General features: G+C 46.2%; 4 protein-coding genes across 8 annotated transcripts; 1 reads left to right on the top strand and 3 right to left on the bottom strand.

Moving 5' to 3' along the window:
- Positions 1-3,408: 3,408 nt before the first annotated feature.
- Positions 3,409-15,001, bottom strand: cep120 (centrosomal protein 120). Of its 2 annotated transcripts, XM_037483632.2 has the most exons (19): positions 14,781-15,001; positions 13,646-13,802; positions 12,920-13,034; positions 12,691-12,835; positions 12,333-12,493; positions 12,035-12,232; positions 11,545-11,769; positions 10,946-11,271; positions 10,585-10,734; positions 10,197-10,379; positions 10,019-10,115; positions 9,572-9,715; positions 9,213-9,302; positions 9,052-9,144; positions 8,660-8,821; positions 7,892-8,014; positions 7,334-7,432; positions 3,946-4,091; positions 3,409-3,824 (listed from the first exon to the last, which is right to left on the bottom strand). In XM_037483632.2, the coding sequence occupies exons 1-19, from the start codon at positions 14,827-14,829 to the stop codon at positions 3,608-3,610; spliced, it is 2,880 nt and encodes a 959-aa protein (XP_037339529.2). In that variant the 5' UTR covers positions 14,830-15,001; the 3' UTR covers positions 3,409-3,607. The 2 variants fall into 2 exon arrangements, with proteins under 2 accessions (XP_037339529.2, XP_037339530.2); XM_037483633.2 differs by lacking the exon at positions 8,660-8,821.
- Positions 15,002-15,764: 763 nt separating this feature from the next.
- Positions 15,765-44,275, bottom strand: znf608 (zinc finger protein 608). Of its 4 annotated transcripts, XM_037482636.2 has the most exons (9): positions 43,254-44,275; positions 37,148-37,421; positions 27,144-27,231; positions 22,792-25,222; positions 21,463-21,913; positions 20,720-20,889; positions 19,685-19,832; positions 19,248-19,304; positions 15,765-18,043 (listed from the first exon to the last, which is right to left on the bottom strand). In XM_037482636.2, the coding sequence occupies exons 1-9, from the start codon at positions 44,196-44,198 to the stop codon at positions 18,027-18,029; spliced, it is 4,581 nt and encodes a 1,526-aa protein (XP_037338533.2). In that variant the 5' UTR covers positions 44,199-44,275; the 3' UTR covers positions 15,765-18,026. The 4 variants fall into 4 exon arrangements, with proteins under 4 accessions (XP_037338533.2, XP_062418621.1, XP_062418622.1 ...); XM_062562637.1 differs by lacking the exons at positions 15,765-18,043; positions 19,248-19,304; positions 19,685-19,832 and having other exon boundaries at positions 19,839-20,889; XM_062562638.1 differs by lacking the exons at positions 15,765-18,043; positions 19,248-19,304; positions 19,685-19,832; positions 43,254-44,275 and adding an exon at positions 40,297-40,401 and having other exon boundaries at positions 19,839-20,889.
- LOC119222033 (uncharacterized) lies at positions 32,461-35,750 on the top strand. The gene is made up of 8 exons (XM_062562161.1): positions 32,461-32,720; positions 32,824-32,958; positions 33,048-33,199; positions 33,309-33,792; positions 33,886-34,212; positions 34,819-34,996; positions 35,086-35,213; positions 35,418-35,750. The coding sequence occupies exons 4-8, from the start codon at positions 33,727-33,729 to the stop codon at positions 35,748-35,750; spliced, it is 1,032 nt and encodes a 343-aa protein (XP_062418145.1). The 5' UTR covers positions 32,461-32,720; positions 32,824-32,958; positions 33,048-33,199; positions 33,309-33,726.
- Positions 44,276-49,243: 4,968 nt separating the features above from the next.
- Positions 49,244-61,009, bottom strand: LOC119224829 (NLR family CARD domain-containing protein 3-like). The gene is made up of 8 exons (XM_062562626.1): positions 59,947-61,009; positions 58,430-58,516; positions 57,947-57,982; positions 56,007-57,765; positions 55,335-55,508; positions 54,840-55,013; positions 50,591-50,637; positions 49,244-50,457 (listed from the first exon to the last, which is right to left on the bottom strand). Exons 1-8 carry the CDS (start codon positions 60,008-60,010, stop codon positions 49,913-49,915), a joined length of 2,886 nt encoding a protein of 961 aa, XP_062418610.1. The 5' UTR covers positions 60,011-61,009; the 3' UTR covers positions 49,244-49,912.
- Between the last annotated feature and the right edge of the window lie 988 nt (positions 61,010-61,997).

The raw sequence follows: 61,997 nt of genomic DNA, 5'->3' as shown, positions 1-61,997 counted from the left end.
AAGCCAGAGGACACGAGCGGCGAGGACGTCCAGGTCGATTTTCAAAATAAAATGACACCACGGAGGATGTATTGTACAAAAAGTAAAAACTAAAAATACCAAAGGAGGAAACCAACATAAATTATATTTATCTTCTGGCTCATATCAAGCTTCAGGCACTTTGGTTTTAAAGTTATCTGATATTTTGGTGTTAATGGATGTAAAGACGGTGGAGAAAAGGGGGAGGGGGATTTCTTATAGAAATAACCCCCCAGTTCATAAGAATTGTGTCAGATATGAAGTTTACACACAGCATGTGTTTAAAATGTACTCTTGGTTCAAGTTGCTTTGTCTCTGTGTCATTTATTTAAATCATTTCTTTCCTTCTTATCTTCATAAATGTGACTTTTCTCCTGTTTGCGTGTAAATAGTCGCTACGATACACTTTGTGTTGAAAGCACTCGTCACACAGGCTTAAAAAAGCTTTAATACCACAGAACATGAGAGACTTCTCCTCCCAGACACCTGAAGCACAAACCTCACACAGGTATCTCGCTGACGTCCTTTATTTATTTATTTATTCGTCCGGTTCCCATAGAACTCAATGTGCTTCCCTTCGGCCTCGTTAACAGAAATGCTCCCGTGGGTCTGCTTCTCTTTGGTCCATGTCCAGGACCTGCTGGTCCTACAGAACATTTTTGGAGGACTTTTCAACAAAATGTGATGCATTTGTATTTTGGGAGGTTATGTACGCATTTAACTGTCTCTAAAAGTTTGGCAGATTAAATATGAAGTTGCCTCCATCTTACATGTGTGTGAATGTATCCCAAAGAGGTCACCAAATCCCCCAAATATCGACACTTCAAATCCACAAAAAGGACGAGTGAGAAATATAAATAAATAATCAAACACATTTGTGGATTTCAGAGCGTTTTCCTCTCATGAACTCTGTGATGTTTAATAATGAATAATAAATCATGAGTGAACTCCTACAGACGTGTTTGTGTTACTGGAAGTTAAGAAATACTTTAGTACCCTGAGACCTCTCTGTGTTTAGAGAGCAGAGGAATCCAATGCTGTGTGTGTATATATTTAAATATAGATTTAAAAAAATTAACTAAGTAATGCCACATTTTGAAATTCAATCATCTTGATTAATGGCGATTAATGAATGTTTTTCTTCAAAAGTCTAAATCTAAAAAGTAAGGAGTAACCACTTCATAAAGCGTGTATTTTAGACACTGTTGTTTAATTGTTAATGTTATTTTAAACACAAACCTACACCCATGTGATCATGTGGAACATGTTGAACTGATGTCCTCGTGCACTTTGCTCTCGTCTCCATCATTTAACGGCCAACAAGGTCCCACAATTATCAGGACGTTTCAAACCTCGTCCTTTAGGGACACAGTGGTGTCCTCTGCAGACTGAGTGCCGCGCAGGGTAACGTTAGCTGTTCAGATGGAAGTAGCCTAGCAGCTAGCTTAGCCTAGGAGCTAGCTTAGCATAGCTATAAAGTGGTCTGTTTGTGTTTGACACGGGGAGTAACTCATCTGCTCAGATCTCTGCTGTATGTCGCTCTGTTTGTTTCACTTCTAATACAAGAAGCTCTCTCCATCTTCATGTCCCTGACTGGTGGACGTTTTGTTTCCGTGGACAACGTCCAGTTTACCGGAAGTAAACAAACGTACGTTCAAACGTTTTGTTGCATTGATTCGGCCAAATTAATCGCATTAATGTGAAATGTTGTATTCTCCTCTATTTTGTCCTGAAAGCAATTATTATTCTGTTAGGGTTAATAATAATAATAATAATAAGTCCAGTCTATAGTTGTCCTTGCTCTTCTGTGATTGGAGCATTTATAAAAAAGGGGTGTGGCTTGAAAATGAAGTGTGATCATCACTTAAATGTGTTTTACATGCTCTGCCGATTATTTGGCTTTTTACAAATCGCCACACAGGAAGTGGAGTTACTGATCAACAGCTGCTAATAATCTGTAACACACACACCCACACACACACACACACTCCGTCAGTCCTTGCAGCTTCCCGTCTGATTTTAGAGATTATTCCATCGAGGATTCAACAAATTCACCAAACAAACACGTCTGCGGCTCCGACGCATCAATCAGAGCTCTTTTTTTTACCGTGGGAACCAACCAAGTGATTCCTGAGCCAACAGGCTCCGCCCCTTTTTACGAACATCGCACACACACAAGTGGAACGAGGCCAGTCACATGGTGGACGTGGTCGTTTTCAATGTTGATGAGAAGAAACAAAGCGAGGACGACAGTTCAGAGTTTTAAACACAAAGAAACAAACACGTCACTCAAGTAAAAAGGATGAATGATGAATGATTCCAGATGATTCCATCTACTGAGATAACAACAAGAGAAGAAGAAAGACACCCGGAACAACAGGTAACACACTGTGTGTGTTCAACGGTTGGGGTTGTGTCTGCTCTGGTGGGATTTCCTGTGGGGGGGTGATGGGGGGGTGATGCGGGGGGGGTATCAGAGGGACGAGGGGTCACACTTTCAAAACCAATTAGACATGAAGCTCAACTTTTTGTTCCTCTTAATTGGAAACATGTTGGAACGTTTTACTGTGAGAAAATCTGTCTTCTGCTGATCGGAGGGTTAAAGGGTGTGTGTGTGTGTGTGTCTGTGTGTGTCTATGTGTGTGTGTCTGTGTGTGTGTGTGTCTTTGTGTTAACTCACAGTTTGACTGGAAACCTTTTATTATGTCAAACAGTAATATAACATTGTCATAAAATGTCATAGAAAAACTGTCAAAATGTATTTAAAAAATAAACATTCCAAAATATGTTGTCTCAACAATATTCAAGTTGTAAAAGTATCAAATCACCTAAACAAAGTTATTATGGAGGAAATTAATTTCCTGAAACAATCCAGTGGAAAAAGAAATAATAACCAGTGGGATTCATTTGCTGCAAAAGTAGTATAAAAGTATAGAGTCTCATAACATCTCATAACACCAGACATGTCAACCCTCACCATTTTTCCGAGACTCCCGAATTTCAAAGCCCCTCCCGAAAATCTCCACCTTTCTCCCGATTTCCACCCGGACAACAATATTGCTGCACGTCGACCGCTAGCACCCCCCCACCGCTCCTTTTGAATATCTCCCTAATTCTGAGGTCTCAAGGTTGGCAAGTATGCATAACACACAGGAAATGTCATGAAAATAGTCAATACTTGATGTCAAAAGACATCATGAAAGAAGTTTGTAGAGTTTTCAGAAATCAGTACATTATGTTGAAAGTCATAGTTTAGGTTTTAAATCTAAAGATCAAATCCTCTGGTCAAACATTTTATTCAATGTATTATCACTATAAATAATTATACATATTTTATCAAATATTCATACTTATAAGGATGAAACAAAGAAAAGACAATTTTAACACGTTTTCCCAAAAATAATTTATTGAGGACAAACTTAGAAATCCGTTTGTTCTGATGATAAAAATAAATGTTTCACAGCATCAAATCTGAAATCTTTCCGTTCTGCACAAAGGATCAAAGCCCACGAATAACTTAACACATAATAGTAATAATAAAAACACGCCTCAGAGCCCCGCCTCCTCCCTCCCTCATGGCCCCGCCCTCTCAGAGCCCCGCCCCCTCCCTCATGGCCCCCTGGATCTGCCTGTTGAGCTCGGAGATGATCCGGTCCTCGTGGGTGTAGACGCCGGTCCTCAGCAGAGTGTCTCTCTCCTCCAGCAGGCGGCTCAGGTGCTCCTCGGCGCCCTCGTTTGGGCTACGTGTGGGGGCGGGGCCTGCCGAAGAGGGGGCGGGGCCTAAGCTGTCCTCCTGCTGCTTCAATCTGTCAAAGAAGGCAGCGTAGACTTTTCTCTACTTGTACACATCACAGTACGTGTTTGTATTCGTCTACTTCCTGTTGTCCCATTGACTTATTTAAGATGACTTCTTCTGTTTCTCTTCACCTGTTGAGTTGGTTCTTGATGTCGTCCAGCTCCCGCCTCTCCAGTTGGACCGCCTCCTTCTGCTCGGTTGCTAGGTAACGCAGCCTCATGGCCTCCAGCTCCGCCTGCTGCTTCTTCAGACGCGTCATGGCGTTCTCCTGCTCCCGCTGCAGAGAGACAACCAACACACACGTTTTCTCTGGGGCCAGATGCCAAGGACAACTTAAGTGTGTGTGAGGGGGGGGGTTAAAAACAATCAGAGGACGAGGTGAGACCGAGGCCTCAGACTGGGGGGGGGGGGGGGAGACTTCATGAAGCTTCCAGCAGAAAGGAACTCAAATAATGACGGAAGGAGCAAATTAAACAACATAACGTTTCTAACATAGTGTACAATAAATGAATATATGTAGTACTATAAATGTGTACACATATATGTAGTACTACAGAGGTTTTCTAAGCCCCCCCTCAGAGGTCATATGTGTATATACACACACATTATATATATGTATGTGTATATTTAGTGTTTCCAGGGGGACAATCAGCGTGGTCCAGGCCTTGTTTTCAGTGCGATACGTACGAGATTAGAAACTGCGTCTGTTTGTGTGATAAACTTTAACACAAAAGGGTAAACGCTACAAGCTTTATTTGTTTTAGCGTTGCTATGGAAACCCACTCGTTCCTTCAGCAGAACCGGACCTGTTGTTGCAGTGAATCAGTAACCATCCCATCGAAGAACTTGGATGTGTCAGGAAGTCGCTTCACGGTTTTTCTTTAAAAGTCTCGGAGGAATCGGAGCTTTTACAACGATTTCTTTTTGACATTTTCTCCTTTTTGGGGTTTTCGTTGATGTTGTTTCTGGAGTCTGGTTTTTTTGTGCTGAGTCCACAGAGGCTGAACTAATAAAGGCTGATGGTTCCCACTGCCCCCCCCCCCCCCCCCCCCCCCCCCCCCCCCGAGGCCAGTGGGAACCATCAGAGTCTCCACTGGGACCAGTAACACCGCTGTGTGAGGGACCCATACTGAGTCAGACAGGGGGGGGGGGGACATTATTGATGTTAAGTCATTGTCCTGCAGACCCCCCCCCCCTTGGTGGTGAACCTCCTTTGGGTCCCGACCTTCTTCTTGTGCTGCAAAACAACACGACTTCAGAACTTTCATCTCGTTGTCCCAATATTTAGAATGTAAAAGACCCCCCCCCCCCCCCCCCCCCAAGAACTTTTATGATCCGCCTTGAGCTAAACAGAACGCCATGCGAGGCGCTGAGAGGGGACGATGAATGGGGGAGTGGGGGAGTGGGGGGGGGGGGGGCAGAGAACAAGTAAGAAAAACAGAGCGCATTCGTGTAAATATACGCCTGATATCTTGGGGGGGGGGGGGGGGGGGGGGGGGAGAGAAAAAGACAAATATATACACACAGAGACTGAACAGTTAGCACTCGGCTAGCTGGTTGCTCAACGCAAGTCCCAGGGAAGATTAATAGGTGTGTGTGTGTGTGGGGGGGGGGGGGGTTACACACTCAGCGCTGCATAAATCACACTGTGTTTTCTTTACAATGATGTGGCACTTAGGGGGGGGGAGGAAGGGGGGGGAGGAAAAAGAAAATAAAGGAGAAGATTAAAAAGTGAAAAAAAAGAAAGGAAAAGAAAGTGGAAAAAAGAAGAGAAAGAAATAAAGAAATAAGAAATAAGTAAGAAGAAGGAAAAGAGAAGGGGCAGTGGCTGAGGAATGAGTGGCTGAGGAATGAGTGGCTGAGGAATGAGTGGCTGAGGAATGAGTGGCTGAGGAATGAGTGGCTGAGGAATGAGTGGCTGAGGAATGAGTGGCTGAGGAATGAGTGGCTGAGGAATGAGTGGCTGAGGAATGAGTGGCTGAGGAATGAGTGGCTGAGGAATGAGTGGCTGAGGAATGAGTGGCTGAGGAATGAGTGGCTGAGGAACAGAGGTGTCCAGTTCTTCCAGCTGCTTGATGTCAGTAACAGTTATTAGTTTGTCAGATAAGCTGCGTGTTTACTTTAGACTAGAGACCCACTTAGGGCTGTGTGTGTGTGTGTCTGTGTGTGTGTGTGTGTGTCTGCGTGTGTGTGTGTGTGTCTGCGTGTGTGTGTGTGTGTCTGCGTGTGTGTGTCTGTGTCTGCGTGTGTCTGTGTGTGTGTGTCTGCGTGTGTGTCTGTGTGTGTGTGTGTCTGCGTGTGTGTGTGTGTGTCTGTGTCTGTGTGTGTCTGTGTGTGTCTGCGTGTGTGTGTGTGTGTGTGTCTGTGTGTGTGTGTCTGTGTGTGTCTGTGTCTGTGTGTGTCTGCGTGTGTCTGCGTGTGTGTGTGTGTGTGTCTGCGTGTGTGTGTCTGTGTCTGCGTGTGTCTGTGTGTGTGTGTGTCTGCGTGTGTGTGTCTGTGTCTGTGTGTGTCTGTGTGTGTCTGCGTGTGTCTGCGTGTGTGTGTGTCTGTGTGTGTGTGTCTGTGTGTGTCTGTGTCTGTGTGTGTCTGCGTGTGTCTGTGTGTGTCTGCGTGTGTCTGTGTGTGTGTGTGTGTGTCTGCGTGTGTGTGTGTGTGTCTGCGTGTGTGTGTCTGTGTCTGCGTGTGTCTGTGTGTGTGTGTCTGCGTGTGTGTCTGTGTGTGTGTGTGTCTGTGTGTGTCTGTGTCTGTGTGTGTCTGCGTGTGTCTGTGTGTGTCTGCGTGTGTGTCTGTGTGTGTGTGTGTCTGCGTGTGTGTGTGTGTGTCTGCGTGTGTGTGTGTGTGTCTGCGTGTGTGTGTCTGTGTCTGCGTGTGTCTGTGTGTGTGTGTCTGCGTGTGTGTCTGTGTGTGTGTGTGTCTGCGTGTGTGTGTGTGTGTCTGTGTGTGTGTGTCTGTGTGTGTGTGTGTCTGCGTGTGTGTGTGTGTGTCTGCGTGTGTGTGTCTGTGTCTGCGTGTGTCTGTGTGTGTGTGTCTGCGTGTGTGTCTGTGTGTGTGTGTGTCTGCGTGTGTGTGTGTGTGTCTGCGTGTGTGTGTGTGTGTCTGCGTGTGTGTGTCTGTGTCTGCGTGTGTCTGTGTGTGTGTGTCTGCGTGTGTGTGTGTGTGTGTGTCTGTGTGTGTGTGTCTGTGTGTGTCTGTGTCTGTGTGTGTCTGCGTGTGTCTGCGTGTGTGTGTCCAGGAAAAAAGAAAAAGGAAAGAGTGAGCGATAAAGAAAAAGAGGTTTGAGACAAATATTTCGCTGAGCACAAAGTCGACCATGTGACCATGTGACATGTGACATGTGACGTGTAACGATGTAACGTGTAAAGTGGAGTCGTCACGATACCAAAATCATCACTTTGATACTAAACCTGCCAAAATACTACGATACGACAAATAAGATACTGGAATATTTATCTATGACAGTAATAAATAAAACATCTGTAAGGTTGACTTGTTACCCCCCCCCCCTCGCTGTGAGCGTACCTGCTTGAACCTGGCCAGCTCCTTTAAGGCCCGCCCCCACTGCTGCTTGTAGTGCAGCTTGGACTTGGTGGTGGACTCCAGCTTCCGCTCCAGCTCCACCTTAGACCCCCCCAGGAAGATCTCAGTCATCACTCAATGTCTGACTGCACATTCACTCATTCACTCTTCTGCTCGGTGTTAAACTAGCGGCTTGTGTGCGTGACATTTAAATGTTTAAATTAAAACAATCCTCGTGAATTACATAATAGAAACAATAACATATGCGTCATTCACTAAAGTACTTTAATGAGGAAAATAACAACCCTTCTACTGCACTACATTTATCTTTAAGCTCCACATACTTCATAGATTCATTATTATAGATTTTGACAGATCACAAAATAAAACAATTAAAATGATGATCACACTATAAATCCTTAGAATTCAATAATATAACAATTATTACTCTGAAAAGTGCCAATATACATTTTTACATTCAGTACATTTTGATGCAAGTACTTTTAAATGAGTAAGCTAGTATTACATGTTCACAATATGAAATATAAATAATGTTAATACCTTCTCCAGAGTGAGCAGGTTGACCTCTGACTGCAGTCTGAACTCCGGCCTCACGTTCTGCTGCTCTCTGAACATCTGGAACTCTTTCTCCAGCTGTTTGTAGCGAGCATCTGCATCTGACATCTGGACACAAAGCGTCATGAGTTAAAGCTGCATTCTGTGTAGTGACCAGCAGGGGGAGACTCCTCTGCTCCCATAGACGTCTATGAGGAAATGACTCTACTTCTGTGTAGTGACCAGCAGGGGGCGACTCCTCTGCTCCCATAGACGTCTATGAGGAAATGACTCTACTTCTGTGTAGTGACCAGCAGGGGGCGACTCCTCTGCTCCCATAGACGTCTATGAGGAAATGACTCTACTTCTGTGTAGTGACCAGCAGGGGGCGACTCCTCTGCTCCCATAGACGTCTATGAGGAAATGACTCTACTTCTGTGTAGTGACCAGCAGGGGGCGACTCCTCTGCTCCCATAGACGTCTATGAGGAAATGACTCTACTTCTCTCTTGATTTATTCCCTCAGTAAACATTGTAAACATGAGTTTATGGTCTCAGTCTCTAGTTTCAAGTCTTCTTCAATGCAGCATGATGTTCATTTAGTGAATGATGGTCCATTTAGAGTCAAACAGTCCATAAAGCAGGGGATGCTTTAGGGCGGGGCCTAACGCTGATTGACAGGACACTTCCTGTCCAGAATTGCTGAAATAAAGGCTTCATCGGTCCACAAACCGACGAGTGACGTCGCCGTGACGACCGTCCGCTCTGTCTCTACCTGCTGCAGCAGGCGGACTCGCTCCTCCTCCACCTGTCGCACTTTGTCCTTCTCCAGCGCCACCCGGTGGTCACAGTCCTGCTGCAGCCTCCTGCCGGCCTCCTGCAGCTCCCTGTGGGCGAGGTCGTGTTCGGCCTGCAGCTCCTTCTGCAGCCGCCGGGTCTGAGCACCACGTTAGAGACGAGCTTAAGAGCATGAACACGTCCTTCTGTTTGTCTGAGTCAATGTAACGTTAAGCGGCGCCTCCTTGTGATGCAGCGAGAGAACAACCGATAGCGAGTGAAGCTGAATATTGAATTAAATGAAACCTCACTAAATAAAACAAAGGGAGCAGTCGAATTGGACTAAATGTTTTCATTGTCGATGCTACGAACACTAAAGCAGAGTCTGACCTCCAGCTCGGCTTCAGCCAGCTGCTTCTCTCGGGTCTCCAGGTCGGACAGAGTCCTCTGCAGCGTCTCCTCCAGCGCGTTAAACTCCGCCTCCTGCACACAGGCCTCGTTGAGTCACATGGTCAAAGCCAGGTGTGAGTGTTTGTGTTAAAAAGCTGGACCTTCTTCTGGACCAGAGCTTCTCTCTCCCCGTCCCGCCTCCTCCACTCCAGGGCCAGAGCCTTCATGTGGCTCAGCTCCTTCCTCCTCAACTGGAGACACACGGTCATGTTGTGGTTAGCACATCGGATCCAGAGGAGCCGTAAACATCTGTCTACACCGAGGTCTTAGTCATTAAAGGAGCGGCTCTGCTTTCCTGAACAACAAAGGAATGTTGCAGACGGACATTCATGTGTCGGAAAAAACATCAAACACTACATGAATGTGTTCTATTCATATAGTGTCTTTACTTCAGGCCTCTTGTACATATATACATAAAGATATATATATATATATATAAAGATATCATTGTTGTGTCGACCTGGTCGTCGAACAGGTCCTCCTGCTCCTCCTTCCACAGCTCCAGCTCCAGCGCCGTGCGGTACTCCAGCGTGTCTCTGGGGGCCACGCTGGGGCCGGGCGCCGCAGGGTGGGGGGCCGGCTGTGCGGGGGCCGCAGGTTCACTCTTTAGATGAACAAGGAGTGAAAACATTACAAACATTTATGTCTACATGAAGTCATTTAGAGTGTTACAGAGTTAGCGTAGCATAGCATAGCATAGAAGGAACCAATATGTAGTTAATAGGGGATCTTTCTTTCCTTTTCACAGCTCGTGTGCATGAATACGCCTCGTGATGATGTCATGAACTACAAGATGCCGTTTAGTTTCCACGGATACGTGAGACTTCCTCAACAGGTTCTGAGCAGAAACAGTGGCTGCATTTCCTTCATGAAAAGGAGCATTTATCATTATTATTGTCCGTCTGACCTGTGAGGAGTCGACCACGACGACTTCTCTGGCTTTAACCAACCCGAAGTCCTCCAGCGTCGCCACGTAGCTCAACTCCGCCACCTTCTCGCTGGCCCTGAAGGAAACACGTTCACTTAACCGCGTTAACCCGGTTAACACATTAACCCCGCCCCTTCGCCGCTGTTGGAATCCTCACCGCTGTGCCGCGACCACGGCGACCCGGTCCTGGTGAGTCTGCCTCCAGCTCGGCTCCCCCGCCGCCGACAGCAGTCGGGTCCTCTCGCAGCTCAGCAGGGGGGACAGCTGGAGGGAGGCTCGTCCAATCAGCTGGTCCCCGCTGGTGGAGTCTCTGTGCCAGACCTCCACCACCAGAGGAACTCTGAGAGGGGGGGAGAACATTAAATGTTCAACTGAACAGTCCTATTGCACCATCTGCTGGTCAAATGGGATTCAGCCCTTAAAGAGGAAATAACAGAATACAGATATTTGTCTGTCAGTGTGTGTGTCTGTCAGTGTGTGTGTGTGTGAGTATGTGTGTGTGTGTGTGACAGTGTGTGTGTGTGTGTGTGTGTGTGTGTTGCTACCTGAGGAAGGTGTCCTGCAGCTGCTGCGGCAGAGCGGCGAAGTCGAAGGCGCAGTAGGACTGAGGCGGAGACGCCTCGGCGTTCCTCTGCAGCTCCAGGGGGGGGCGGGTCATGATGGGCGCCGCGCTGCCGAAGAAGTGGTACGAATATCTGGAGACACGCACGTAAGAGAACATGTCAACATGCAGTGAAGAGAAGGATTTAAACATGTATTCACAATGTAAAGATGCATCAGTCACAATATTTTAAAACATATAGGTCAGCTTTGATGTCGAATGTCAGAATTAGTTCATTTGATCTGTCATTAAGTCCTCGTGTCGTCTCAGTGGAGCAACAGGAAGCTCTGGAGGAAGAAGCCCACCTGAGCGTGGCGGCGATGGCGTGCGTGGGGCTGAGGTTTCTCAAGCCGCGGAGGTCCAGAGAGAAGCAGTAGTGGTGGGCGGAGGAGGGGACGGACACTTTGGGGGCGGAGACGCTGACGGATGAAGCTCCGCCTTCCGCCGCAGCCTCGGTCCGACCCTGCTGCTGCTGCACAGGAAGCTCCTCCAGCAGGCTCTCCGCCTCGCTCTCTGTGTGAGAGGAAGGAGGAGGAAGAGGAGGAGGACCTGAAGGCGGTCGAGTAGGAGGTGAACTCGGAGGCCTCTCTGCAGCCGGAGGGTCGGAGCGAGCTTCTTTAGTCCCTAAAGACTGGAGACAGAAGTACGAAATGATGATGACATCACTGAAGTTTCTCTGGTCACGTGACCATTGGTAAACAACCAATCGGTGTTTAGATCAATAGAAGAACTAGTAGCGTTAGCAGCACAGCTAATGGCTAACCAACAGAGGTTCACTTCAGTTACATTATGATGCCTTCAAGCTTTTCTCAGTGAAAAGGAAAACTTATCACCTTGTGTGTGTGTGTGTGTGTGTGTGTGTGTGTGTGTGTGTGTGTGTGTGTGTGTGTGTGTGTGTGTGTACCTTGAGTGTGACCTCCTCCCTCCTCAAAGTGACCGCCACCCCCACAGTCGGCTGCAGGTCGGCGGGCAGAGCCGACGGCGCCCGATTGCTGCGTTCGGGGGGTTGCAGCACAAACGCCCCCTCCACCGTGGCCGCCTTGTTCTCCAGGTCCTCGCACACGGCAGAGAGAGCGGCGAGGGGGACGTCCGTGCCCCCCAGGGAGCGAGTCCCACAGCAAAGGTGGATCTGACCGGGACCGGAGACAAAAACCAAAGCCCAGCAGGTGAGACGGATGGAGGGAGGCTCGTCCAATCAGCTGGCCCGATCCCTAAACCCCGACCCCTCAGTGGTTGTGTTCATCTCTTCTTTACGTCTCCATGTTGCCACCGTGTTATTAGCCCCACACTGCAAAGCCTTGTGGGTAATTCCCTGCATCTAATGAAAAGGTGTAAAAGGACCCAAACTGCCCCCCAGGGAGAGCCTCACGGACTAAAGAGGGCGGGGCTCTCACCTGTAGAGCGGGCTGCTGGGACAGGAAGGCGCGTAGGACCTGCTTGCTGCTGCGGATGCGCACAGAGGCGCGCTCCGGCTCGAAGTCGGGGCTCAGCAGGCTGCCGAAGGGCTCGCTGGTGATGTCGTTCCCGAGCAGCGAGTAGTAGAAGAAGAAGCCCGACCCCTCCGCCGACAGCCTGGTGGTGCTGGGGATCAACTGTGGAGAAGGTGGGGGGGGGGGGGTGTCACTGTACGCATCTCTGCATTGACCAAAGGAGCCTCGCGCCCCCCCCCCCCCCCCGAGGACGGAACTCTACCTGCTCCAGTTTGGTAGCGAAGGCCACGGTGACGGACAGCACGAACATGTCGGAGCAGAGGTCAGCGGGGCCGACCTGGTGGAAGCCCTGCTCTGGGACCAGCGTGGCCTCCAGCCGGGCCTCCAGCCGGGCCGGCAGCAGCTCGCTGGCAGCCGGAGCTCCTTCAACGGCAGGATGTGAAACAGATGCACGTGAACAGACCTGCTGCTTCACGTCTGGAACAAAGCGTTCCTTGATGCAAACAACATTCTGCTCCGAGGAGCCCGAACGCGGCGTCGCTTCACGCCACGAGGGGACCTCAGGAAGCAGAAGGAGGGACGCTAACAACAACATTGTGGGTGACATGAGAGCAGCTGACCTCGTCTGGGCGGGGCCTTCTTGGCCTTGAACCCATCGGGCGAGGGTTCGGCGGGCTTGGCGTCGCTCTCCAGCGCGGCGCCCACGAGGAGCGCCGGCCTCAGTTTGGTGTACCGGCTGCTCAGCAGCGGGAACCAGCGAGGCTCCTAAAGGGGGGGGGGGCAAAGCAAGAGTCTCAGCCACCGGTTAACGGGCGACGCCAAGCCGGCGTTCGTTAGATTGACCGTCACCTGTTGGGCCTCGTGCACGGACCGGAGGTCCAGGACCACGTAGCCCACGCTCTCGCTCCTCTTGGTCTCCGAGTCCACGGCGAAACACTGAAGCTTGATGGGAGTTCTCTGCAGTCTGAGGACAGAAAAAAGATTAGGTTAAAAAAATACATAAATAAAAAAACAATAACATTGTTGGGAAAATGGAAGAAAAAAGTCAAAATATTTTAGGTCAAAAAAAATTCGGAAAAATTTAATTACACAAAATATCACAACAAAAGACTGCACTACCGAACTGAAAGTACTGTACATTAAAAACACTGCTTTTATAGAATAAATTAAAAGAAAGCATTTGTCCCTTCATAAAGACCATGGGTTCAAAATGCAGTCCCTTTGGATAAAAGCAGCAGCTAAATAACATGTAATAAAGTATTTTGTATATAAATATGGTTAGACTCATATTTCATTGTGAGATTCTACAAATTGGGCGACAATTTGTCTCAAAACATTTAATTACTATGAAGGTTTAATTCTATCCAGGTAATAAAGTTCACAGTTCATCAATTAATAAACTGAAATATCTAAAACAATGACAGTATTTTTAAAAATGGAACATATTTAATGGTTCCAGCTTCTCATGGAGTTATTTTAACATTACCAGGTTGTTTTATAGAACTGTGATACATGGGACTGTGAACGTAGATTAGCCTGCCAGCTAACTGATGCTAACGGCACCGAGCCCCCCACCGGTGCTGGTGCAGCGTCCGGCGGTCCAGCTCCCAGGCCAGCTCGGTGCTGAAGAGCGGCTGGTCCCGGTGCTCCACGGGGTCCGTGGCCAGCTGCTCGCCGTCGAAGCTCGCCCGCACCACCAGGCTGAGGCGGGGGCTCCGGGGGAAGTGGCGACCTGGTGGAAGGAGAAGCCGGGTTCCAGTTATTAACTATGAGACATCGATGAGGAGAGCAACACATTCAAGTATTTATGTAATATACTTGTGATTAAAGTATTTATGTAATATACTTGTGATTAAAGTATTCATGTAATATACGTATGTTCGGAGGTACACATATGTGAAGATTTGGTGGATTATATGAGGAGTGATGCACAGAGACAATGATCAGCAGGTTAATGAATAAGGAAAAGAATCAGTTATTGAAGTTTAATTAAGCTTCAGCTCAATCAATGAAATGCGTGCATGAGCAATAATAATAATCATATTCCTTGATGAAAGCCTATTTTTATCAGCAAAAACTAAAACAGAAGATTCTTTTGAATCATCTTAATGAAAAACGTTTTCTGAGAAACGACTTTGTATCTCAAAATAACAAAAAGAACATTTTAGGGTCAAAATGTTTTCTCTGATTTGCTCAATGTTTTCGTCATCACGTTCAAATCCTGCTTTAAGGTGAATGTGTGAACAATAAATTAATCGTGTCATTAGTGTATTATTAGCAGTGTATCTAGTAGACGTCTGTTTTAAGTATTTATAACCAGAGAGAAGCGTGGTTCTCACATATTATTTCATTCCTCTATTACTGTATTTAACATAATTTAAATATACCATTATAACATTAGTCAAGCTTTATTCTACTAAATTAATTTAATATTTTACATTTTAAAAGACTTTATTGCACAATGAGGACTTTCACGTGGATCTTCATACTTAAAGTAACATTTTCCTGACAACAACGTGACTTCGATTAGGAAGAATTTAAACGTGTAAGAGTATTAAAAGTGTCAGAAACAATAAAGTTTCCATCTTTGAATAACAGTTGCCGCCCCTTCAGAATGCTAAAGCTAGCTAGCTAGCTAGCTGCTCACCAGCCGTATGACGCGTTAGAAGCATCTCGTATGATGTTCATATGACTTCATGAAGCAACGTACCTTCCAGGATGGACACAACGACGAGGAGTTGGTCGCTCTTCGAAGCCATGATGACATTTATAAAAGTAACGGACCGGTTATTAGAACTCCTCTTTAAACCCGTCAACTGTTTCAGAGACGTACATTTATCACGACGTTTAAGACGCTTTTGGGGACTTTAGTTTAGCGCCCGTTGGTTGGAGGCAGCACACCGCCGCTTTGTTGTCAAGCTTTGGCGCCACCCATTTTGTTTTCAAAGCGGAAGTGACGACGGGGACGCGTAAGTGTTCCCCGCCTCCTTCTGGTGGGAGGTGGAACTGCAGCACCACTGCTACTACTACGACTACTACTACTACTGTTACTACTACATCTATTACCAATATACCAGAAGGGGGAGTAAGAGTAACATTCATGCAAAATGTTCCCGAGTAATATCTTCAGGTACTTTGCTTTAATATTTCGATTTCACATTTAAACTTCTACTACACTGTAATTCAAAAAGGAATAAAACACTTTTTATTTCACTACTTTGTTTTACTAGCCGTAATATAAAATACAATCGACTAATGAATAATGAGCCTGTATATTACGTTTTGAGTATACGTTAAAATCATCTATGCACCAATGACTAACCTATTCTGAAATGTGTCATTCTGCATTGTACTTTATTTTAAATTGAATACATTTAAACTGAAGTATTTTTAGCATAATGTGCTTTTCCTTATTTTAAAGATCTTTGTCTTTTCTGTTTTTTTAAGTAATCACCCATTCACCCACTTCTATGCCTTCACAAAATAACTTCGTTTTTACTGTTATTTATGACACATTTTTTATTCAAAAGCAAAGTAAACCCAAGCATACTTTTATTTCTAAAGGATTAATGACATCACAGTGCGTCAATCAAAATAAGCACAGACTTATTTTAAATTATAAAGGATCTCTGTGGCGGTTTCACATCATTCCAGTGCATTTCAGTCACTTTCTAATAAAAACTCCACAAACAAGTTAATTATATAAAACATCCTTTAATCATGATTGCCAAACATATGAATTAAGGCATATACAGTATAAAAAAGCAACAGCAGTTTTTCATGTTAATCTGATTTCAGTGAGTTGTTACCAGGAGACGCTGGGCGGGTTAAAACTGAACACACACCAAGCAGCCTTTATAAGACGGGGCTGCGTCTCCATGGAGACGACAGCGGCTCGTAAACGGAGTTCATATAGCACTATATTCAAGAAGGGGAATGAGCACGGACACTATGCAGGTGAGGTGTGGTCTGCAGAGCCGCTGATTCACACCTTCAGGTTTCCACCACGTGGGTCCACACGGAGACCAAGACACGCTTTACTCCGTGTCCTCTGTGTTTAAACTTTGAGGTCGTTCATGTTTTTTTAAATATATGTAAAGAGTACAGCAGTTTGGACAAGTCTTGTAAATGTTCTTTATAGATACAGAAGGATTGTTATTATTTTTGCTTTTATTAATGCTAGTTATGGTGTCGCATCAATACAGATACAATTTAATTTAAAACACTTAAATTGAGCCAATATAAGCAACTTTTATGATCGTTAATACCTTGAATTAGCTATACTATGCTTTTGTTTTGGATGTTTGCAGCCAATTTGACACCATTTTGTGTGTGAAAGAATAATTTAGTGAGATCTACAGCTCAGAATTACAACTCAAGTCTGAATTGAAGAAGATTGCAAAAAAATAAATATATATTATGTAACTGAATTATAAATATAACTGAAATCTAAATATGATGCATCCATGTTTTCACTGCTATAACGTTGCAGCTAGTTAAAGTTCAATGACTTCATACACATGTTAACCTGTTAACATCTGCAAAGCTGTAGTTTTGTATTCATCCACAATAACACATCAGAGTTGATTTGTTTCATATTAATGTAAATCTTTAAATCAATCACAGTTGTTAAATACAGTTAAGTAAAAGTACAACATTCCCCTCAGAGATGTGGTGGAGCCTGTACCTTTAAATGTGTACTTAAAGGTGCAGTGTGTCGTATTTATCGCCATCTACTGGAGACGTTGAAGACTGCAACCACCTGGAAGTCTTTATATTCCATTAATGACACACACACCGTTCCTTTAAGCACTTTAGTAAGCGTCCTCTATGCCTGTGTAACAAAGCCTGACCTTCCTGTCCATCAGCAGCTCGGCGGTGAGCTGGTTGGCTTGTAGAAGGGAAGCGTGGGAGCACTGGAGCCGTCCTTCACATAGAAGCACAAACAGCTGTCACTCACCAGCGTCCCGTTGGCTCACCTGGCTCCAGGTCCAACCTCATAGATAGACACCTTATAGATCTTTGCCGATTGTCGTATGTCCAACCACCTCACGCGCTCTTTTGTTCTCTATTATATTGTTTGTTCTGGTGTTTGATCGATCTGACGCCAGGTGAGCCTTCAACATGGAATGAAAACATGCAAACGAGCTGCTTCCAGTTTCCATCTTTGTTTGGACGCGAAGAAGAAAGCAAAAGCAGTGAATTTGAAGCGAGCAGAGTTGAGTGTGTAAATGCCGACTCACGTATGAGCGCGTCCCGGCCTGGTTCGGACCCACCTCACCACGGCGGGTGAAAGTGGGCCGAGGAGAAATCCGAGGAGCAAGCGGGTCATGTGCTACATGGCGGGGCAACTTAAGAGGCGAGTAAAGGCGAGGTGTTCGCGCTCCGCCATGAATCTGTACAGAATATCTACACCACGTGGTGCATGTGACGGTGCACTCTCACAGAAAGACGATACAATCAACATGGTTACGCTCAAGTACAGCTTAGCAACACAAATGCAGCGTCAGCACTACGGGAGGAGGAGGAGGACCACTCGGGTAATCAGAATGGGAACAAGAAGTAGAATAGTTACTCTTCAGCTTCGTAATGCCGCGTCCGGTTCGGACGATTTTAGGAAAACGAGATGGACTCCTTCGGGAGAGTCTTCTTCAGTACATTCAGTCACTTCGTCATCGGAAATGTGCATTTATTTTTTCTTTATAAAGTTGACCGTCACAGCTGTGCTGACGCACGGCATTCTGGGACGTTGAGTTGTAAAATCCCCTGGACCCCGCTCGCCGTCCGTCCGTAGCTTCCCTCCACGGCGTGATATAAAAGGGGGGGTTGTTCATGGGCGACTTCTCTATTGTTGGACCTTTCTGCCTCTCAGCGAGGCGAAGCTTATTAAAGACCATTGAAACGATGTCTGATAAATCTGCCGTTCCTCATGTGAGACGCTGTCTCTCACATGGTCCTACTTCCCTTCGCCATCTGTGGAAACCAAACCCAGGATTTCAGTAACACAGCAGCATATTGTCCGTGTTGAGATCAAGAGGTTAAAAATCACTACCTACTCCTAAAGCTCAGTGGGCACCGTTATGCTGCTTAAACCCAGGCAGCAAACTTCAGTTCTTTGAGTCAAGTCAAAGCTTCATGAGCTAAACCTGCATTCTGTGTAGTGACCAGCAGGGGGCGACTCCTCTGCTCCCATAGACGTCTATGAGGAAATGACTACTTCTGTGTAGTGACCAGCAGGGGGCGACTCCTCTGCTCCCATAGACGTCTATGAGGAAATGACTCTACTTCTGTGTAGTGACCAGCAGGGGGCGACTCCTCTGCTCCCATAGACGTCTATGAGGAAATGACTACTTCTGTGTAGTGACCAGCAGGGGGCGACTCCTCTGCTCCCATAGACGTCTATGAGGAAATGACTCTACTTCTGTGTAGTGACCAGCAGGGGGCGACTCCTCTGCTCCCATAGACGTCTATGAGGAAATGACTCTACTTCTGTGTAGTGACCAGCAGGGGGCGACTCCTCTGCTCCCATAGACGTCTATGAGGAAATGACTCTACTTCTCTCTTGATTTATTCCCTCAGTAAACATTGTAAACATGAGTTCATGGTCTCAGTCTCTAGTTTCAAGTCTTCTTCAATACACCATGATGTTCATTTAGTGAATGAAGGTCTATTTAGAGTCAAACAGACCATGAAGCAGGGGATGCTTTAGGGCGGGGCCTAACACTGATTGACTGGTAATAGAACATAAAGCAGCCTTTTACCCCGGATAGAAGGTTCACACATTTGATTTATTGACCCATCTTCCACTTATTCTTATCGCAGATCGCATTTCATTAAACAGGAGATTGAGCCAATTCATTTTTTGAGATAAATTGTAATATGAATTAAGTGAAAGCACACCTGAGCTGATGAAGATATTTTACAGCTTTAAGGATTCAAATGGAACATGGAGCTAATTATTTAATCTTAAGCAGATTATTGGGAGTAAAATGTATTTGTTCATGACAAAGCCGCTCTTTATGAATCATATATTCAATTACTATTCAATTATTCTCAGCACAAGGAAAACGGGTCGATAACCTTGGATCTTGAATAGGAGAAAAGCATTCATGAAGTGGTGAATCCCATCAGTGAGGAATAATACGTTTACAATAATGAACTCCAAGTGCCAACTCACCAGCAGAGGAGTGAGCCGCCACCTGCTGACTGGAGACCAGCGAGCGGGAGCTCAGCCCTGCAACACAAGAAGAAAAGAACCTTTCAAAATAAAACAAAACAAAACCCTGAAATATTATGATGAAAATCTTCCAGGAAAAGTGTTCTTCTACTTCTTTGCCTGAGCGCAATATTCAGTTTATTTAAGTACTTTTCCCCGTTTAGAGTTTCTATTGGAGAGTTTTTACTTCTCTGATTGAAGGGTCAAATAAGCTCATATTTATACTGAGTTAAAGCCTCTGAAGCAGATATTAACAGATAATGTGCTTTGTCTGCGATTAAGCACATTAAGTTTTAAATGAAATATATCGGGATAATGAAGCAGGTCTGATCACCTAATCACCACGGCACTGATCATGAGTGTGTGTGTGTGTGTGTGTGTGTGTGTGTGGGCGGTACCTTGGTAGATGTCGTACTGTCCTGACATCAGGTTGTAGCTCATGCCCAGGTGTGTGTGGTGGTGTGTGTGGAGGTGTCGGGCAAACGAAAGGTGGTTCCTCTCTCGCTCCGTCTCTCTCTCTCCCTCTGGGGAACCCTTCTCGCCGGGCTGCACACGCACACGTTAAACGCACACACACACACACACACACACATTAACTGTACCCGTAGCGTCTCCACAAAGTAACTTATTTGTACTTGAAAGAAAAGTGGATACATATATATTTAATTATGTTCTTGTGGTAGAAACGAAATAAATGTGTAGTGTGATGGTGTGGCTGTGTGACACCAACTGTGTGATGGTGTGGCTGTGTGACACCAACTGTGTGATGGTGTGGCTGTGTGACGGTGTAACTGTGTGATTGTGTGGCTGTGAGGCGGTGTAACTGTGATGGTGTGGCTGTGAGGCGGTGTAACTGTGTGATGGTGTGGCTGTGAGGCGGTGTAACTGTGTGATGGTGTGGCTGTGAGGCGGTGTAACTGTGTGATGGTGTGGCTGTGTGACGGTGTAACTGTGACGGTGTGGCTGTGAGGCGGTGTAACGGTGTGATGGTGTGGCTGTGAGGCGGTGTAACTGTGTGATGGTGTGGCTGTGTGACGGTGTAACTGTGTGATGGTGTGGCTGTGAGGCGGTGTAACGGTGTGATGGTGTGGCTGTGAGGCGGTGTAACTGTGTGATGGTGTGGCTGTGTGACGGTGTAACGGTGTGATGGTGTGGCTGTGAGGCGGTGTAACGGTGTGATGGTGTGGTTGTGTGACGGTGTAACTGTGTGATGGTGTGGCTGTGAGGCGGTGTAACGGTGTGATGGTGTGGCTGTGTGACGGTGTAACTGTGTGACGGTGTAACTGTGATGGTGTGGCTGTGAGGCGGTGTAACGGTGTGATGGTGTGGCTGTGAGGCGGTGTAACTGTGTGATGGTGTGGCTGTGAGGCAGTGTAACTGTGTGATGGTGTAATTGCGAGGCGTGTCGCCGTGGACGGTGTGTGGCGTCTCACAGAGGGGGATTTCCCATGGAACTGGTGGCTCTGCGGCTGCAGCAGCTCCATGGCCGAGGACGAGGACGGGTCTCCCCTCTGCTGGCCCCCCGCCGCTCCTCCTCTGCTGGGCGGAGTCACCTCCGACTCCTCCCTGCCCGCCGTCTTTCCGTACAGAGGGTAGTGGAAACCTGGTGCGGTCACACGCATATAGACCTCAAATAATCCCGTGAAATAAGAGAGTCTGCAGCTCTTGTTGCTGTTGCTGTGTTTTAAGAGATGGTACGTAGATAGCGCCCCCTACAGCAGCTTTTTCCAGCATTATTTCGTCAGAAACATTGACAGGGACAGATATGCCTCTTGTGTTACTTTCATGTTTGTGCTGCCGTTGTTGTGGTGATCGCGTCGCCTGTTACAGACTTTCATCTGACTCTCTGTGAGACACTTTACACCAGTCCCTCATCTGTCCATTGTGACACATCGACACCTTATCTCTTTCTCCTTCTGTGGCGCTCTCTTTCACTCCATCCTTTAGGGCAACCAAAAAGTGCTGTATCTTAACAACTGGTTGGAATTTGTATTGGTTATGATTGTATTATGTACCGTTTTACTGGTGTGTGTGTTCAGAGGCGATTAAATCCATCTGAGACTCACACATCAACTCAGACTGTCAACAACAGTTTGAATCCTGGCACTACGCTAGTTCAGTGTTTACCACACAGAGTGTGGTATTGAACCATTTAAACCTTAACAGGGACTCTTACCAGGGTAGTTGTGGACCAGGGTGGGTGACGCCCCTCTGTATGAGCCCCCGCTGCTCTCGCACATGGCCAGGTAAGGCTGGTAGGAGGAGTGCTGGTACTGGACGTAGGGCTGCTGGGGGGTCACGGGAGGAGACACAGCCGCCCGGGCGTTCTGGGGCTCCTCATCCAGCGACCCTATCGGCTCCTGGTCTGGATCCTCCAGCCCGTCCAGTCCGTCTGGATCATCCACGTCGATGGCGGGCGGGAGTTCGTGGACCCTGGCTTTTTTAGCGTCTCCTCTTCCTCCTCCACCTCCACCTCCTCCTCCGGTCATCTTGGCCCCAGCAGGCTCCACGGTAGCATCCCACTCTCTCCCCCTGTCCACCTCCCCCTCCTCGGCCTCTTCCCCGTGACGTAGCTCAGAGTACTTGCTGTGAGCGAGGCAGTGGGCCCAGGCCAGTCCGTCTGGGGGCTAGATCGATCGGGGACAAGTGTTGGTGCAAGTCGCAGTGTTTCCCCTATAAGTCTCTGTTTACAGTGGTGGGTGTTTTATAAGGGGTCGGTTCACATTTCGGTCCAGGTCTCTGTCTCAGTTTTGGTTCTACATTGGCCGGTTTCAGAGTTAAAGCAAAGTTAGTACTCTGAGTTTTATTCGGAGGATAGTTTCCTGTTATTTGCACATTTTCTGTTAAACACGGGGAGAGAATTACTTTCGGCGGCGGCCCACCGCTGCTCTACGACTATAGAGGAAACACTGTGTACCAGAGGCAGCACAACCACAGAGACACCGTCCACCCCTGGCTCTGGGCGGGATGTTAATGAAAGAATAGCGGCCAATCAGAAGGTGAATATGAGGAGCCTGGCGCCCCCCCTCTTCCTCCCCGGCCTCCCATCAATCAAGACACATTGCACACATGATCAACAGCAAACCTAAGACCAAACTGAAGCAAAACAAACAACAACCCCAGAGACCCAGCATGGCTAGAGTTAGTGGATGAATGCATCGTGAGAGGTCGGATACGCCGTGCTGGGTGTAGCGATCAGCTTTGGGGGTGCGGGGGCCGCAGCAATCGGCCGGTTAGTTCTTTATACATTTTTACAAGCTTTCTGAAAAAAGCAGTATGTGTTAGAAATGTTTCTTCTATTCTTTTATGTGTTCTTGTTTTACATTTACACCTCCCCTACCCCTTAATACTGCCAGACTTTGATTTGAAGCATCGCTGCAGCCCCACGGAAGCACTGCGGTCCGCGTTATTAGCACCGTTTTAATCTCTTTGTGACACTCAACAGCAGTCGCCACAGAACACCAACAACACCAGCGGCGGGTTAGAGACAGAGGGAGAGACTTACACTGGAATAGGAAACATTTGAGTCCAGATCTGTCTGACTGTTTGTGTGGTGGAGGGACGAAGAAGTGGAAGAGGAAGGCGACTTGATGTCGTCGCAGTCTTTCATCGAGACCTGGTGCTGGTCTAGCACGCCACGGTGGGCCGACTTCCCGCCTAGACCCAGCCCCCTTTCCCCCCTCTCGCTCATTTCCACGTAGGACAGGGCGGGTTTGGGACAGCATCCTTTGGCGCCGTCCAGACCCTTTCCCAGCACAGGTACGCTCGTCGAACCCCCGACTGCGTGTCTGTCATCCTCACCGTCCCTCAGCCCCTGTCCCCTCTCGCCCCTCTGCTTGACGCCATGCGTCTGGTCGCAGCACTTTGAGGCCAGCAACAGTTTCTGGTCCATATACAGGCCCCTGGAGTACTGGCCGTAGTACAGCGACTGAGCCAAGGCGGTCTGGGTCTGGCTCATGGCCAGCTGCAGCTGAGACTGAGGCGGCCCGTCGCCTTTTTTCAAATCGGCGAACTCGCGGGGGGACATTCCGTCATCCTCTCTCGCTTCCTCCTTCCTGTCTTTGCTTTTGCAGTCGAGGCCGGAGCTTTTATGGAAGGCGACGCCGTTGCTGTTCTGACTGTCTGACTGCATGTACCCCTGCAGGTAGTAGGGCTCGTAGCCGTGGAAGTACGGGGATTGGGAGTCTTTTGGCGGCGGGGCAGACGCAGTGGGCGGGGTTTTACCGGAGTTACTGTGGCTACTAGAGCTTGCCTCCGAAGAGGCCGAGGAGGCGGACTTGGATCGGATTCCATCTGAGCGACATTCTGAGGATCCCCCGTCGTCCCCGGCGTCTGAGATGTCTGAGTAGGCGGGGCTGTTGTTCTTGCTGTCTGTTGCCAGGCAACCGCCACCGGGGTCGAGCCTCGATGAGCTTCCGATAGAGGGGCTGGGAGCGTTGTCGGTGAAGGTGTACACCTTGTCCGCCTCGGCTCGGATACTGGCCATCCTGCTCTCCTGACTCTCTGTGAGCCCATTAATCACATCCTGCTTGCTGAGGTGCTCCTTCAGAAGGCTTCCGGAAATTTCCTTGACACACATTTTGGAACCACAACCATCTTCCATTTTGATTCCACCGCTATCGCCGTTAGGCGTCCTGATTTGTGCGTCTTTGTTGTGTTTGTCCTTCAGCCTCCGTTTCTCTTTCTTCCTGGTCTCCTTGTTACAGGTGATCATGGTGGCTTTCAGGAGGCTCGGTTCCATAACCATGCTCTGCTTTGGTTTGATGGGTTTTAGGGGAAGGTTCTTACTGGTGAGGCCCGCGGCTGCCATAGGTGAGTTCTGCTGTGAGGTGGCGGTGTCGGCTGTGCTGGTCGGATACGTCGTGTTGGGTATGGCGATCAGCTTTGGGGGCGCGGGGGCCGGAGCAATCGGTCGGTTGGCCCGTGACTTGGACAGCTTCTCCAACTTCCCATTGGCCTTCTTGCCCTTGTCGCACACGCCGCCCTTTTTATCGATCAAGCCTTCGGCCTCCAGCTTGGGCATTTCCACCGTGGAATTCCTGTCTGGGACCATGCAGTTCTCCAGGACCACAGTCATGTTGGAGATGATGGGCAGGTTGCTAAGGTCGTCGATCAGCCCGTCTTTCAGCAGTGAGGTTCTTCTGGTCTTGGTGTTGACTGAGGCGCTGTGGTCGGTGCTGAGGAGCAGCCTTCTGTTCTTAGGAGATCCCACCGTGGTCACCTTGTACAGAGGAGCTGGTTTCTTGGAGGAACTGTTCGCTTCTGAGAGGTCGTACGACATGCTGCCGATGGAGTCCTCGCAGTCTGAAAGACGATCCTCGCCCTCCCCGTCCTTCATGGGCTCCAACTCAGGCTTCCTCTGCTCCTCGGCCTCCAGGTGTGCGTGCGTTTGGTGGTAGCGCAGGCCGTTGATGTGCTTGTAACGTTTAGTGCAGTTAGGGTGGGGGCAGTCGATGAGGATGGGCGGGGGAGGAGGCGAGGAGGCGCAGCCGGCGGGGTCCATGAACGAGGGGTCGGATTTTCCCTGCGGCGTTGACGGGGCGCTGCGGGATTTGGCTCGGATCCTCTTCCCGTTACCGTTTTTGACGTCGTCAGAGGTGACCAGGCTGAGGTCCAGGTCAGCGGGTGGCTTGTTCTTCCGCTTCGCGGACGAGAGAGGTGAGACGTTGGTGGGTTTCACCTCCTCTACGGTGAAGAAAGGAGGGGCTCTGCAGTTGCTGTTGATGAGGTTCAGGCTGCCTCTGCGTCCCTTGCTGTGGATGGGCGCGGCGGTTCCGGCCACACCACCTCCACGGCTCCTGTGCTGCGACAGACCTCTGACCTTGGCTGCTGGGGCCGGATCTACGCAGGGTCGCTCGGACATGCCCATCCGCATCCGTTTGCCCCGGCCACGCCCACCGGGCAACTCTGGGTCGCTGGAGGGAGACTCGCAAAACCTGGACACAAGAAAAGAAAAAATGATAACAAAACAAGATAACGAGGTAGTATCGCTAGATAGATCAAATTAATTCAACTATTACTGTATTCTATTATCGCATATTGTATTGTATCGTGTTACATTACATGTAATTTAGCTTTTATCCAAAGCGACTTACAATAAGTTGTACGTAACGTCAGACATCACTGCGCTGGTCCATTATTTCATAGATAATGTTTCATATCATACGTTTTTGACATCAAAACATTAGATTGGGAGAAAAAAAGAGCTGTTTTTGCTTCAGCCCAAGAAACAACTTGCTCATATAACCAAACCCAAATTCAGTCATACCAAAGTAAAACATAGTTGATTATCATTCAAGGTCCATGTTTGACCTATCCAGACGTCAAGGATAGAAATAAAAAAAATTCCGCTGCTTCTCCTTTGAAAAAATCTACAATCCACAATCATCTCTGCTTCATGGGGAGACATTTTGTATTCACATGATGTGCCTTCGTCTCTGAAGCCTTTTGATGTCGGTTACTTCTTTACTGTGTTTATCTACATGGCTCTTTTTTCCAAGCTGGACCCTGACCTTTGCATGCGCTGGCCTTACGGTGCCTTCATTAGGACACTACATGGGACTCAATTAATGTTTTCTGACCTTGGAAAGACGTTTTGGGGGGTTAATCATCTTCCATTATTGGAACCGCAAAGCATGCTGAGACTAGACTTTCTAGTCCCCCCCCCCTGTGATTTCTAAATGATGATATCTCACATTTCATGTGATGTTTTTAATTGCTTTTTTTACAGCAGCATTTCCCTGAATGTCCCTGAAGCTGCTGGAAACCCCACACTAAATTCTTTATGGATTTGTTTTGGGCTTTTTCAGGTTTATTTGGTTCTATCATGCCTCAATTTTACATTTTGATCAGCCATCTAGTTCAGATGGTTTCATACGATAAAAAAAGTTACAAAACTTATGGTGAGGAATTTTCATCTACTCCTCCATTTCAACTAGTCTTAACTAGATCGTCTAAAATGAGAGGTTTTCTAAAGGGACCCTGGTGCTCAGAGACATTTATTAACTTTAACTTTGTCTACGAAAGCTTATTACTTGCTTTAAAACCCGACTTGTTTTCTTTGTCTGTTTAGTTATATTTTGTGCTTGAATTTAATCATTGTGTCATTTTATGTTCTTCATTCGTGGACTGATAATAAATCGATGAAGGGGGGAGCGTTTCTTTCCACTCAATCGTACAATAAAAACAGCATTAAGTGGCCGCTGATAAAAGAGAGAGGAGCGGCAGAAAGCAAATGAAAAAAAATCCAGTCCCTGGTTTTTGAGATTAAGCTGTAATTACCATGACAACAATCATTTAGGAACAGGAGAAATAATTGAGAGGTCGCAGGGAGGAGAGAGCGTCACAGTCTCTACTGAACAAATACTAGACCACCGTAGAACAGAGAGGACAATTCAGCCTGCTTCTGCAGATACAAATGTACACCCTGTAAGTAGACTCATATCATGTTAGCAGCATCACAGCTTTAGAAAAGGGGTCTGACCATAAAATCTAGAATATAAAACAACAATACATTCAGTAGAATAACCTGAAGCCGATGACGAGCCGATCCCAATCCGACCTGAACAAAACCGAGAGCTGCGTCAATGTCCACTAAACTAAATATAAGAATAAATGGAACTGTAGCTGACAAACAGCAAAATAATGTTCTACCAGGACCACGATCCTCCACTAACCTAAAAAACACCATCAATCCTCATTCTCAACACCTTCAAATACAAACACACAGTAAAACCACCCAGCAGACCACACAACTTAACTCATTCATTTGAGTGGCACCTTTCTTTCAAACATTGGCGCCACAGTGCTCCACTAAACAGCAAAAGGAACTCCAGTCGACAAAAGCCTGAGTCTCACCTCGGAGGAGCCCAGTCGTGTTTGGTGCAGTCCAACAGGGTTCCCACGTAGGTTCTCTTCCGCCAGGTCACGTTGACCACCAGCACACCTGTCGGGTCACACAGGGGCAGGAGGGGGGGGGGGGGGGGGGGGGTTCAGAGACGGTTATAGGTTACAGACCTGATCTACTGGAGAGCCGTAGACCTGAACCCTCAGGGCTAAATGGAGTGTGTAAGAGGCCTCAATAAGGCTCAAGATAGTGGAATTACAGATGGGGTAGCACCTTGCTGCGAGGTACGACGTAACCATGACAACGTCGCAACAGGTTATGTTCCATGGTGCGTATTTATTCTTGTTTGGAGGGAAAATGTTTGTTTCTTTTTTAACCGCAATCAGAGTAAAACACAACGAGCCTCATGCAGAGATTCAGGTGTGTTCTGACACATCAAAGTGTGTGAGAGGAGCCTTTCAGCCTCACGCAGACTTCTATTGTTCTGTTGAGCTCTGCAGAAACTCTCCTCTCTCTCTGATAGAGGAAGCATTGAAACACCGACAGGAGAACACAATGTGCAGGAACAAAAGAGGAAGAGGAGCTGCTGTTTGGGAGGAAGACGTACGCTAAGTCTACGGCTTCGAGGGGCTCGAGCTCCTGTTTAATCTCTGGAACCTGAAACCGATCAGCAAACATCACTGGAGGAAATCACAGAGTTCCTCTCGGCTCTCTGCTTTGAAGACACGTTTCAGTCTTTAATCCGAGGATTGGGGGGGGGCGCTCAGCCTTTTGAAATATAAATGTCTCTCTGACTGACATTTGAAAACCATTAACCTTTGTTCTTTTGTTGATTCACCAGAGGCAGACGCAGCAAATCAAGTCCTGGACGCCTCGCCGCCTCAGAAGTGACCTAAAGACGTCCGACCAAAGAGCTGGATGGATTCCATCCGTCTCTGGAGGGAAACCTGTGAATATTTGTGGTGATGAGCAGGACGAACTAGTATTTAGTGATTATTCTTAGTTTGTATTATCAGGTGTCCGGTTTCCTCCAAAGCGAATCCGCTGATAAGCAGATTTTAGTTGAGAAAACGTTCCCAGGCTGCCCCATCCTTCTTCTCTTTTTAAGCCAACTTGGTGGAAAAAAGCTTGATGGGGGCCACGTGTGATGTGGGAGAAATGGCGCGCTGTCCCTTTAAGGGCTGACCCGCCACTTTATGTGATTATTTAACGTGTGTCGTTACTCACAACACTTGTAATTGACTTCATCTCTGCCCATGAATTCAAGCCAATCAGCGTCTGATTACAGCTCATCAGACTCTGGTCTCCTGCAGGGAGGAGATTTTTTCAGTTTTTTTCTGTGTTACCAAAACACATTCAGCTTTTTTAAAATGTAATCGGCATCCTCGCTCAGTGTAGCTCCGACGTCACGGGATGAGGGTGGGTTTTGAGAGGGGGGGGGCTCTCCGGTTGTCTCCACCTCCCTCACTGCGCACATCGTCCTTGTGAGCTGCGAGGATCTAAAAGATATATAAAAACACCCTTTCGCGTCTCTCTTTGTCTTCATCGTTTTTTTTTCTCATTACTCTCTATGACGCCGTCCATCCTTCTCCCTCCTTACATACAGCCCCCCCCACCCCCCCCTGGTGCTGCTTTAGAAACACAGACACCTATCTCCTCCTGCTCCATCCGTCAGACTGAATCCATTTTCGTCACTCCTCCATCCTGCTCCTGCCCCTCCATCTTTCTTTCTAAATATGTGCGTAGTTGGGGGCCGTGAGGTGTTTTCTCATGAAACGAAAGGGACGGGTTTGGATGTGTGGGGCCGTTCGAGTTGCTCGTCCACAACCATAAAAGACCAGATAAGAGCTCCACTTCTCCATCAGAAGGTTCTGCGTCACATGAAGAGGTGAAATCATTCCAAATACAAAGTGGCATAGACTGTGAAATATAGCAAACTGGAGTCTGATTCACCATTTCCTTTAAATGAGTTCTACTGCGGATCCTGTTTGTGGACTTCAGCTCTGCTTTCAACACCATCATCCCGTCTCTGCTGCAGGACAAACCCTGAAGCCAACAAGAAGCGAGCTAGAAAGATCGTAGCCGACCCCTCTCACCCAGGACAAAACCTGTTTGTGCCCCTTCCATCCGGCAGGAGGCTGAGGTCCATCAGGACCAAGACCTCCAGTCACACTAACAGCTTCTTCCTGTCGGGCTCATCAACAGAGCCGGGTCCCCCCCTGACTGACCTCCCTCTGGTCACTCCCTCCACGCTCCACATGCACATACACCTGTCATCTGTCACTTTCACTCTATTATAATTTTTTCTGCGCGGTTATCTTATCTGTCTTGTTGTCAATTGTCTTACTGTCCGTTGTGTGGCGAGTTGCCCGATGCCAGCAATCAGTCACCATGGAAACCGGCCGCACCCCAATCGCGGGTTGAGCGCCGGCAGCTGGTGTCACTTCACCGAACCTCATTTAAACGGCTTGCTCGTACCATAAGGGGAGAAACCGTCCCCCGTATGAGTGGTCGAGGCTTGTTCTAACAACTCTTCATCTCCCTTCAGACACCAGCGCCTGAAGCTCGAGATCGTCACAGGACACGCAGAACATTGAGCACAAGAGGAGCAGTACCTCTCACGCTTTGGACACTGTTTTTCTGCTTGCTGGACATTTTACATACTCTCTTTTTTTTCTCAGTCCACATTAATTATTTTTGACTCATCCTCCTACAAAGCGCTTTGAGAGGTCCCGTCCTGCATGAGAGGGGCTTCCTGAGCACAGTCCGGTTGATTGATGGGTTGCTGCTCGTCTCTGGGGTCAAAGCGTTGCTCTGCTGACACGCTCAGAGCCGCCTGTCACTCAAACCTATGATTTTAGTATCTGACTAGTACGGATCAAAAACACTGCAGCAACCTTGATGAAGTGCAAAGTGCAATTTAATCAAATAAGCCGATGTACAACTTGTTATAGATAAGATCCATTATAAGTCCAGTTTAAGGTCTACAGTGTGTTTTAGTGGAGGTTTAGTCTGAAGAGGCGTGTCTTTAGTCTGAAAATGTGAAGGCTCTCTGCGGTTCTGATGTCATCAAAGAGCTCATTCCACCATTTAGGAGCAGGACAGCAAAGAGTTGTGATCTAGTCGAGTGCTTTTCTCTCAGAGAGGGAGGAACAAGCAGCTTGATGCAGAGTGGAGTGTGTGGGTTGGGATGGAGGGTTTGACCATGTCCTGGAATCAGATTGGACCCCATCCATTCACAGCACGTGAGAACCAATGTTTAGAGAATTTAAGAAGGTGGAGCTGTGGAGCTGCTGCATTCTGGATGAGCTGCAGAGGTGGAATGGAGCAGGGTGACCTGCCAGGAGAGAGTTACAATAGTCCAGGAGATGACAAGAGCCTGAATCAGTACCTGCGCCTCCTGAGTGAGAAGGGGTCGTATTCTCCTGATGTTGTAGAGCGTGGGCCTACAGGATCGTGTTGTCACTGTGATGTTGGGAGTCAGGGAGAGTAGGAGTCAAGTGTCACGCCGAGGTTCCATGAGTCAGAGTGGACGTTAACACAGAGTCACCAGAGTTAACAGTCAGGTCCTGGGGAGGAGAGTCTTTTCCCGTAAAGAGAAGTAGTTCACTCTTGTCGGGGTTGATCTTCAGGTGGTGAGCGAATGACGGAGCCGAGAGAGTTGGTGTAGATAGAGAAGAGGAAGAGACCCAGGAACTCCAGTAGTAAGAGGACATGGTTCCGACACAGATCCTCTCCAAGTTACTCGGTAGGTGCGGCCATCAAGGTAGGGTGAGAGAAGGGAGCGCCTGAGACACTAAGTTCATTAAGGAAGGGAGGAGATAAGGATCTCGTGGTTTACTGTGTCAAATGCTGCAGAAAGGTCCAGAAGGATGAGGAGAGAGAGGCGGTTTGTTGCTGAGATAGGAGAGCAGTCTCTGTGGAATGGCCCGCATTGAAGCCTGACTGGTGGTGGTCAAGGAGGTTGTTAGTGCACAGCAAATTTCTGAGTGATAAAAAACCTAGTGTTGAGCAGCTAGTGATAAAATCTGGTGTTAATTTACAAATAGTATATGCTTTATCACTTGTTTAGTGATAATGCAGAGTGTTTCTTTTGGGTGTTCACACAAAATCAACATATGCGCATGTGCAGAGCATTTTCAATCTCTCCGCCCATCAGTATACTGCCTCAATTTCGCGCTCTTTTGATCCGCCCTTTCATCTTGAGTTCACCATTTCACGGTAACGAATGAAAGTGAAGCGGTGAGACTACTAAATTCGTTAATGGAGGACGATGGAGGTAGACGTAAGTAACTTCATTTAATTTGTGCTAATTTTAATCTTTTTTTAAAATAATGCAGCAGTTTTAGCATTTTCTGTGTGCACGTTATTTTAGAACTGACTGGATTGAGATGGTGTATGTTAGTGCTAGCATTATAGATTTTGTAATTTGGCGAAAGTAACGTTATCTTTATTAGGGTTCCCTATCACTTAAGACCGTTTATATCTTTCATCCAGTAACTAACGTTACGGGTTAACTTCGTTCTGGTGTTTTGAAATGTCATGCAAACGAGAAAGCAGCCGTTTAGCCGAGTTAGCTATTGAAATCATATTTTCTTGTGTAACTTAGCGCCCTGGGGCTCGAGCACCGACGGATTCGGCCGAGCACCGACGGAAACGGCGTGACTAAGAGACGAAAATGGACCTTAAAAAATAAAAACTAAGAATAAACATGCTAACTTTCGTTAACGAGACGAGACGAAAATGTTGGTGGTGAAGTCACAATACTATTATTATTTTTTTTTAATCGCGTACGTTATTACGGCGGTCCGTAACTGCGGTTATTAACGTCTCACGATGACGTCATCCACGGACCGCTCGGTCACTGTGGGGTCCCGGTGGTTCTTGTCACCGATACGGACCGCGACACTATGTTACGCTTTGGTGAGTGTGAGCTTCCTTGGTTTAGCTGGGCTGTTTCCGTTTAGCTAACTGTTAGCGGCTAAAGCGGAGCTCCATAAACCGATGTGTGTGGAGATGAAGACCCGTCTAACAGCTCGGGGCTGGTCGGCCAGCAGAGATGTTCATGCGGACCTGACTGCTCCGTTTTCTGGTGACGGTGCCAGCGTTTCGAGACACGCGCACTTCACACGCCACATCTCGAGAATACGATGTTAAACGGCCACCGTACGTTCGTTATCTGGCAACAAAAATTGTTTTGGCATAGGCAAGTGGTAGTTTTTGTGTGTGGGTATTAAACAGAATCTGTAGTAAAACAGAAAGTGACCTATAGTACTCATATTGAGTCTGTTATTTTGCTTTTTCCTATGAAGGACAAGCGCCCACTGGCAAACACATAAGATAACACCAGTGTGCTCACACTGTAATGTTGTCAGTCCCATGCATTTGGTGACAAATACAATTCTTATTAGTTTACTGTATGAATTTGTATCTTAGTAATCTTTCTGTGTCATTTTTGTTTGTATAAAATGTCATTCAAGTTTGCTTAACTTTTACAGGTTGGACAGTAAAGGCAAGAACACAATACATGGACACTAGAAAATATATAAAACTCAAAGAGCCATGCTTTTTGGAGTTTGTCACTGAAGGTAAGTCTATAAATTAAGCTATATTATACAGTAAATGCACAAAGTACTTTGATGTCTACATGATAATATTTTGGGGGGTAGTAATGAAGTTATTGATTTACAGCAAAAAAAGCATTTGCCATTCGAGAACAGACACCTGTTAAGGTAACAGATGACACCTCTACAGAAGTGGACGAGGATGTATTTCCTGAACTTGTTGCTGAAAGGGGCATTTGCTTTAGTTTACATACTAATAATGGTAATTATGTTTATACTTTTCTGGTCTTATTTTTATATTGTGGTGATGTTTACATTTTTGTTAGTAATATTTGTATATACTATATACAGATTCCACTTCTGCACATAAGTTGTCCCCTCTTCTGACTGATGGGAACTCTGTCAGCAAGACTTCAACCTTTACTGAATGCAATGAAGGCAACAAAACGTCTGCATTTCATTCCAAAAGACCCAGGTTGGATGATTCCAAGCTTGCAAAAGAGGTTGGTAAGACAAGGGATTTAACCCAGCTTAAAGAAAATGTTCATCAATGTTTATCAAAAAAAAAAAGCTTTTGTATAGATTGTGTACATTTTGGTGTTGTCTGTTTAGACCATTGAAGACATCCTAAAGTGCAAACCTGGTGGTATAGAAGTCATGCAGCACTATAAAGACACTGGTAATCTCTCAACCTCCAAAAGAAAGGAGATGATTAATATATTGGTTGCACACATGACTGAACAAGAAGGGTAAGCTTTGTTCATTTAATGTGTTAAGATCACTGTACTTACAACTTATTCAAATGTGACCCTGCCTGTGAAATACTATTAAATATTTATTAATAAATAAATACATCATCTAGTTGCTTAACCCGTGGTTTCTAAAGTGATCCAACATTACTTTTACGCCAAGTGTACCAAGAACCGTTTTTATAGATGCTATTGTTTCTACCCCAAGTAAACAGGAGGGTTTGGTTTCATGGTGTATTGTTTATTATTGCAGAAGGATACCGCTTAAGGCCACAAGAGAGATGTATGCCCTTGGCATTATTACTCTCTTTCCAAACCTAAAAGATCCTGAAGGGAAGACAGGCTATGTAAGTATATCTGCTTGTTGTTTAAGATATTTGAAACTTAAAATCATAGCTTTTTAAATTTATTCATTTTTCCCAAATTTGTCTCTTTAACAGGAACAATACTATGACACACAGAGAGGCACAGGTTTTATTATGAATCGCCTAAAGACGGTTCAGAGAAACACTAATTGTAAAATGCCCTCTCAATCAAATGAGAAATCTTGTGACCCTAGAATGGAGGAAATGATCTGCCTTACAGATCAGCTAACAGCTGATGATTGCCAAGAAGCAATCTCACTGCTTAAACACAGCACTGATCGTGATATCATCTTCTGGAAGATGAAAGAAACGTTTCAGTACCGTCAGGAGATTGTAAAGGACCCAAAGTCGTCCACCTCCATCTTTCACATTTTTCCTAGATTCCGGGACACCAAGGGTCTGGTGAGTATTCATGCTAGCTGACTTAACAATCCAAAGTATTAGATTTTAGCTTCTCTGCTGCAACCTTCACCTAATATGAACAACTTTGAATTATGGGTGTTAACGATTAATCAATGATCGATTAATTGTCAATTAATACATTTGCAACTGACCTTGAGTTTTAAAGAAGCATGCGCCAATGAGCAGTTATAAACTATCACTCACTTACAATACAACACGTTTGGCAAGAAAGGCAGCAGCAGAGAAATTCTATGTTTAATATTATATTGTACAGCTCTAATCTTCAGTATAGCTTGAATACGAACCCATGTTGACTGGCCATTGGCTTTACTTTATCAGGACTTAATGTTGACTTCTTCACTGCAACTTCAAACTACCATATGTAACACAAATACAGTGAGCATTGACTCACTGTTTAGTTATGAATGTGGCATATCTTTCAGTACCATATCAGTGTAGATCAGTACATGATTTATGAACATCTGAATTTTATTTTTTTCTGACTACATTTTTTTTTGTGCTAAAATGTTACCAGTGCTAATTTCTGATGTCATTATTTGGTAGTTGAAGCAGTTTTTTGTTTGTTTGGACCTATTTTTTCTTCAGATACATCAAGACTTTGCTTTGATGTTTGGCCTGGAAACAGCCTCCAGATTTTTAGAGAAGTGGAATACCTCCTTCAAGCAAAATGTGATTAAGGAGGCAAAAACTCTAAATCCATCTGCATTCCTGCTACAGCTACTGAAATCTGCTGAAAAAAACAACGGAGACAACAGTAATGAAGGTAAAAGTACTTCACAGTTCTCTAGAAAATGCTACAATTTGTATTTATGAAAGCTAACAAAATGTTCTCTCTGTGTTCTGTAATTATAGAATGGGATAGTGACATAGCATCTCTGCTTTTGCTGTTACACCTCCTTGCACCCCAACCTTCTGGAAGGAAGAGAGCAGCCAAGATCAGTGTGAGAGATGCTGTTGGTCGCCTCCTGAAATTTGAAAAGGTTAGCTTATGTTCTGAATTTTTTTCTAGAGCATAGCAAATATAACTAAACCGAACCATTAGAATAGTGAACTGTTATAACTAAAGGATGTAGGGTTTTTCTTTGTTTAAAAGTCTAAATTTGTGGTAAATATACTATGTTCTGATTTTAAATGTATGCTAGAATTTATGGCATTTAAGTAATTTTTATATTGTTATTAATCAGTCCTGCAGAAGTTTGGAGGACCATCTCTCAGAGGTGGAGGACAGACAGCCCTATCTTCTGGCCACTGGACAAACCAAAGCAGATGCACTTAAATTCTACATTGTGGTCGACAAGAATCTCATACCCTGTCAAGCAAGTACTTCACTTGGAGCTTTTGATGAGCTTTTCAAAGCTCATTATGTCTTTGGTGCACAATATGACCCATCTCTCAGCAACATGTTCACCTTTATCCAGACAACAATCTACAAAATCCATCCTAGCACGTCCAGCCAATCATCACGCACTCGAGAGCTGAGAGCGAAACTGTTAAACAGTTCAATGGAATGTACATAATGAGAAGATGTTTCATTTGCAAGTCTTTGCTGGGTACAAGCATTAAATTGTTTCGACACCTGAAGTTAGCTCATGGCATGTACCCATGGGTACATGCCATGAGCTAACATATTTAGAAAAGACAACTTGAGGATTATTTCTTTGTTTGATGCACAGATCTCCTATGGTGCTGACTCATTTTTTTACATAGTTGCAAAAAATGAACTTGTTTGAAACACTCAGATCTATTTATTTAGCCTGTACAAGAATAGTATATTTGATCAGAATGAATGTATATTTTATATATATATATTTTTGACCATTGATGAGTTAAAGATGACATAAAAATGTTGTATTTTCAATTGATGTTATTGCAGTGTATGTTTACTTAGAAAATTTGAGTCAATTTCTATTGAAAATGTCAGCAGATTGTTTGATAAAGTATATAGACATGTACAGATGTCCTATCGTGCTGACGAATTTCTCATTTTTTTACAAAAATGTATATTTTCACACTATTAAGATGCTATTGCATTGGAGACTGCATTGTTTTATTCAATTGTATGTCATTAAAATATATTAAAAATGTCTAAATAAAAATACAAATGTCTAAATAAATTCATAGTCACTTGGTTTTTTGAAAAATATCTACAGGTATATCTTTAAAATTTCATCTGCATTACCATTTTAAAATAAGTATTTACATTAAATCAACATAAAATAAATACACTGGGGTTGTGTGATTAATCACCATAAAGTGTTAAATGTGTACACTTAAGGTGTTGAGAAATTATCACTCTTGAGTGATAAAATGAAACACTAACACAGTGTTTGAATAGTAAACACTTTCATCAGTGTTGTTTTAACACTAGCAAAGATGGACCTGTATGTTCACCCGGAAAGTAATAAATTTAACACCCATGGTGACAAATCTCCCAACATATTTTTGCTGTGTGTGGAGATAGGAGGAGAGTTCTCCAATACAGCATGAAGATCATGTTCGATTTAGAGTCAAGCAGCCCATTGGTCAGGGACAGGTTTTACTGTGACAGGTTTCTACCGGACGTGTACTTCTGTCCATATGTGGTCACCAACATTGTCGACCGTGATGCTTCAAAATATTGGTCCACAAGCCAATGGGTGATGTTACCATGACTATGCACGCTTCTCATATACGTCTATGGTCACAACAGCAAACTTGAGCATTAGCACCACTAGCACTTCAGTCCCCGTCTACAAATGTACAGCTATTTTTTAAACGGTAATTTTAGCATTAGCTTTCCCCAAAGATTCAACGACAAAGTATTTATGAAAAAATATATAATTAGCTGTCAACTGCTTCTCTATATTCCAGTGGTTCCGCAGGTTCTTTAGTGGTTCTCTAGATTCTATTGGTTCAGGTGGCCCGTCCCTCTTACCCTCCTCTGTCTCGTGCCAGACGATGCCCTCCAGGTTTACGCTGGTCCCGGGCTGGCAGGGTCCCAGACAGGCCGACTCGCCCTCAGGCCCCCCCGGTACGCTCCCCCCGTCCTGGGTGTTGGTGCCCACGGACCTCGTCCTCACCAGCAGCTGCTTGGGGCTGCAGGCGGGCAGAGCCGGAGGGGAGAAAGGAGGGGCCAAGGGCAGGGAGGGCCCGGGGGCCCCTGGGTGGCCTGGAGCGGGGGCTGTCGGAACCATGAACATGGGGTCCACCTGAAGGCATGAAAAAAAAAATAAGTATATAATATAAAGAATATTCAACCGACCAGTTTGTCATTTTAATTCAGTTATATTTATCAGATTTCACAATCTATGCCTCTAGTACGACAATGTGACGCCCACCAGAAATATACCATCATGTTTCATGTATAAGACAAAAATATTGAACCAAAGAAATGATTGCATATACAAAGAGATCATAACAAAATATAACAACAATATTTTATTACTTAACTTCATTCTGAAATTAAATTTCCAAAGGAGTGAAAGCTAAAATAATGAAGCTCTCTTATATTTTTAAAACTGATGTAACAAGCAGAAATTTACTCGGATTGATGGACTTTTGTAGGAAAACCAGGCGGCAACATCCGGTTCTGTAAAGTAAATCCAGAGCGTGTTAAGGCTGCATTCTGTGTAGTGACCAGCAGGGGGCGACTCCTCTGCTCCCATAGACGTCTATGAGGAAATGACTACTTCTGTGTAGTGACCAGCAGGGGGCGACTCCTCTGCTCCCATAGACGTCTATGAGGAAATGACTCTACTTCTGTGTAGTGACCAGCAGGGGGCGACTCCTCTGCTCCCATAGACGTCTATGAGGAAATGACTACTTCTGTGTAGTGACCAGCAGGGGGCGACTCCTCTGCTCCCATAGACGTCTAAGAGGAAATTACTCTACTTCTGTGTAGTGACCAGCAGGGGGCGACTCCTCTGCTCCCATAGACATCTATGAGGAAATGACTCTACTTCTGTGTAGTGACCAGCAGGGGGCGACTCCTCTGCTCCCATAGACGTCTAAGAGGAAATTACTCTACTTCTGTGTAGTGACCAGCAGGGGGCGACTCCTCTGCTCCCACAGACATCTATGAGGAAATGACTCTACTTCTGTGTAGTGACCAGCAGGGGGCGACTCCTCTGCTCCCATAGACGTCTATGAGGAAATGACTCTACTTCTCTCTTGATTTCTTCCCTCAGTAAACATTGTAAACATGAGTTTATGGTCTCAGTCTTAGAAGTCGTTCCAATAAGCCTGGAGGTAATCAGACCGGACCCTCGTGGCCTAAAAACAACCCGAGCCGGTTACTTTTTTACTTTTTATCTCGACGTTGCCATGGCGACTCATAATGAGACACTTAAGTCGCCGTGCTCTTATCGCCGCCAATTACAAGCGCTCTGGGAAATAATTCTGCTGAGAGAGCAGAAGGATTCTTCTCGTCGTTATGACTCAATAAAGATTACAGAGCTGACAGATATCTCGCCGCACAATATTCTCCAGTGAGATTCCTGGTGAAACAAAAGTCTGTAAATACTCTTCTCACATCTGACAAGAGATGACTGATCTGTTCATTGTGCCTTCTCTTCTACGGAGGCTCAGAGGTGACTTCCAAGGTCACGGCCTGGTCATTAGAACGTATTCAGCGGGGGGGGAATCGGACGGGGATCAATCAGCTGGGAAAATGTCTGTGAACTTCCATAAACGTCTGTATTCTATTCTATTCCAGTTCCACTGAGCTAAATGTTTAAAGAGACTTCAGTGAAAGAATGTCTTCAGTTACTTTCATCATCTGAATCCTTTAAACCAGTTTTATGCTAGCTATGTGCTAGCAGAGTACATAGCTAGCACATAGCTAGCAAATCGCTAGCTAAACATGCAGCCACAATATATGAATATCCATGAATCGTAAATTGTCTCAAAGTGAAATTGTATTTTCTGTGTTGTGATTAGATGAACTTTCATTTGAAGGATTTCAGTCTCATTTATTTCATTAGTGTGAGTTCTTCTGGCAGCTTTAAGAGGGTGAAATCTGATCAATGGGATCATAGAATCTAAAATCAACAAAGAGGCATCTTCAGTTTTTAGGCTAAAAAATAAACTGCAGTAAATCCTTTGTTTGTTTTCTAAGAAAACATTTACATCCTTCTGTCTTCTCATCCTCCATCCTTCTTAACATCTGTCCTTCATAATATCCATCCTTCTCATCCTCCATAACATCCATCCTTCTTAACATCTGTCCTTCTTATCATTTATCAATGCTTCTTTCCTATTTCCTGTCTTTGCTTTTCATGCTCTTCATGTCCTCACAGCTTCCTTCCTTTTCCTTTCCTTTTGTCTCATCCCTCTTTCCTTTCCTTCCTTCCTCTCTTTATTTGTCGATTTGAATTATATTTCTTACTGTCTTATATTATTGTTCTTCCTTCCTCCTCTTCCCCGTTCCTTCCTCCTCTTCCCTGCTCCTTATTTTCCTCGTCCTTCCCCTTTCTTCTTGCCTCCCCCTCCTCCTCTTCCTCCTCCCCTCCTATTAAATCCTCCAGTGAGCAGCCGCAATGACAGTTTTCTTTTCCCAGACAGAAATCATCTCTGTCTTTATTGTCAGGTCGCTGAAAGAGGAAGCGTTTTGTGTGTGTGTGTGTGTTTGTGTGTGTGAGTCTGTGTGTGCTTTTTGTCTGTATGTGTGTTCTTTTGCGAATGGTGGCCATCTTTTTTTGCCCATTTTGTCTCTCATTTCTCCGCTCTCTATTTTTCTCTCCCTGCAGCAGCAGCATCGCACACACACACACACACACACACACACACACACACACACACACACACACACACACACACACACACAAGCCACTTGCCTCCCTGCTGAAAGACGAGCTCTAATGGCGTGACATTACTCACCGCCACATGAACTCCTGCTGCTGAAACACGTGAAAAACCAACAAGCGCTTTCTCTCCTCGTGGCGCTCAATCAGCCGCTAACGATGATGTCAGAGGGGGGGAGGGAGGGGGGGGGGGCTTTTATAACGGCGTCTGAGCCGAGTCGTCTTCAGGACGAGATGAAGAGACCTGAACCATGTCCACAGCGGAGAAGTGAAGCCGAAGTACCTTCCTCTCCTTCGACATAACTCAATAAACAGATGAAGCGAGGATGAGGAGTCGGTGATGGATCAGAGAAGATGTTCAATGAGTCTCATCCACATCGATCACTTCCTGTTGAACACAACAACATTGAGTTCGTTCAGTGCATCATTTCCAAGTTGGCGTCTAATCACAAATAGAACCATGAGTTATTTTAAGCTAATGTTTAAACTTTACTATCTTAAAGAACAGACTAGAAGGCGTTTGTCCGTGGTCTGGTTTCAGGACCCGTTGTGATAGAGCTTCAGGTAAATGAGATATGAAAAGGATGCTTGGGAGTCGGGACGAGTCCACGCTTCTTACGCAAGAAGCTGGTTTCTCATTAGGAGTAAAACCTAACAAACGACCTAATAGTCGTAAATAAGTCGACTGACGTAGATTCATTTTCTTCTCTCTGCTTCCCTGAGACACGGACAGAAGCAGGAAGGTGACTTCCTGTCTGAGGGACGATCAGGAGGGTCCCTCTGGGGACCATGAACATGGACAGCAGGGGATCATTCCGACATGTAGTCTGTGTTGAGATGTCTCATATGAGGACTATGTTCTCGCCACAGATCCTCTGAGCTGTGACGTAAACATGTAATAAGTCGACCTGCAGTGCTGAAAATCCAACACTACCAGAACGTTCTAGATATCATCAACATTTGCTCGAGCAGCGGTTCCTACAGGAAGTCACTCCTCGTTTCTCACGCCTGTTTTTAACAAAAGCCCATCAACAGAAATAATAAGAGATGGTGAAATACTTGAGGTGAGGTTCATGGAGCTTCCATTATTCTCATTAATGGTGTCCATGTGCTCCCCGTATCACATGGTCACTCCTCCATCCAAAGGTGGACCGCATCAAGGTATCGGGGGGGCGGACCAGACAACATGTGCCGCGGGTTTGAGTCCCGCCGAGGACCAGCTGACCCGAGTGTGGATGAATAATAAGAATTGATTTTCTTAACGGATCAAACCGCAGAACAAAGCTCGGTTCTGAGGGTCAAACTAAAGCTCGTTCATTTCTGAGGCCACGGCGCAGGATGACTGGTCTACAGGAGGAGATTCATGTATTCATTCATATATTCAACGTTTAATTGATTCAGTACTTGAAGAATACTTTTGAGCCCAGACTGAATTGTCTCCTCCAACGAGCTGCGAGCTGCTCAGAAGCTTCACAGGAGAACCAGCAGCAGGTAGATCCCACCTGAGCACCTCCCCACACTGAGGCTTTCTGGGTAAATACTCAACACTTTGAGCCGAGACTCCGGCTCAGACGAAGTGATTCAAAGCGGCGTTTGGTGAGAAGAGGTCGGAACATTAAATGTGACGCTCTTACATTCTCTCAAGCAGGTCCAATCAGGGAATTATTCCCGATAGGACCTGCTTTCTGTCACTTGATGACGAAGATGATTAAATGTGACATCGTAAACAGCCGGAAAAAAGACTGCAGATTGATTTTCTACACAGCAGGGGGTGGAACTAGTTGATCCAATTAGATTTAATTTAAATCCAACAAATCATCAAATCTCACACTTGTGATATTGATTGAAACAATCTTTAAAAAATAAATAAAAGTGAAAGGGAAATTGAAGTGTTGAATGAAGGGGAGGATTAATTCATCCACTTCCTCCTGTGAGAGGTTCCAGGGCGCTATGACCACATCTCATGCTTCCTACTTTCTGACCATCATGTAATGAGTTAAAGCGTCTCCAGGTGGAAGAGAGGAAGCAGGTCCCTGAAACCGTGGAGATTCTTCTGAACATTGAACACAACGTGGGTTTTTTCCCAAATCTCCAAATGCAATTTAAATATAAAAAGCATGTGTCTGTTTTGGGGTTGATGACAAAAGAGGATAAAAAGAATCATCTCCTCTTTGTCGATTGTTTTGTGTGAGGAAAACAAACTCTTTGCTTTGTATTAAACCAATTTGAACAAGTCAAACTCAAATGTAAACATCTAACGTGCTTGTGTGCATTAAAAGATGGATGATCAGAGACAAAGAAGACAACAACCAATCTGATAGTGTGAACTTCATCGTTTTTGTTCCTTCGAAGGTGGAATTCTCGACTTTCAGTGTCGGGCTTAACAAAGCCAGGATTAGTTAGCATCGATAAGCTAACCATCGCTACGGTGGAAATTAGACTCAGAATTGAGTCAATGCTGGTGAAGCTCCGCCTCCATCACAGAGCTTCAGTGCAGCCCAGATGACTGCTGGCAGTGTGTGTGTGTGTGTGTGTGTGTCTGCCCAACGGGAATCCTTCAGATCGACAAATAAACAAAGGCGGCGGCGGCAGGCCGGCGTTCCTCCTGTCAGCAGCAGGGAGGGGGGGGGGGGGGGGACACATGAAATTACTCAGACATCCTCCATCGGTTTTCCTTTTCATCGTCCTCTGCTGTCACGTCCGACTCCTGCTTCTACTCCCTCCATCTTTGTCTCTCCGGATGAGGACGACTTATTTAAGACCCCCCCCGCCCCCCCATAGAATGATTTTACGCATGGCAACATCTCCCTCAGATCCTTCCCAGACCAGAGAACAGAGATACATCTGTCAACCTGCAGTACTGATGTCTACATATGATTAAACAAAAAGCCTGGATGCAACAAATGAAGGATTTACATCATTTGGGCTTCAATCTGCAGCAAAAGGAAAAGGAGGATTAAAGAGGAGGAGGATGGAGGAGGAAGAGGACTGAGTGCTGCTGTGCTACGGTCCCCATCCTCCAGCTTCTCCTCCTCCGTCCCTTCAAAAGACACGCACAAAAAGGCCTGAATGTCAGTCCATCAGTATGTTAAATATGAAGCGCCCCCCCCCCCCCCCGAGAGTCAGCGCGCTTCTTTGTGGCCTCACCTGTGTGTCGTGTGGATGTGCGCGTGCGTGTGTTTCATGTAAAGACAACCTGAGCTTTTCCTCCTTTATTCTTATTAATATTCTTATTCTCACCTTCTCGGCCCCTCGGTGCTTCTTGGCCGCCGGCGTGTCGTCATGCTGCCGCCTGACAACAATAGCGCCGCCGCCGCTTTTAGGTCCACAATCCAGCGCGCTGCTGCCGCCTCCTCCGCTGCTGCCGCTGTTAATGCCGCCGTTATCTCCCGGGATCCGGGGCTCCGGCGCGGCGCAGCGGCAGACTCCGGCGCCGGTAAAGCAGAGAGGATGCTCGGGCAGTGCGCACGGCGGGAGGAAGGCGGAGGAGGGATGGGGAGGAGGAAGAGGAGGAGGAGGAGGAGGAGGAGGAGGAGGAGACGAGCCATCGCCGGACCTCTCTTTCCTCGTCCGGGCGGGAGGAGGTGCGGCCCAGGCGTCCCGATCCCTGTCCCGGTCCCGCTTCCAGCCCCGGATCGCGTTCTTCCCCTTCCTCTCCTCTCTGCCTTTGGCGCACGTCGCAGCAGAGGCCACTTCGGCGTCGTCGTTGTCGTCGTCATCGTTGTTGTTGTTGTTGTTGTTGTTTTTGTTGTTGTTGATGATGATGAAGCCGCCGTCCGCGTCCCTGCTGACCGCTGAAAGCATCTCCGCAGCGTCTCCACCGACGCTGCGTCCTTGAGCCCACCGACCCTGGTGCTGAAGCTGCTCACCGACTGCGCCGCTCGCCTCCTCCTCCTCCTCCTCCTCCTCCTCCACCTCCTCCTCTCCCGGTACCGCCCGTCCCTCCCGAGCGGCTCGGCTGCGTTTCAGCGCGGATCTCCTCGGCTCCGACCCGCCGCCGACAGGTCCCCGGGTCTGGAACGAGGGCAGGGCCGCGGCGCCGGAGGAGGAGGAGGAGGTGAAGAAGGGAGAGGCTGTGTGGTCCCTGCGGTCCGGCAGCAGCGCTCCGCTCTCCGCTTCTCTCGGGAAGCGGTTCATCTCCTCCCGGTTCCCCCGCGTCCTTTGTCGCTCAGCGGTAATCAGCATTCAGGTCCTCGCCGGCCCGCCGCAGTGAGGCAGCGAGCGGGTCTGGATCGTGCCCGGTCCATCAGTGAGGGGGGGGGGGGGGGGGGGTCAGGTGCGCTCAGGTCCCTTGTGAAATAAAGACATACATCCTCATCTCAAAACATCAACACACACAGAAAACAGTATCGTATGTATTATATTCTTCTGTTGTTTCGTCGTACTATAAATAATGTATTTTAGTGAATGCAGAAATCCGGCCACACGGGGGCGCTTTATTGATGAACACAACTCGTCGGGTGTGACTGATTAAAGCGCCACCAATCAGTCACAGTGGGCGCTGTGACGTCATCGTGACGTCACTCAACATTCCTTTGGTAGTTTTGGTAACAATTAGAATATTATTACAATATTCAAGATCTTGAAACGTCTTCATGAGAGTAAACTGTGTTGAGTAGTGTTTATCTCTGATGATGTTCAGTATTAATATATGAGAAAAGTATTAGAGGTTTTATTTACATTTGATAATGGCTTCATCAAAAGGACTTATTTAAAATCAAATCGGTTGAGCCTTGACCTTTTATCGAAAAGTAATATTCCTTATCTTAAGGCAGAGGAAATTAATCAATATAGTCCATAAAACAACACATTTATTAACTTGTATCTAGAAACCTTTTATTTTTCTTGCATAAACAAGCTAATTTAAGTGTAACTTATTACTTATTACAGAATATGTCTATTCTGTTTTTTTTTAAAAGACTGAAAACTAGGAACAACACAACATGGCCGATATAAACAAAGGAGGATAAAGTGTTGCTTCATGTGGTTTATGAGCTAAATAAAATATTTCAAGAGCTTGAACTCACATGAAAACATTTTGAAGGCTGCAGTTCGTCAGCATTTGTTCACGTCACATTCCTTTATGTTTGGATTGTTGATATTTGATTTGTTTCTGGACTTGTTAACATTTACAGTTTAATATGAAGTCTGTTTGGTTTGAGATGTTCTCCTTGTGAGCTTCTACATGTGGAAGGATCCCATCAGTCCCTCCAGAGTCTCACTTTGAGTCCCACTAGTTCACAATCATGAGTTGTTGCCTCCTGGTGGCTGAGGGAAGAAGAACATGAGCTACGTCCTTGTCTCAAAAATACCAGAAGACAAAAGCACCTCCCAAACGTCTCCAAAGGCATCAGATGAACCAACGACCCCCAGAAGAGGAGGAAGGACTGGATTTAGTGAAAGTAGCAAAAAGAAGGCAGAAACATGCTGAAGAAACTTCATGGTTCCTACAATAAGACTCTTTTATCTCCTGAACACATTGATCAGTTATTGGTAGTTGCTGGTCTGAGGAAAAGATCAAACCCGACCACGGTTCTGGTTCTAGTGGAAACACATTTCTTTGGACCGTTTGGACCAATCACAGAAGTTCTGTCCTCTGCTCCATTTAGCAGCCTCATCCTGCCATGTGGACCAACATGTCACTGATTAGAGATCAATAACGGACTCCTCTAGAACCTCTGCTGACCTTTAAATGATAAATGTCTGTTTTGTGCTGTGAAACATGAAAAAGAAGAAGACTGAGAGCAGAGTTCAGAACAACATGTGACAGACGATGTGTATCAGAGCCGTGTTTAAAGAAAATACAACACGCTCCACCTTTACATCAAAGGGGAAACGTCTCATATTACTAGATTATATCTGCATAAATTAATAATCCCTGTTATTCTGGATGCTGGAAACATACGAAGCCTTCACCTCCTCTTCATGAGTGAAGCTCAGTTGGGAGACTTGATTTATAGTTTGCTCATTAGTCCCTTTTAAGGGTCCTGTTACGTATTTATTTAGTGAATTGTCTTAGTGATTATTAGTTCTATTCTATTGATTATGAACCTAATCAAAGGGACAGAAGGTTTACAAAGCGCTAATCAATTGAACAATGATTGTAAAGCATGAAGGAAACAAGTGATAATCATAAGTGCAGATTAATACGGTGACATGTTTTACCTGGATATAATACTTAACCCATAAGATGATGAAGACTATGAAGATATCAGGATCATAACGACTCTAATTATTGTCTTAATGAAGAAAATAACTAACTAATGGGATCAGTTCAAACTATATATCTATCACATTAAATCAATAATGATATATTATCAAAGTATTAGATTTAAAGTTACATCAAGTTCTGAAATGTCACGTTAAAATATGCAAATGAGGCATTACTTATTTATATATATTTTAAACTTTTGATGAATTCAGGAGAAATCTACAAAGTAGTAAAACAAATGAGAAAAATAGATTATTGATTGTAAATAAATAACACTATTTGTTCTCTTAACAGACGTGTCACGGTTTGGCTTCGCTTCCTGTTTTAGTTTGAAGTTTCATGTCTCTTGTGGTCCTGGGTTAACTTCACTTCCTGCCTTGTCTTGTGATTGCGTGATTGATTCCACCTGTGTCCAATCACCTGCACCTCCCTTGTGTATTTAAGCCCTGTGTGCCAGTTGTCCTTTGTCGCGTCATTGTCCATGTCCATGTGTCCCTTGCCGTTGGAGCACGTTATTGTTTTCTTGTCAAGATTAAAGAGCACGTTGTTCGAGAACCTCTGCATTTGAGTCCTGCTTCCGCCTGCTCCAGCACCGTTCTTGACAGAATGACGCGACCAAGGAAGGACTCAGCAGGGTTTTACCCTAATGATAAATATTTGGGAACTCGCCTTGCGTTTGGGGGACCACGGAGCATGCAGCAGGCTGCCCGGCGAAACACCGGCATGCCAGCGGACTCCTGGAGCGACCTGGGGCCTGACTACCTCGACGTAAGAAGCCCATTTTTTCAATGGAAGACTAATGTCGTTGTTGGCCCCAGGAGCTACCAGGAGGAATGCTTCAGGCTCCGGGACCTCCTCAATCCGAGGAGAAGGAGCCAACGAACCCCCGCAGTCCCGGCTCCCGACTCGGCCCCCAGATATCCGTTCCAGCCTGAGCGGGCCCCAAGACGCCCGTTTCAGCCTGAGCGGGCCCCAAGACGCCCGTTCCAGCCTGAGCGGGCCCCAAGACGCCCGTTCCAGCCTGAGCGGGCCCCAAGACGCCCGTTCCAGCCTGAGCGGGCCCCAAGACTCCCGTCTCCGCCCGTTCCGGCCCCCAGAGTCCAGTCTCCGCCCGTTCCGGCCCCCAGAGTCCAGTCTCCGCCCGTTCCGGCCCCCAGAGTCCAGTCTCCGCCCGTTCCGGCCCCCAGAGTCCAGTCTCCGCCCGTTCCGGCCCCCAGAGTCCAGTCTCCGCCCGTTCCGGCCCCCAGAGTCCAGTCTCCGCCCGTTCCGGCCCCCAGAGTCCAGTCTCCGCCCGTTCCGGCCCCCAGAGTCCAGTCTCCGCCCGTTCCGGCCCCCAGAGTCCAGTCTCCGCCCGTTCCGGCCCCCAGAGTCCAGTCTCCGCCCGTTCCGGCCCCCAGAGTCCAGTCTCCGCCCGTTCCGGCCCCCAGAGTCCAGTCTCCGCCCGTTCCGGCCCCCAGAGTCCAGTCTCCGCCCGTTCCGGCCCCCAGAGTCCAGTCTCCGCCCGTTCCGGCCCCCAGAGTCCAGTCTCCGCCCGTTCCGGCCCCCAGAGTCCAGTCTCCTGGCCCGTCCCCACGGCCCCTGATCGTGCCCCCTCCCTCCCATCCCTTGGTCCTCTCCCCCCCACCCCTGGGGGCCGTCTGGGATCCGGCCCTTGAGGGGGGGGTGGGGTCAGGGGTTGGGCCGCCGCACTGCTCGGCGCCCCCCTCCACGACGACGCCGGAGCCGCACTGCTCGGCGCCCCCCTCCACGACGACGCCGGAGCCGCACTGCTCGGCGCCCCCCTCCACGACGACGCCGCAGCCGCACAGCTCGGCGCCCCCCGCCACGACGACGCCGCAGCCGCACTGCTCGGCGCCCCCCGCCACGACGACGCCGGAGCCGCACTGCTCGGCGCCCCCCGCCACGACGACGCCGGAGCCGCACTGCTCGGCGCCCCCCGCCACGACGACGCCGGAGCCGCACTGCTCGGCGCCCCCCGCCACGACGACGCCGGAGCCGCACAGCTCGGCGCCCCCCGCCACGACGACGCCGGAGCCGCACAGCTCGGCGCCCCAAGCCACGACGACGCCGGAGCCGCACTGCTCGGCGCCCCCCGCCACGACGCACGGCCGCCGACCCGGCAGACCCCCCGAGACCCTGAGGCCCGGCCGCCGGCCCGGCAGACCCCCCGAGACCCTGAGGCCCGGCCGCCGACCCGGCAGACCCCCCGAGACCCGGAGGCCCGGCCGCCAACCCGGCAGACCCCCCGAGACCCGGAGGCCCGGCCGCCAACCCGGCAGACCCCCCGAGACCCCGAGGCCCGGCCGCCGACCCGGCAGAACCCCCGAGACCCCGAGGCCCGGCCGCCGACCCGGCAGACCCCCCGAGACCCCGAGGCCCGGTCGCCGACCCGGCAGACCCCCTGAGCACCCCACGCCTGGCCGCCGCCCCGGCAGGCCGCCGGACCTTAGCTGTCGGGTCCCCACCCTCCCTCCCCTTGTCTGATTTTTTCCGGTTCTGCTCCCCTTTAGGACCGTCTGGAATTCGGTCCTTGAGGGGGGGGTTCTGTCACGGTTTGGCTTCGCTTCCTGTTTTAGTTTGAAGTTTCATGTCTCTTGTGGTCCTGGGTTAACTTCACTTCCTGCCTTGTCTTGTGATTGCGTGATTGATTCCACCTGTGTCCAATCACCTGCACCTCCCTTGTGTATTTAAGCCCTGTGTGCCAGTTGTCCTTTGTCGCGTCATTGTCCATGTCCATGTGTCCCTTGCCGTTGGAGCACGTTATTGTTTTCTTGTCAAGATTAAAGAGCACGTTGTTCGAGAACCTCTGCATTTGAGTCCTGCTTCCGCCTGCTCCAGCACCGTTCTTGACAAGACGTCCTGCAGATGTTTGCTTTTTAATATGAATCTCACATTGTTTATATTGAAGAAACACTTTCACTTTCCCAGGATGCTTCACTTTGAAGAAAGAAGAGTTCATGACACAAAGCGACGAGCAGAACGCTGCTCATCAAACACAGTTTGGGATTTAATACGTTAATGACACAGTTTACAATGAAAGTCATTTATTAACATCACAAACATACAATTCTATTCCTGTTAATCAAAGTAATACATGCAGTGACTACATGTTGTACTTTTATATTCTAGTTAATAAAAACACAAGTTCGTGATGTCATGTGTCATTAAACCTTTCATTCAGAGGTTTTCTTTCAAAAGGTTCTTGTTCAGAACAAACATGATTATGTGAAAGAATATTTCTGAATATGTCAAATTAGATTTGATTTGGAAAGTCGACTCAAAAAGAATTAAACATCCATATTTTACTTTAAAACCCATCACCTTGCTTTTCTTTAGCAGGAAAACAAATGAAGCACACACACAAATAAGGACAAGGTGTCATACAGATACAGTATTATATGGGGGGGGGGGGGGGATTAGGAGCCAACATCTAAATGATGATTATTGATTCATCCACAGAGGCATCGAGCACAGAGACATTAAAACACACCTCGCTGAGCTCTTTCAGACGTTCATCTGCAACAGCACAAGTCCCAGAGAGCTGTGGACCCCCAGAGTCCAGACCAGCTCAGGTACCCCTCACCTGCTCCACCTGCACCTACACCCACATGGACCTCCATCAGCTGTACACACTGAACTATGTGGTGAGCAGAGAGGAAGGTTCTCCACCAGGAGGAGACTGTCCGTCCTACAAAGAACACAAAGACACTGAGGAACCAGAACGAGGCGAGAGCAAGAACCCAGGATAAAGAGGTTCAGTGAATGTGGTGCTGAAGGTGTGGAGGTGGATCAGTGAGTCAGAGGAGACTCTGTAGAAGGACAGAGAGCCAGCAGGACAGTCCACATACACTGCTACTCTACCAGAGGAGGAGAAGGAGGAGGAGGTGATGGGTGTTACTGTATTATTGTGACGGACAGAGTAAGTTTTATCATGACATCCCAGACTCCAGGACTGATCATTGTGTCCAAACAAACAGTCTCTATTGTTTCCTTTCCTCTTGATTCCTCTGTAACTCACTGATACTTTCACTCTTCCGCTCCACTCAACCTCCCAGTAACAGCGACCAGTCAGACCAGTTCTACACAGCAGCTGAGGCCAGTAGTGAAATCTGTCTGGATGATCAGGATATGACTGAACCTCCTCCTTCTTCACGCGTGTCACCTTCCTGTTGTCGTCAGACAGTTTGAGGTTTCTGTTTACTGTGTTTGTGTCGATTGTGAGTTCACAGGAATCTGATGAGAGAACAAGACACAAAACAGCAGCAGTTATTAATCATGTGTTCATCTAGTGACACTTTGATGATGACATCACAGAGGTGAATGAGTGATGTCACATTGTGATGAATCCAACTCAAAGCTCACTTACACTTCCTCAGACCTGGTGTCATCCATCGGACTCCAGCAGGCTCCACCCTGAAAGGAGGAGAATGGAGACATGGACATGACATCACTCTCATACACACAGCTTGGTCCTTCATGTCCACATGGACCACCTCTTCTTCTTCCGATGGGCCGATGACCACAGCTCATTATGTTAATTTATTCATCATCTGTTGTTAGACACTGTCTCACACACTGTCTCTCACACTGTCCCACACACTGTCTCATACACTGTCTCACACACACTGTCTCACACACTGTCACACAAGGATAAGAAGATGTGCTCTATTTTTAGGCTTTGATTGTTAAGCTCAGCAAGTTGCTAGGCAATAGGAACAGCGGAGGTCAGTCCCCTGTAGGACAGACGGTCCCTTCCACAGTGTAGGATTGTGGAAACAAACAAAGACCTTATGGCTACAACGTGTGACCGTTTGTTTCCATCCAATAACTTTTAAACTTGAAATGTCTTAGAGTATCGCTGCGTGCCGTGAGAGCCACTCTGAGAGCATCACAAAGGAAACGGCCTCAATACAGACCAATCTTTGTCAAAGCCACCTCCTGCTGCTCATATTCAAGCCGACAAGACTGAACTACTTGTGTTTCTGGGGAAAGGTTCTCGTCCCAAGGACCTCACTGTTAACTCCGTGTTAACCAACATGAAGACAGGCAACAACAAGTCACTGATTTACTAATGTAGCCCTGACACAAAACTCACTCACATATCAGGATGGAAGCAGTTTTCTAAAAACCAACTTAAAACTCTATAAATATGGTACAGAATCGATACTGTGAATAAACTATACACTATACTGCATTTAACAATATAGCTTTAGCATCCTCCACGAGACGTCCTGTTCTCCAACACGTGTGAACTTTACGCTAAGCTAACAAGGCTAGCGTTACTTTAGTTAGCTAAACTTAACCACGAGGAGAAGACGTGGCTCCATCACCTTTTAAATATCTGTGAGACAACATCTCTTGTTTTGTTTTGTTTGCTGATGAAATACTCGCAGATTTTTTGGACTCAATCCACGTTCAACTTGATCAGCTTCTTCTTTTCTTTGGTGCATGTAGACAATAGAAGCGATAGCGCCACCACACTTCCTGTGGTCAATTGCAATGCTGAATAAAAAAGACCTGTAGTTCTGAATCTTTTTATAATATACAACGCATCAACAATAGAAGCCTGTGATATTTATAATTGCGTCGACTAATTGTAGCCCAAGTCACCTGATGTATGGAAGTCCACTATTTACTGTCTTTTGGCTCCGTTTTTGGTCTCCACCACCTTCTGAAAGGAATATCTGTGTCTCTAGCTGCTAAATGCTCCTCTATGTTCCCCAGCCGGTGTCTGACACAGCGTGTCTGCTGGTTGCTGCTCAGCAGGTGGTGAACTGTGGCTTCATCACAGCTTGTTGGATGAAAACAGCTGCTGCTGGAAACACTGAGACTGAACCAAGCAGGAAATGAGCTACATAACCTAGCTTAACCTGTTAAGCTAGGTTATGTAGCTCATTTCCTGCTTAAGCTAGGAGCTAAAACAGGCTAAGGCTAAGAGACGGTTTGAACCCAACCCGAGCCGACCCGTCCTCTGATGTAGGAACCATGGACGCAGCCGTGGGCCCTGATACCTACTAAAATGGTTTCTCTTCCATCAACCTAGATCAACCGACTTCTACAATTTTGAAATCCAACTCTTCCACTTGTCTCCTGGATCCGATTCCAACTAAGCTGCTTAAGGATGTTTTTCTGTTAAATAGCACGTCCCTACTGGATATTATGAATCTGTCTTTGTTGACAGGACATATACCACAGTCCTTCAAGGTAGCTGTAATTTAACGTCTTCTTAAGAAACCTTAACTACTTGGCTAACTACAGACCCATCTCTAATCTTCCCTTTCTCGCTAAGATCCTTGAGAAATCGGTTAGAATCAACTATGTGACTTTCTACTAAACAATGCTTTGTTCAAGGATTTCCCGTCAGGATTTCGAGTGCATCATAGCACAGAAACGGCACTGGTGAAAATTACAAATGATCTTCTACTTGCATCAGACTAAGGACTTGTTTCTTTTCTTGTATTGCTGGACCTCAGTGGTGCATTTGACACCATCGATCACCGCAGAGACTGGAACACTTGATTGGCATCAAAGGAACTGCACTCAGCTGGTTTAAATCTTATTTATCGGATCGATCCCAGTTTCTGTTTGTGAACGGTGAATCGTCGAGGACCACCAATGTTGGTCACAAAGTTCCACAAGGTTCTGTGCTTGGACCTATTCTATTTACCCTGTACATGCTTCCTTTGGGCGACGTTATCAGAAAACACCAACCAGCTTGTTAGACTTCAGGACTGTCTTGGAGACATCAAAACTTGGATGACCTGCAACTCCCTGATGTTAAACTCAGAAAAAACGGAAGTTATCATGATAGGCCCAGAGCGCCTTCGAAGTCAGCTGTCACGTGATACAGTCTCTATGGATGGAATTGCTCTGGTATCCAACAGCACCGTCAGAAATCTTGGAGTTCTCTTTGACCAGGATATGTCCTTCAACTCTCATTTAAAGAAGACTTCAAGGACTGCCTTTTTTCATCTACGTAATTTATCGAAAATCAGAAACTTCCTGTCTCAAAGTGATGCACAAAAACTAGTTAAACAGACTAACTAAACAGAAAAACATGCATTTGTTACTTCTAGACTGGAATACTGTAATTCTTTGTTATCAGGCTGCTCTTGTAAATTGCTTAAACCTCTCCAGCTGATTCAGAATGCTGTAGCACGTGTATTAACGAGAACTAAGAAATGGGATCATATAACTCCTGTATTAACTTCTCTGCACTGGCTTCCTGTTAAATCAATAATAGAATTTAAGGTACTTCTCCTCACCTACAAGGCACTTGCTGGTGAGGCACCGTCTTATCTTAAAGAGCTTGTTACACCGTATTGCCCTACAAGGCATCTGCGCTCCGTGGATGCTGGGCTACTTGTGGTTCCTAGAGTTTGAAAAAGTAGGATGGGGGCCAGAGCCTTCAGTTATCCTCTTTTGTGGAACCAGCTTCCACTTTCAGTCCGGGGGGCAGACTCGGTCAGTTCATTTAAGATAAAGCTTAAAACGTTCCTCTTTGATATTGCTTATAGTTAGGGCTGGCTCAGGTTAGCCTGGACCAGCCCTTAGTTAAGCTGCTCTAGGCTTAGACTGCCGGGGGACTTCTTAGGACACACCGAGCCCCTCTTTCACTCTCACACTCTCACTCTCTCCTCCCACAATCATCCATGTTTTATTAATGTACATCACTAATTAAGCTTCTTTCCGGGAGTTTTTTGTGCTTTCTCACCTAGCAGGTCTCCATGGATCATAGTTCCGTTTAGACCCCGGTTCTGACTCCTGGCTAATGGCTCTGCTGACACCTGCTGCTGCCATCATCATTACTTTAAAAATGATACATATTGCTGTCATCATAAACCAACATATTTCTGCTCTCCCTCCCCACAGAAGCCTCTGTGGATGGTGGTTCTATCTGATGGTGGTTGTCCCTGCAGTGGTCCTGTCGTACACCTGTTCTGATACTTGCAATTACTTCTATCATTTCTGTTAGAGGAATTGATTCTATACACATGACATCCATTGCAGTCTGTCCATCCCGGGAGAGGGATCCCTCCTCTGACGTTCTCCCTAAGGTTTCTTCCCCTTTTTTCCCCATTGAAGGGTTTTTTCATATTTTGGGGAGTTTTTCCTGTGCCGATGTGAGGGTTTCGGGACAGAGGATGTTGCATGTGTACAGACTGTAAAGCCCTCTGAGGCAAATTTGTAATTTGCGATTTTGGGCTATAAAAAATAAAATGAATTGAATCGAATTGAACAGCGTCGTTTGATAAGAGCCCACAAACCTGCAGCGTGACGATGTTGACTAATATCAACCCACCATGATGCCATCAACGTGTCGGGATGCAACACCGTCCTCTCTTATAATGTGGAAACAAGAAAAGGCCTCAGAGAAACAAGCCTTTCATCACCTTCCTCCCTGTTTAGGTTCATCCTGGCTACTGTTCCTCACTACTTGTGTCTGCATTGATGATCTCATGTGGGACACAAACAGTTTGATGAGTCTTTGATAGTTTGAGGTCAGCTTGGTGTCTCAAGGTCACTTTAACCAGGCTGACAGTGGGACAGAGGAAAGGTCTCCAGCTCTACCTCCTCTACCAGACTGATGGTCTGTGGCTGCAGACTCTTCATACCTGAGAGTCTCCGGTCCCCAGTGAGGATCCTTCAGTCCATCCGAGAGCATCTTCACTCCTGAGTCTCCTGGATGGTTGTAGCTCAGGTCCAGCATTCTCAGGTGGGAGGGGTTGGAGCTCAGAGCTGAGACTAGAGAAGCACAGCCTTCCTCTGTGATCAGACAGCCTGACAGGCTGCAGACACACAAAACAACACACATGTCACATGACCTGAGGGAGCTGTGAGGGCTGCAAGGTCACTGCAGGACTGAGACACTGTCGGCTACTGAGGGATCATGTCACCATCGTTACTTACTGGTTTTTAGACACAAACCCAGTCCCAAACCCAATCAGTAATCTTATAACATTACTAATGAATATATCTCCAATAATTCTATTTCAAACATTTTATTGAACAAATGTCTATGGAAATATGTGTAAAAAAATAATTGATTTTATTCATGCAGAACCATATAAAAGTAAAAATTTAACCATTGACATTGATAGAATCCTGACCTGAGAGTCTCCAGGTGACAGTGTGGACTCTTCAGTCCATCACACAGCAGCTTCACTCTTGAATCCTGCAGGTCGTTGTTACTCAGATCCAGTTCTCTCAGACTAGAGGACTGGGAGCTGAGGACTGAGGAAAGAACTTCACAGCTTCTCTCTGAGAGGTTACAGTCACTCAGTCTGAAGAAACAACAACCAACAAAAGGAGAAATAACATTTGTGTCTCTTCAATGATGAGTTTGAACTGAAATAAAATCATTATGAGCAAATGTTTTTCTTCTACTTTAAACAAGAGGGAAACATCAGTTAATTTGCTCTACTGTTAACAGTAAGTACTGTAGTATCAAGATCAGGATGAGGAAGCACTATTTAATGTTGTTAATTAGAGCTAAATACAAAGTTAGGCTTCTCTATCCTCCATCTGACTCGTTTTAAAGAAAGATAAAGAGAGAGAACAAAGAAAGTGTAAAAAAGAAATTGATCTTGTTTTTTACCTTCTGAATCAGAAATAAACAACCATCAAACTGTCAGCACATTAAAGTCTTCAGTCACTTCAAACTCTGATTTTCTCCTTTTCATTTATTACTTAAATAAACATGACATCACAAAGCCTAAATAAGTAGAAAAGATGCAGCATATTAAGTCATGATGTAAGAATCTACCTCCTTCTTTACTTACAGAACTTTGTTGGAGGCTTTGACCACTGGCAGCAGCCTCAGAAGAGCCTTCTCTGAAGCAGAGTATTTCTTCAGGTCAAACACCTCCAGATCTTCTTGTGATGACAGTAAGATGTAGACCAGAGCTGACCACTGAGCAGGAGACAGTTTATCTGTGGAGAGACGTCCTGAACTAATGAACTGTTGGATCTCCTCCACTAGAGAAACATCATTCAGTTCATTCAGACAGTGGAACAGATTGATGCTTTTCTCTGGAGACACATTCTCACTGATCTTCTTCTTGATGTACTGGACTGTCTCCTTATTGGTCTGTGAGCAACTTCCTGTCTGTGACAGCAGACCTCGTAGGAGACGCTGATTGGTCTCCAGGGAAAGACCCAGGAGGAAGCGGAGGAACAAGTCCAGGTGTCCATTAGAACTCTGTAAGGCCTTGTCTACAGCACTCTGGTAGAAGCGCATTGGTTCAGGTTCTCCTGACAGCAGATTGACACCAGAGCTGAAGAAGGTCAGATGGACATGGAGAGCAGCCAGAAACTCCTGAACACTCAGATGGACGAAGCAGAACACCTTGTCCTGGTACAGTCCGCTCTCCTCTCTAAAGATCTGAGTGAACACTCCTGAGTACACTGAGGCTGCTCTGATATCGATGCCACACTCTGTCAGGTCGGATTCATAGAAGATCAGGTTGCCTTTCTGCAGCTGATCAAAGGCCAGTTTTCCCAAAGACTTGATCATCTTCCTGCTCTCTGGACTCCAGTGTGGATCCGTCTCAGCTCCTCCATCGTACTTGAACTTCTTCAATTTGGACTGAACCACCAGGAAGTGGATGTACATCTCAGTCAGGCTCTTGGGCAGCTCTCCTCCCTCTTTGGCCTTCAACACCTCCTCCAGAACCGTAGCAGTGATCCAGCAGAAGACTGGGATGTGGCACATGATGTGGAGGCTTCGTGAGGTCTTGATGTGAGAGATGATCCTGCTGGCCTGCTCCTCAACTCTGAACCTCTTCATGAAGTACTCCTCCTTCTGGGGGTCAGTGAACCCTCTGACCTCTGTCACCATGCCAACACACTCAGGAGGGATCTGATTGGCGGCTGCAGGTCGTGTGGTTATCCAGAGGCGAGCAGAGGGAAGCAGCTTCCCCCTGATGAGGTTTGTGAGGAGCACATCCACTGAGGCCGACTCTGTGACTTCAGTCAGGATCTGAGTGTTGTGGAAGTCCAGAGGAAGTCGACACTCATCCAGACCATCAAAGATGAACACAACCTGGAACTCTTCAAACCTGCAGATTCCTGCTGCTCTGGTTTCACTGAAGAAGTGATGAACAAGTCCCACCAAGCTGAACTTCTTCTTTAGCACATTCAGCTCTCTGAAGGTGAATGGAAATGTGAACTGTATGTCCTGGTGGTCTTTGTCTTCAGCCCAGTCCAGAGTGAACTTCTGTGTCAAGACTGTTTTCCCAATGCCAGCCACTCCCTTAGTCATCACTGTTCTGATTGGTTCCTCTCCTTCAGCTGAGGATTTGAGGAGGTCTTCTTGTCTGATGGTTGTTTCTGGTCTGGCTGGTTTCCAGGATGCTGTTTCAATCTGTCTGACCTCATGTTCTTGATTGACCTCTGCAGTCCCTCCCTCTGTGATGTAGAGCTCTGTGTAGATCTCATTCAGAAGGGTTGCCTTTCCTGCTTTAGCGATGCCCTCAAACAAAGACTGGAACTTCTTTTTCAGGTTAGATTTGAGTTGCTGTTGACATTTGGTGAAAATCTCTGAATGAACCAAAAAAAGGAGATGACACAAACATGTGCTTTACTTTAATAGTAAAATATGTTCCTTGAATTAAGCTATTGGTTGTATATCTCTGCCTATCTGAAGATACTTTGAGAACTATGACCATGGAAATAACTGAAATGTGTCATAATTAGACAGTTGTATAAAAAGTCTCTTCACCTTGACTTCTATCTCCTCCCACAGGATTCAGTTTACCTAAAACAAGATGTTTTCTGATTACTTTGTGCATTTGTAGTGTGATAATAGCGGGTCTGTGCTTAAATTACAATGTAAACTCTTAATGTGGAATAGTTCCAGAGTTAGCATCAATTAGACTCAATTTATAGTTTATTGATCCCTCCTCACAAGGTGGTGCTCTGTTATTAATAACATTTATTAAGAATGTATTGACTTTAATAATCTAATTAATGTGAGTCATTTAGAGCTCATACCTGCATGTGACCAAACAACCTCTAATGAGACACACAACATAACAAAGCCGACAGAGAGCAGACCATCCATGAATGAAACAGCACATTAAGCACATCCTTCAGAGGGAGATGAGCTTCAGAAGAGCTCTGCCCTCCTGGGATGAGGAGGATTCATGAAGCACATACCTCATCTTTACTTCTGTCGTCTTTGTTTCTCTTTTTAACAACTTACCTGTAGGGGACATTTTAGGTAATTTGTCGAGAAGGTCCATCCTTGGAATGTCAAGGCTCCTCTTCTGCCTTGCAGGGGCGGTTCCTCCTGTAGGCAAAAGAGGGTCATTAGTGATTGGAGCCACCTGGGCTCTGGGTATATAAAGAAGGCATCTAACCACTTCTCTCTCTGTCTCTCCCTGCTCCTCCAGGTATGATCCTGTTTTGTTTGTTCCTTTGAAAGTTTATGTTGTTCACGCTCAGTCATGTTTACACATACAGGTTCACTCATCCATGCACTTTACACCGTCTCTCGGTTACGTATGTAACCTTCGTTCCCTGAAGGGGAGACCCTCTAGTACGATGGCCAAGTCCCAGGACGGAACTCTAGTGCTGGCTGCTGGCCTCAGCCTCAGGGTGCCACAAAGGAAGCGAGATACTAGTGGATGTCTCCCCAGAGAACGCATGTCTAGTGGGGCATGGGATGCCGACAGGGCCGTCACATATACTTTGATGGTGGACGGGAATGAACCTGTGGCAAAACGCTCCTGCAGGAACTCCAGTACTGAACCGACTGGGCAGTTAGCTGGGTCCAGCTGTCGTTGCCCACACCAAGTGGCAAAGAGCTTCCACTGTCCTGACGGACCTTCTCCAGAACCCCCTGGAGCAGAGCAACCGGGGAAAAAGGCTTACAGACATGACCTCGGCCATGCCTGCACCTGCACTGCAAACACAGAGGAAAGTCAGTGGTCTCTCTGAAGGAAAACAAGTCTACCTCAGTAAGACCGCCTTTCCACAGGAGCTCCACCACCTCGGGGTGGAGTCTCTAGTCCCCGGGCCCCGGCCCCTGTCTCGACAGGGTCTCTGCCCCCATACTCACTGAGGCGTCTTCGGCGAAGAGGGGTCTGCTGAGCGTGCTCCACCCCCAAGCAGACAACGCATAGGGCGTGTAAGTCCCTGCCCGTAATGAAACGGGTGCAAGGGGGGGCACACTGCACATACTGCTCAGCCATTTCTAAGTGGAAAAACTTCACATGAACTAGATGAAGGCACAGAGATGAATGGTCCTGCCCTTCGGGTCCCTTTATAGCGCCCTGGTCCCGGCGTCGCCCGCCTATGACGTACCAGCTCGCCATTGGTTAGATTACACACGCGCTTCATTACGCGGTCACGCAGAGGCGTTCCCACAGCGTTTTTACGCAGCTCGAGTTCACTAAGAGGGAACTTACATCATGACATTCTCACACCTCATGTCTTTTCTTTGTTTAAAGTTAAAGTTTTTGATTTATTATAAACTCTTTTTTTGATTGGCCTATACTTTGTGTCCCCCATTCTTGTCACAGGCTATGAGCCGGCCTGTGACAATAAACAAAAAAAAGAAGTGCTTTACTTTAATAGTATAATATTTCCTTTGGATGAAGCTATTGGTTGTATTTCTCTGCCTATCTGAAGCTACCTGAACACTGACTCTGAGAACTTTGACCATGGAAATAACTGAAGTGTGTCATAATTAGACGGTTGTATAAAAAGTCTCTTCACCTTGATCTCCTCCCACAGGATTCAGTTCACCTGAAACAAGATGTTTTCTGATTACTTTGTGCATTTGTAGTGTGATAATAGCTGGTCTGTGCTTAAATTAAAATGTAAACTCTTAATGTGGAATAGTTCCTCTTATAGTGTGAACATCAATTATGAGACTCGATTTATAGTGTGTTTTTTGATCCCTCCTCACAAGGTGGTGCTCTGCTATTATTAACATTTATTGAGACTGTATTGACTTTAATAATAGTCAGTCATTTAGAGCTCAAACCTGCATGTGACCAAACAACTTCTAATGAGACTCACAACATTACAAAGCTGACAGAGAGCAGACCATCCATGAATGAAACAGCACATCCTCTTTGTTCCTCCTTTTAACAACTTACCCTTATTGTTCATTTTGGATAATTTCTCAGTCAGATCGTTAATTTGCATCTCTTTCAAAACCTTCATGGCCACCTGAACCGAGTCTGTGCCGTAGCACCGAACTATCAGGTCCACTGTGTCCATCCTGTCTGCCTCCTCCAGGTCACAGGGTGGGATTGATCGGGGGTCTCCCGGGATTGGTTTGTTCTTCAGGTACCATTTGAACCCTTTGAAGTCCTCCTCCTTGAGCTCCCTTAACACTTGGATGAGGTCTTTCTTGACTTCCTCCATCTGTCCTTTTTAAAGTCACTCAAATAAATATCATCCTAGAGAACAATTACTGCTCTGCATCTAAAAAACAAATAGCTTTAAAGGTTTAAGATAGAATTGATGTAGTCAGCGTCATCTTGGTGGACACAAGTTGGATGAATCTGTGAATATTGGAGAAGTTTGAAGGCGGTTCACAGCTTCACCTGCAACAACATTAATGAGTGTCATTTGCATTTATCAAACAAAATCAATTCATAAGAAAAAAGGTTTATGGAGCCAAATCCAGGACAAAAGTCGTCTTCTGAACTGATCTTTTGATAATTTAACCTGAAAGTTTTGGTCTTTAACATTGAAAAATATAACAATGTATTAAAAATAAAAGCAAGTGAATGAGCGAATGAAATATTTATTATGATTCTTCACATGTTTTTTGATACTTTGGTTCTTATATTTTAAGTTTTTTATTAATTAATCTTGTTTTTTCAAATGTCCGACCCCATAATATGTCTTAGTGGGTTAGACACAAGCTGATCACACAAGCTGTATTTTGTACTTTATTATCTGTGTTATTTATTAACTGCTTTATTATGTTTTACCCTATAAAGACACACCACAGCAAGTGTTTACTGTAAATGCACATCAGCACAGCGTCATGTTCGACCATTGGCCCAAGCTAGAAAAAAGGAAAAGTAAAAATAACACATTTATACACAGGCCGTCCATCTCCCAACCAACACAACTCGCTAACTAGCTAACCAGCTAACACGCTAACTAGCTAACCAGCTAACGCGCCAGCAGACAGCTGTTTGTGTCGCCGCGGTCCTTTTTAGGGTCAATTAATTATTGTGTTTACTTGAAAAAGCAATACCTTGATATGGATTTTTCAACCTAAAAATTATAAAAGCTAATTGAACTTGAAATTATAAAGTCTACAACTGAAAAATACTTTAAATACAAAATGTATATATGTAAAGAACTCCGCTTGTTATCCGCAATCACTCCTTCCAGGAAATACACAAGACCACGAATCGAATGATGGATTTATTCCACTTGTCCACGTTGGCATCCAACGTCGAACTAAAAACACACGTCACCCGGCTTTTATCGAACATCATGAGAACGTATCCAACAGATATAACAAGACCTTAAACAAAACGTATCTCACTGGCTGCACACTTTCAAGAGGGAATGAGACCCCTTTAGTTCAGGATCTACTACTATGAGAGCTACCTTAAAATGATGATCCCGTTGCTGAGTTTTACAGTAACTTAAGACTTCACATACTTCTTGGCTCCGTGACACTAAAACATGTCCCCCTGAAACTAACCGCGTAAACATAGTTCCTACCCCACAAATAAAACAAACCACACAAGATATTATACAAATGACACGAATTATGTTCATGACAGTTAAAT

The sequence above is a fragment of the Pungitius pungitius genome, chromosome 5, assembly GCF_949316345.1.
Source record: "Pungitius pungitius chromosome 5, fPunPun2.1, whole genome shotgun sequence".
Taxonomy (NCBI): domain Eukaryota; kingdom Metazoa; phylum Chordata; class Actinopteri; order Perciformes; family Gasterosteidae; genus Pungitius; species Pungitius pungitius.
This window is presented reverse-complemented; position numbering and strand designations above follow the sequence as displayed.

Coding starts and splice junctions, on each gene's coding strand:
- LOC119224829 (XM_062562626.1), bottom strand. CDS start 60,010: ATGCACAAAGTAATCAGAAAACATCTTGTTTCAGGTGAACTGAATCCT. Junction 58,517..59,946: donor TCCTGTGGGAGGAGATCAAG/GTGAAGAGACTT, acceptor TTTTGCCTACAG/GAGGAACCGCCCCTGCAAGG. Junction 50,638..54,839: donor TGGGGACCGGAGACTCTCAG/GTATGAAGAGTC, acceptor TCCTCCTTTCAG/GGTGGAGCCTGCTGGAGTCC.
- LOC119222033 (XM_062562161.1), top strand. CDS start 33,727: ATGTATGCCCTTGGCATTATTACTCTCTTTCCAAACCTAAAAGATCCT. Junction 33,793..33,885: donor CTGAAGGGAAGACAGGCTAT/GTAAGTATATCT, acceptor TCTCTTTAACAG/GAACAATACTATGACACACA. Junction 34,997..35,085: donor CGGAGACAACAGTAATGAAG/GTAAAAGTACTT, acceptor CTGTAATTATAG/AATGGGATAGTGACATAGCA.
- znf608 (XM_062562637.1), bottom strand. CDS start 44,198: ATGCTGATTACCGCTGAGCGACAAAGGACGCGGGGGAACCGGGAGGAG. Junction 25,223..27,143: donor CACGACTGGGCTCCTCCGAG/GTGAGACTCAGG, acceptor TCTTGTGTCCAG/GTTTTGCGAGTCTCCCTCCA. Junction 20,890..21,462: donor CCTGGTCCACAACTACCCTG/GTAAGAGTCCCT, acceptor TGACCGCACCAG/GTTTCCACTACCCTCTGTAC.
- cep120 (XM_037483632.2), bottom strand. CDS start 14,829: ATGGCTTCGAAGAGCGACCAACTCCTCGTCGTTGTGTCCATCCTGGAA. Junction 10,116..10,196: donor GCCGTGGTCGCGGCACAGCG/GTGAGGATTCCA, acceptor TGTTTCCTTCAG/GGCCAGCGAGAAGGTGGCGG. Junction 9,716..10,018: donor TCGTGGTCGACTCCTCACAG/GTCAGACGGACA, acceptor GTTCATCTAAAG/AGTGAACCTGCGGCCCCCGC.